General features: G+C 33.5%; 4 protein-coding genes and 2 pseudogenes across 4 annotated transcripts; 3 read left to right on the top strand and 3 right to left on the bottom strand.

Annotated features, from left to right (window-relative positions):
• Positions 1-961: 961 nt before the first annotated feature.
• LOC120122916 lies at positions 962-10,459 on the bottom strand (annotated as a pseudogene).
• A 14,708-nt stretch (positions 10,460-25,167) lies between these two features.
• LOC120123095 lies at positions 25,168-26,830 on the top strand (annotated as a pseudogene).
• Positions 26,831-43,920: 17,090 nt separating this feature from the next.
• LOC120122915 lies at positions 43,921-47,473 on the top strand. Its single transcript, XM_039141957.1, has 7 exons — positions 43,921-44,182; positions 44,742-44,771; positions 45,250-45,348; positions 45,859-45,982; positions 46,639-46,942; positions 47,052-47,106; positions 47,205-47,473. Exons 1-7 carry the CDS (start codon positions 44,024-44,026, stop codon positions 47,280-47,282), a joined length of 849 nt encoding a protein of 282 aa, XP_038997888.1. The 5' UTR covers positions 43,921-44,023; the 3' UTR covers positions 47,283-47,473.
• A 190-nt stretch (positions 47,474-47,663) lies between these two features.
• On the bottom strand, positions 47,664-49,759 carry LOC120122914 (trihelix transcription factor GT-2-like). Its single transcript, XM_039141956.1, has 2 exons — positions 49,452-49,759; positions 47,664-49,089 (listed from the first exon to the last, which is right to left on the bottom strand). The coding sequence occupies exons 1-2, from the start codon at positions 49,652-49,654 to the stop codon at positions 47,886-47,888; spliced, it is 1,407 nt and encodes a 468-aa protein (XP_038997887.1). The 5' UTR covers positions 49,655-49,759; the 3' UTR covers positions 47,664-47,885.
• A 6,184-nt stretch (positions 49,760-55,943) lies between these two features.
• On the top strand, positions 55,944-56,687 carry LOC120123094 (xaa-Pro dipeptidase-like). The gene has a single exon (XM_039142084.1). It carries the CDS (start codon positions 55,944-55,946, stop codon positions 56,685-56,687), a length of 744 nt encoding a protein of 247 aa, XP_038998015.1.
• Positions 56,688-69,327: 12,640 nt separating this feature from the next.
• On the bottom strand, positions 69,328-71,835 carry LOC120122913 (actin-7-like). Its single transcript, XM_039141955.1, has 5 exons — positions 71,715-71,835; positions 70,710-70,780; positions 70,213-70,606; positions 69,514-70,127; positions 69,328-69,420 (listed from the first exon to the last, which is right to left on the bottom strand). The coding sequence occupies exons 2-5, from the start codon at positions 70,767-70,769 to the stop codon at positions 69,355-69,357; spliced, it is 1,134 nt and encodes a 377-aa protein (XP_038997886.1). The 5' UTR covers positions 70,770-70,780; positions 71,715-71,835; the 3' UTR covers positions 69,328-69,354.
• Between the last annotated feature and the right edge of the window lie 254 nt (positions 71,836-72,089).

Below are 72,089 nucleotides of genomic sequence, written 5' to 3'. Positions count from 1 at the left end.
TTATCTTCATCTTAGAGTTGCATAAGCTGTTGAGCCGCTGCTGCCATGTCCGAGACCCATCAGTAATAACCATTGTAAAACCAAAGCTCCATTGATTTGGTTAATTTTGGCAAGTTTTTTCCCCCTATGGGGCAGGCGTAAAGCGTGTTTTGGAGGGTTCGTGCTGTGTGACGTCTAAAAGGAAGAAAATGAAACTGCCGCGTCATTGCTTTGAAGTTTGCAAGGAAACATCATTGATTCAGCTTTTTCCTCAAATTTATTTTATTCAATCTTTTTGACAAAATATAAAAATGTTTTTAATGTTTGATTAAATATATTTTCATTCAAATCCAGGAAAATCAACCCCCACTGAACCTACCTAGAAAAGCAAAGAAACCAAGCCGAAATTATAAACAAATCTTAGAAGCAATGAGGGTGTGGGATTCACTTGCAGCCAACTGGAATCACTTATGGGTCTTGTTGTTCATGGAGCTCACTAAACTTGCGTGTTTACAAGGTAGATTTCCTACCATTACTCTTCTTGTTTATTGTTCTACGTTTACTGTCATTGTTTTATCAGCTGCATTTGTCGCTGATCTGGCCGCTATTTTTCAATATATTCTTGATTCAAAACCAGGTTCAGTTGCTCTAAAGCCTGCAAAGGAGGCAATGTTAAGCTGAATTTGCCCCGCCCACATTCGTCACGGTCCTGATGAACTTGCTCGTTGGACCCCTTGGTTTGGTTGAAAACCATGCAGCAAATGAAGGGTAATTGATATTCGTCACGATAGTTAACTGATTATCAATAATCAAATCATTAATTTTCAAATATCACTGAGCATTTTAAACAATGTTCGAGTGATGTGCCATTGTCCATTCAACGTCTTGGCCGGTTAATGACTGTCATTATCTGTAGTTATTACTTATATTTTAGTCGAATAATTTAAAAAATAATATTTAAAATCTCCGAAATTAAAATGTAGAACACAAAATATTGATAAACTTGGATTTATGAGCATTACATTGGAGAAGACCAAACATTACAACAAATGAGACAAACATTTAAAAAGAAAGAATATAGGGGAGGGATCTTAAAACTCCCAAGAAAAAGAATAATACTAGACCAAAGAAGAAAGTGGTCAGCCCTATCTACAACGGCCCAACCATAATTATTATTTGCCATACACAGATACCAAAACTTCTGCTTTGCTCTCCACAACTCTTCACCACCACCACTCCCTTTTCACAACACCCTTTGCCCATTGCAAGTGAGATGATTCAAGTGCCAAAGCTCTTTTCTTTATTTTTTTCTCTCGAATTTTCTAATCGTCACAACTCAGCCCGCAAATTTCTAAAACCGGTCCGTCTTTGGAGACAAACGGGTTTATTCGGACCCACATAAGGGTCAAGATCGAGGCCAGCAGGATTGACCACACTAATATGATGGTTGGCATCCGGTCTTGTTTCCCGAGTAAACCTTTTGAGGAAGGGATAAAGGTGGATAATAACCCAAAGGGCGAAAAATAGTCGCCCGAACAATGGTCCCCATGAATCATACCCGTTATTGATGGCATCCGAGATTCCGACCACGACGCCGACTATTTCATGATCAACTAGGTGGTGGGAGGGATGAGCAAGGATGTCCACTTGAAGAGGAAGAGCTCAGAGAACTCACCATCATCAGCTGCTTTCGAGGTCACGGTGAAGCTTGCGCTGACACCAGCTAGAACCTTTAGTAAACCCTGAAAGAGGGCGAAATGATGTGATGAAGCACCTCCAATCACCCAAAACTGCTCATTTCTCCACCAGTCATCGATACCGACACCTCCCCACTGCATCTCATGAATGCCAGTTGCAGCGATTGATATAAAGTGCGCCATGAATATAAGACTGGCATAGTTGCTGATCTGCAAGTGTTGGAATTCAATGTTTAGACAAGGCCATACTTGACAAGTAGAAGTTAAAAATCGAAACCATATACAGGCAGAGATCTGCTTACGATAAACAAAACTCGAAAAATATGCAGTTATCACTGCTATTCTTACATGGTCAATGAATGAGCAGTTATCAATGCATTAATATCAACTCAAAAAGAGTAAAAATGCAAAATTTAATCAAGTATGGAGCATAAAACAAAATAAAAGTGAGTTCTTAACTCTGGAACAATAAACTTCCCAGTAAGAAGACAAATAGCTGGAAGGGTACAGTACACAAGCAAGGGAATGGAGGTCCATGGATATACAACCGAGTTTATGTACGAAAATCGCTCCAACCATTTCAACCCGCGTCCATATCCATACCATATGGGACAATGTCTGCTCAAGAAAATTTCGACAGACCCAAGAGCCCATCGCAGAACTTGGTGTAGACGATCTGAGAGATTAATAGGAGCTGAACCCTTCAAAGCAGGTTGTTTAGGCATGCAGCACACGGATCGCCAACCATGACAGTGCATCTTGAATCCAGTCAAGATATCCTCAGTCACAGAGCCATATATCCAGCCAACCTGGTTTGCAAGTTCAAAATTTGGATGATAATGAGATGTTAATATATTACAAACTTGCCTATATTATATACTCGGATTTTCCAATTTTTACTTACTTCCTTTCCCCATTCTGTTTTATCTTCATAACCGCAACTTATGACTTGGATTGCTTCACTCAGTAATAATGTAGGGCTTGAATGTCGAGGAATTCCGCCATTCTCAAGAAGAGTGGAAGCAATGAAAACAGGAGACTGGCCAAATTTCTTCTCCAGTTTCATTTGAGACGTCTCAGATGACTCCTGAGAGTTTCACTCTGACAGTAGCACAAAGATTTCTGGTTTAGAATGTTATATTAAGAACACACTATAGAAACGCAGTTAGATTAATGGAATTCTCAGTTGCCCCCTCTTAAGTAAACACTTACCTGAAACCCCTTCAATGTTTTCAAGAACGTGTATCTGCTTTGAAGCTTCCCTTTGCTTCAATTTCATTGCCGTCTTCTTTTGCTTCGTTTTCTTGTTCTTTCTAAAACAACAGCAGAGACGGAAGAACCATTTTGGCAAACAAATGCAGGTCTTACAGGGCGGCTTCTTGGTGACTGGTGCGTCATAACCATAAAGTGCTTGCCTTCGGAAAACACACCCTGTTCCCACATATATCGGTCCTTGTATGCCATCTAATCCTTTCATGTTGATCTGGTTTATGTTTACGGGATTAGGTTTTGAAAGATAAAAGAAAGGACATGTAATTAGCAAGGAAGAAATGAAATAAGCTTACATCAAAGAACACAACATTCCGATTCGAGTATCTATCATGTCGATCAATTCCATCAAATCTTTGAGAAAACTGTACACAACAAACTTTCTTTCCTGATGTTGGATCCATCATGAAACACATGGCTTCTCTAAGTGCTTTGCTATTGTTAATATAACGATCACAGTCGACGTTCAGAAGAAAAGGAGCGTTTGAGAGAACGGCCGAGACTCGTATCTTCAGTACAAAAATAAAAGTTCATAAGCTTGAAACCATGCGTTAAGTGTTAACTGCTAAAAGAGCATGAAACATAAATAACTTGTGCCTTACCAAAGCATTCATAGCCCCGGCCTTTTTATGATGTTCAAACCCTGGCCTCTTCTCACGAGAGACATAAACTAGGAGAGGCAACTCATTTCCGTTCTCATCGCAAACGCCACTATGACCAAGGAAAACCTGAACATAAAAGGAATCAAAGATGATTCATGAGCTACTCTGACATATCACGAATAAAATAAATAAACCCTATTTCCAAAGAAAGCATCAATGGTGCTGTGTTCCCTACAGCAAGTCAGACAAAACACCGTCTCACCTGAATCATTCCGGGATGGTCACGAACACAGTTTCCAGGCCAAGGAGTTCCATCCTGCATTGTCCAACCATCCTCCGGAACCTTCTGTGCTGTGGCAACCAATCCATTTATCCTAACTTTAAATTCTTCGTACTCTCTCTGCATGATTAAATAATTTATTAAAATATATTAAGCATTACATGATATCAAGAGCAAAAACCATAGTTACTAAATACAACCTCAGATTAGTAGTTAGAACTTAGAAACAGCAGATTATTTTTAGAACTCAAAATATGAAAGAAATGAAAGAGAACACATGTTAAAATGCACGACAAGAAGTCACATACCTTCATTGCTCGCCTTTCCCTGACAAAAGTTGGATGGACTTTGTCTGTTAGGTAGTCTATCTTCTGAGAAAAATACCACTCTGGAGCACGGGGCTCAATATTGAATTTTTTACAGAAAGGAACCCATTTCCTAGCAAATTCAGATGTCTCGGAGAGAGCCTCAAATGTGAGCATGGCAGCACCATCATCTGATACATAGCATGCAACTTTATCAACCGGATAATCAACGGTGAGGATGGACAAAACAGTGTTTGCCGTGATCAGCGGAGGTTCTTTCATTGGATCTACTGTACTCACAAAAACATCTATACTAGCTAATTCAGAGGGTTTCCCTTCTTTCTCATACCTGTGAATAAAGGTAAAATTAGAAGGAAAAAGAAGTACCATCATATTGAAAATAGCATGAAGGAAATTTTAAACATGGATGTGGAATCTAAATTTATGTCAAATAATCATAACACATCAAACATAAAAAGCAATGGGCAACACCACAAACATCAAAGATAGTTGATCCAGGTATGTTTCACGCAGTATAGGGTACCATTTTGGAAATTGATCCAGAATCCATGAAACGGCAAACCATATTTCAAAAATTACAGAAGTCAACCACAAGCCATAAGCATCTCTGACTGGGTGTAGAAGTCTATAGTGAAAAAAGAGGCCAAGAATTGCAAGACGAAGGATGATAATCATTCTGTATGGATTTATCTTGCTTGATGGAATCGGTTGCTTCCTTGAAAGTGGTTGCCTGCCTTCATCCATCCTGAAAAGACAAACCGTATTTTAAATGACAAAGCAACTACATAACGGATACAAAGGACACCATGCTGGAGAATTCCAGGGGAAAAGAAAAGTCCACCATAAAACCGTCAATGTCTGTAGATACTAGTTTAGTAGCAAATTAAAACCATATACTTGGAACAGTCACTCGCATTGGCAAGTCAGCATCTAGATCATCTCCATCAAAGTTTCCACCATCACCCTCTCCTTCATGCTTAACTACCTGAAGTTTGTCATTCTGCTTTTTTCCACTCCTCTATCCGATCCTTCCATGAGACACTTCCATAACCATATACCGCTATATCTTTCTTAGGAACTGTAACATCCCATATCAGGGTCAATGACTAAATTGCAAATTTTGAAAGTTTTGTGTTCAATTTAGAAATGAAATTTAAAAGTCTTGGGATTTAAGTAAAGAATTTTAATATTGGATTAAATAACAAAGATAGATGAATTAAAGGGGCAAAATGGTCTTTTCATGAGAAAGATTTTTATCTTCCCTTTTTGAGTATTATATAAACTTGGGAAATATGAGAGAGTTCCAGACTTCTCTTCTTCATTCTCTTCTTTTCTACCGTGAAGCCATAAGCAAAGGTAAGATCTCTTGTTAGTTGATATTTAGCTGAATTTAGGATTTGGTTATGATTATTGGATGATAATTAAGCTTAAGGAAAGCTTAAATCATCTTAAAAACAAAGGATGGTGGAATTAGGAGAGATTAAAGATTTTGAGTTTTTGAATGAAATCTTGAAATAAAGTTGATAAGTTGAATTTTAAGTTGAACACTTGTCAATAGTTGAATTAAGAGTTTTGGAGTGATAGAAAGGAATTTAGAACATGTTGAAATTTGAGTATAATTATTGAATTTCATTAAGAGGAGATGATTTTGAGAATTAAGATGGGTTAAATGAGTACAAATGGGCTTAAGTATGTGTGTTTGAGTTTAGTATATGAAAGAGGTTGAAATATAAAGTGTTTAAGATGAAATGAAGTAAATTTCGTGTTGAAAATATGATTTTTGGGCTAGGGGAATTGGTACCCATTCAAGGGGAATCGATACCCCCTCAAACGAACCAGAAATTCCAGAATCTCATAGGGGAATCGATTCCCCCATAGGAGGGAACCGATTCCCCCTAAAGGAAAATTGTGAATATGGGTTTAATAAGTTCGTTTAAGTTGCTAGTATCCAATTACAAGGTGTAGGTATCTAATGCTTGCCTCAAAATGTACATTTATGTAGATTCTGTGCGTAAAGCAATTCCGGAACATTTGGCAAGTAAGATCGATCAAGGGAAAAATAAGAGATTGGAATTGACTAGTTAGGCCAAGGTGAGTGCATACTAGTGACATGTGGTGTTTAATGGAAATAAGACTTGCGATGAGTCTATTTCCTAGAGTAATATGCATGAAGTCATAGGCATGATTATGTGTTGGTTATAACTATATGTGATTATATGTATTACATTGATTGTATGTATGCATGACTAAAGATAATGATATGCTTTGTATATGCTATATGATTTATGTAAAACTTTATTATGTAATAATGGAAGAACATGGAATAAATTATATGATAGAGTCATAAGAAATGAAATGAACATGAGAGAATAAGATAATCAAGTATAAGTCATATGATATGGTATAAGTGATTATACGAGAAATGTTAGGAGACTCTAAGAGAATAGTATGAATTCGAGGGCATAAATAAGGATACATAAGTTATATAGAGAAGATTGATAAATTAAAGGAAACTCTGTTTATGTATTAAAGTGAAGAGCTACAAAGTTTTATTAAAGAGTATTGTGGAAGTCATGAGAAATTGAACTAAATAAATAGATGGTTTATGTGAGTAAAAAGGGAAAATGATATAAAATAAGTGGAAATTATTGATAGGATAGAATGATACTAATTGAACCTGTAATATAAACTTTATAAAGGAGTACTTGGGTAAAATCATTATATGATACAATTATAGAATATTACTACACAAATTATATTAAAATAGTATATATGAGAATATGAGTAAGTTTATAGATTATTGATGGTACATATAAGAGTATATAAATGTATGATAATATGAAAAAGTGAACTAAGTTTAATGATGTTGAAGCCTATGAGTAGAAGTTATGTGATTATAAGTAACATGATTATATGATCACAAGATATGATACATGATATGAGATATATGAAAGATAAAATATATGTTATATGAAATATTATATGACTATGTGATTATATGAAAATGTTATACGCGTAAGTGAACCATGTGTTTATATGTATATGGGATATGTGATTTATATGACGATGAGCTATGTGAAAGAACTACATGACTATGTGTATATGTGAATGTATATTAACATAAATATTAATGTTTATGTTATGTGTCATGAGAGCTAAGGGTATAGTTGGCATGCCAAGAGTTGAGGGTCTATGTGGTCTTTCGGGACATATATGTATTCTTTGAAACATGTGTGAAGTCTGGTGAGACACATACTTGATCCTTGGCATATGTATATGATTCTTAAGGAATGATATGTGGTCCTTCGGGACATATATGTATTCTTTGGAACATGTGTGAAGTCCGGTGAGACACATATTTGATCCCTAGTATATGTATATGATTATTAAGGAATGATATGTAGTCCTTATGGACATTATTATATGGCACTACTGTGCAATTCTACGCGGCACTCCGGTGCAATTCTACATGGCACTTCGGTGCAATTATACGAGCTGTGGTGACAGCATAGTGTACAACCTCTATAGACTCACATATCTATAGTTCTTACATGTGTACATGGGCTTTGAAAAGAGAACATAATTTGATATAATGATATGTGTATTTCTCGTGACATGATAGAAGTGCATATATGTCATGGTGATATGAGATGCTATGGTTTATGTATTATATGATTATAGAAATTAGTAATGTATTATGGCATATTAAAATATATATAATATATTTATATTCATTATATGCTCATATGACGTAATTGAAGTAATGACAAGGGAATTAGTAAGGATAAATAGGTTGGTGATATGAGAACAATGTATGTGATATATGTATATGATGTGTGATATGAATTGTATGATATGATATATGTGTGATAGGGGTTTTGGTATCTGTTACATAATATACATGAATATATGTTGATGTATATGTAAATGAGTTGTATAATTTGATAGTATAAGACAGTCATGCATGATTAGTGGGTATGAATTCCATTAGATATGTTTTCTTTATGTCTCACTAAGTCATCGACTTAGCGTGTGAGTGTTTCACCCGCAGGTTACCGAAAGTGAATATAGAAGCTGTGAGGAGCAATACAGGTCAACATCTCCCTTACAAGATTTCAGATCAGAAAATAGATGAGTTAAATGATTTTTGTTATTTTGAATATAGTTGGCATGTACTAATTGATTGAGTTAAATATGCTCTGATCGATTTTGGTTATTGTGGTCAAATTATGTAACTAAACTGCTTTTGCTTTAATGAAAGTTTTAAATTTTCTTTGAATTTTGTCAAAAGTCAAAGTTTGAAAAGTCAATGTGACACCTCGGACTCGTATCCGAGTTGGGTACGGGTTAGGGGTGTTACAGGAACCATCGATCTAGGTTGCACTGCAGCAATGGATATGCTAAGGTGCAAGACTAGAGAAGATTTATTTAGAATCAATGACGAACAGAAGGATAATGACTTACAGGGTATGGATGGATCAGCGTAACTCATTGGATGAACTCTATTTCCGTGACCCATAGACGAGGTTACAATGAGAGCATGATGATCAGCAGAAATCTCCAATCCCTAAAACAATAAAAACATTCTCATAATGTAACTATTGCCATTGCAGTACAGTGTAAAAACACAGCATCCATAATATGGAAATTCTTATAAACTGGGAGATTAGACGAGAGACTAACCTCCTCGCCATAGGTCAAGAGAGGAATTTGAGAGCTAGGAGGAGAATAATATAGTTCTGAGTGTGCAGGTATTCCGGAAGCATTAAGGTGGGAACCACGGCCAATGTTAAGGCGTGCAGTAAGCATAGCCTCAGTAACTTGTTGAGGATCCAAAGTGTCATAGTCAAACTCATTGTCCAGATCATCTATGTCATCTTCTTCTTCATCACCTTCAACTCTAGGACTGCCTGCAGTTTACATCATTGGTTAGGGACACTGGTAACTCTTTTTTGGGTGCCAACGTAGACCAATACTTGCAGTAAAGATCTCACCTTTGATTCGTTTTTATCTGGTTTTGCACTGAGGGCAAGCCTGGTTTCCCTCTCTTCTCTCATATTCATAGCAGGTTCGGCAAACAGGGAAAGCACATTCATTGCAGGCAACAAAGGGCTCCCCATCTACTGTAATCTCAATCTCATCTCCACAAATCTGGCATGTTTGACCACTCAACTCCTTCACAGACTTTATCTGGTAAAAACCACAATCATAAAGAGAATGCCATCAGTACTTATAACCAATTAAATGTGACAACAAATTAAGCAAAAATTAAGATTACTGATGAATGTTCTACTTCCACAGCCTTGAAGGACAATGGTTCTCACTGAATCTCAAAAATGCTGGAAAGTACTAGAAACTAACTAGTTACTTACATCAAAACTTGACCAATTACCAATCAAAAGTAATAATTTGCTTATCTTTTTTTTGGATAATTAACAACTTCATTTCCATTTAATTACCATACTTAGAAACAAGGCACAATTTAACTAATTAATATTTACAAGACGTGAAGAGCTCAGCAGTTTCAATAAATTCACAATATCCATTGGTCAATTTCCAAATGATTTGGATATTTCTGAAGAATCCAAAGTTTGGCATGTACAACATTTACACCAGAAACAGAATCTTATTCTTTTCTTCCAAATGGTGCCAAAATTCCCAGAATCAATACAAACGGAACTCCAAAATCTTAAATGCAAAATATAAATCTTAGCCACACCTAATAAACCCAGAAATCATTCAATTAACAACAAAAAATAAACCTCTCCTTCACCTGAATCAACAAATAAAACCAATTTTCTGGAAAATGCTTATTAATCAAGTAACACTAGAACAAGTCAACATTTGCATCCTCCAGAAAAGTAAATGTCAATATTAGAGATTTAACGCTCAAAATAGCAAGACATAGGTACTAAATCGAGTAGATTTAGCATTAAAAAAAACCCTAACTTGTTACATTTTAGCGAAACCCGGATAAAATGAAGTAATGAAGTAAAAAAAAAGAAGATCAACTTTACACATTTTTAGGAATAAACACAAAAAAGAAAGAGGATCGAACTTATTTCATAAAGCAGTAAAACAAGCAAATCCAATTCGTCAAATTAACAAAAAAGGCCAAAAAAAACTGATATTTTTTTAGTGATATTTGGAATGTCTTACTCTTGCATTTTCATCAGCATTTATCAAGACAAACTCATTTCTGTTGTGAGAACCAGCAATGAGTCGTCCTACAGTGTGTCCATAACTCGATACACCAACAAAAAACAAGAAACAACCCAACTCAGAAAACTGTTCTTCAATGAATAAAGTCAAATGCGATACGAGTACCAACAACTTCCTTTGAAAAAAAAAATGGACCCTTGACCTCCCATCACACGAAACCCAAACCGGAGTTCCACCGGGAAAAGGGAAGCCAAGTGGTGATATATAAACAATATGATTTTTTATAATAAAAAAAGGCAAAAAGAACAGAGGAGATAAAGAGTTTGGGTTTTTGTTTGGATTGAGAAACAAGCTCCGTGTATTCTGTAATCTGGTTGGTAGCTTTGGTCTCAATCTAAAATGGCAATTTCAGAGAAAGAAAGAGTGTTGAAATTTTGAAACGTAACAAAGAAGGAGATGACAAACAGAATACAACTCATCTAATTATAGAGAATAATAAAATATTTATAATTATAAATTTTAATTTATCAACTAATAACGAAATAATTTTTTATTAGTTCGTGGTGGGTAAATTTGTTCGGATAATACATCGCAAAAATGAATTTGTTAATTTGTTCTCGTATTATCTTTTGTGTATATCTTTCTGTCTTCCTAAGCTTTATTAGTAGTGTTCACATTAGCTCTCGCTCTTTTTCTCCAACAAATGTCATCAAAATCTTCAAAAGAGTCCATCATTTCACCATCTCCGACCAGCTCTTTCGCGCTCAGAGACATGCATAAAGATTGAAAAAACATCATATACTTCATGCGTCTTTAGGAAGAAGTCAAATAATCTATATATCTTCTCTGGTCCACTATAGAAAACACTTTACTTTAAGAAAATAAATTTAGGTGAATCTTATTTGGAGAAATTTTTCTTCATCTAATTATTTCGATGATTTTATCATTTATACAGTTGATTATAATATAGTATCTGTTCAAAAATTTTATTTTATTTATTAACAATATATACACCATACAATTACAGCCGTCCAAATTTAATTTTTTTAAAATAAAATAATATTTTCTTCTAATATTAAGATAATTATATAAATTATAAAAATAAAACCAAAACATATGTAATAGGATGAAATTGATATATACCCATATAAACTTTTTAATATGTAAATTTTTTACTTATATTATTTTTGTATCAAGGCAGATATTATACGATATTTTAATATATTTTTTTGTATCTTATAATCAAATCGTTACTCGAGGTTACAAAATTTAGTTGGTTGAAGGGTATCCTTTCATATATCATAATGTATCAATCAAATCAGTATATATTGCCTAAGAATAATCAAATATAATTTATTTTCTAAATAATTATGGAACACTAATGAAATAAATGAAAAAGTCATTGAGGCATTAGGATTTGTTCTAGGGTTTTTCTTTCATTTTTTTTTATCATTGTTAGTTTCTTTCTTTTTATTGTTTATGATTGACGATGACATCAATTTTGATGTTGGTCGGCGATTATTTGTATTAATTAATTTTTTATTTTATTATAGTATATTTTTATTTTTTTTGTTTCTAATTTTTTAATAACTCTGTCTTTATGATACATTGTTTGTTGTTTGACTGTTATTTTTTGTTTATCTATTTTTTACGGTTATATTTGACATCGTCACGACTGATCAATATGACGCTTATTTTGTTATCATATTGATCTTTCATGTTTTGGATCATCGGATTAGATTTTGGTACGCGATTTGCGCTCGTGGATAGTTTTTTCACGTCGCTTAACTCTAATTTGCGATTTATCAGTGGTCTTTTAATAGCTTGATCTTCTTTTATGATTTGTTTGCCAATGCAGACAGATCTGTTTGAATCTACATTTTTTTTTGATAAACTTGAATCTACATTTTGTTCGAGTCTACTTGGTTAGATTTTTTAACTTTTTCCTTATATGATCATTGTATGATCTTAAGTATGATTATATGAAAATATCCATGTAATTGTTTACAATTATAATTATAAAATTTTATTATAATTTGAATATTTTTTATTTTGAAAAAAATATATATATAGAACATCAATGGTCCCCATATATGCCCCTGCTAGACATAAATCTTCATTTTTTTTTTTATAAAAAAATCTATTATTGTAACGTTTTGTAAGTTTTGGGACATAACTTATCCCTTCTATAGTAATAATCGGAATTTGCATTGTAATATAATAATAAGCATTTTTATTAATTTGATAGTGGGTGTGTGTAAGAATGCCAAAGCAAAACCCAAAAGAAAGCTTAAGAAAATGAAGGATACATTACAATGCATGGAAACGTAATGTTCAGAACCAGGACAATAAATAACATGTTCTGTCGATCTTTATTTTTGTTGAAAAACTGAATCCTGGACTACTCAATACTAAATTCAAAGGTATTATTGTAAAAGTATAATTTTTATAGGATTCTTACTAAATTTTATATTTAATATATTATATAATACAAGAACAATAATATATAAATATTAATATTATTAATAGTTTAAAAATTTTAAAAATAATATATTATTTTTTTCGAATTGTTCGTGAGTTTTACGAATTAAGTACGAAGTAATTCACTTCAACTCATTAAAACTTCGAATCGAATTTATTTAATTTGAGTATTGATCAAACTCTAATCAAATTAAACTCTTGTCTCATTAACATTCATCTATAACCCATCTATAACCTTTGGTTTATGCTTTGATCCGAATCAAGAAAACCCCAAGTTTGATGAGTCATGGATTTGTAATCATTGAGGATAAGTTTTGAAGGCAACGTGAATTCAAAGAATAGGCATGGAAGGCGAAGTCAATTGAACCACGAGGATTATTACGTCATTTCCCCCAAATAACCACATGCCACGTTGAAGAAAACTAGGGTTAATAACAATATTTACTTAATTACGATACTTGGACCTTTTTTATAGTTGTCTTTTTAATTATGATATTTAGAATTAGACCTTTTTAATTATTACGTTTAGCTTGACAGAATTTATATATAAAAAAGTAGTAAATATTTATTTAATTTTGCAAGTAAGAAATAAAGAGTGTGGTGATTGGTTGGGTGGAAAGTGAATCGTAAAGCACGGAAAATCTAATAGGATTAGGTAATGGAAACAACCGGTTCATAATGCTCTATTGCTCTTTAACTTGCTTGTGGTACTGTAAAGTTTTTTTCCTTTTTTATTTGAGGTAATTATATTATATGTCTGCAAATTATAATTTTAAATTAATCTTTAAAATTTTGAATATTTCAATTTTATCCCCAAACTATAGCTGTCTGTTTAAATTAGTCCTTAAACTTTTGAACATTATAATTTCATCCCTGAACTATGATATTTTTTAAAATTAGTCATCAAACTTTTGAATATCCTAATGGCATAACGACAAAACTACCCCTAATGTTTGCACATATGGTCACTTTGCCTCTTATCCTTTTTATGGAGCATTTTAGCCCTCCAACGTTTCATTTTGGAGCAAAATATCTCCTGATTGGATGAAAACCATTAGTTGAATAACGGTTAATGTTTCATGCGGATCTTGCAAGTCCATGTGTGATGCCACACCATCAAATTTTTTTTATAGTAAACTATAATTATAATTATTTACATATATACTTATAAAAATAATTTCAAAATATTTTTTGATGACATGACATCACACGTAGACCTATCATGTCAATAGAAAGCATTGATCGTTAGTCAACTAACGATTTCCATCCAATCATGGGGCATTTTGTTCCAAAATAAAACATTGGGGCTAAAATGTTCCAAAGAAAAAGATAGGAGACAAAGTGACCATCTGTGCAAATGTTGGGAGTAATTTTGTTATTATGTCTATTTCTAATTTTATCCTGAAATCCATCCAAATGTGTAATTATTTTCAACCGTAATTTAACCCTTTTCTTTCAAACATATAATAATATAACTCAGACTAATAATTTTATTAACAAGGGATGTGATTAGTATATACGTATAGCTTGGGATGAAATTAAAATGTTCAAAAAGTTTGGGGACCAATTTAAAATGAAGGTCATAGTTTGGGGGATGAAATTGAAATATTCAAAAATTTAAAGACTATTTTAGAATAATAGTCATTGTTTAGGGATGATGTTCGAATATTTAAAAGTTTAGGGGACTAATTTAAAATAGAATTATACTTTATGAATATGTGATACAATTAAATTTTTTTTTATTTTTTTCTTTTGAGGTTGGGAGTAACTTTTCCTTTTTAATTTGGGATTTTCATAAAATGCTCCAAAAATAGAATAATATTTTATAAAACGAAAATTTTTATGGGTAAACTATATGTTTAGTACATAAATTATTAGTTTTGTTTCATTTTAATACATAAATTTTCATTTGTTTCAAAATCATAACTAACGTTTACTTTTTGTTTCATTTCAGTGTCCGTTAAAAACTTGATGGAACTGTTGCATGTGGTATTTTATGGGTAAATTACATTATTCATCACTTAACTATCTTCTTACTCCTACTTTGATCACTAAAGTTTAGAAAATTTAATTTAACTACTCAACTTTCAAATTGCTTATGTTTTAATCACTCTAATTTATTTTATTAATATTTTTGTCACGAGACATTTTTATTTTATTAATATATAATTAAAATAAAAAAATAAATTTGAAAGTTAGAGTGATTAAATTAGAAGTAATATGAAAGTCAAATAATCAAATTAAAAAAAATAAACTTCAATGACTAAATTAAGATTGAGAACATAGGTGAGTGATGAATGATGTAATTTACGCATAAAAAAGTGTCATGTTGTAACATTTACGTTAAGTTTTTAATGGATAGGTATCAAAACGAACAAAAAAGTAAACGTTAGGTATGATTTTGGAACAAATGAAAGTTTAGGTATCAAAACGAAATAAAACTGATAATTTAGGTACTAAACTTATAGTTTACCCATTTTTAATCCCATGTCTTAGCCCTTAAGTTAAATTAATGTAATCTCTGATTGCTAATTTTTTAATATTTTTTTCTTAATCTTTTTATTGTTTAAACAATTTACATTGTTATTACGATCGAACGATCAAAGACGATGTATATAAAGAGTGGGGAAGGATCTTATCTCTTCTAAAATTTTAATTTGATAGCATTTTAAGTCTTTATCAATTTAAATTTAAATAAATTTAAACTTTTATCTCGTACAATTTTTTTTAATTAAGTACGTAATAAGTTCCAATTACATTGAATCTAAATCCTTTCTCTTCTTAATATTTAATCATGGTCTTGTCATTGCGAACAATTTGTTATATTTTTTTAATTTTTTTCATTTATTTAAAATTTTATATTATTTAATGTATTGTTTTAATACAAAACATTTTGGATGAATAAATATAAAAACACTTTGAGTTAATTAAAACATGTAAATATTTTAATAATATTTTTATTAATAAAAATAAAAATTTAAATCCTAATGTTTAAATAAAATAGATAATATTATAATCATTTTTCAAATCCAAAATAATATAATTAGATTCATAAATATCTTGGGGGCGAGGCAACAACCCCATTCATTGGGGCAAGGGAATATTTAAAAGCGCCCACCACACACCCTGTAAACATCTCAGTAAGCATGAGTGCCCGCAAAAATGACATACTGAGATAAATATCCTAGCTTTATATAATTAAATCGAATTTAAATGGTTTTGATTATAATTTATAAATCTCTTCTGGTAATTTTAAAATTATATTTGAATTATTTAATATGAATAGATAAAATTATAATATTTTATGTTATAACTTAAAGTATTATATATTTTTATAATATTTTCAATTAGAAATCTAAAATGTTATGTATAACAGTTAGGATACGCCTATTTTAACTTTTTTTTTAAAATTTAAATTAAGGTATTTCTTTTATACTTTCCCCCAATTTGAATGAGATATTCGATGGGTCGACTGATCCTTGTGTACGTTAATATTCGACCGTTGCACCATCTCCGATTTGCTCACACATATTAAGAATAGAGATGGCAATAGATCAGGTTGGGTCGAATTTATTGCCAACTCAAGTGAACCTAAAAGTATATATTCTTCATCCGAATTCGATTCAACTCAAAAAATGGATACACTCCATTCGCTTGATCTGACCTGAAAATCACATTTTCTCTACCCTAACCTGATCCAACCCGAATTTTTAGAGTTTAAATCCGATTTGACTCAACCCAACCTGATATAAAGCAAGTACCCAATAAAAAATACTGTCGAGAGAGGGCATTATAACAATTATTCATAAAATTTGTATGTAAAAAAATACACTATTACCCTCAGATCGGGTCAGAGATTTTTCACCGTTCACCCAAAGCCGACTCGAGCCGACCTCACCTTATATAAAATCCAACCCAAACCCAAAATTGAAAAAAAAAACATACCTTATCAGATCGGATTGGATCATGTCGAAATATATCAATTTCAGGTTAAATTGTCATCTTAGTTTTAATCTTTCAAATAAGGATGGTAAAAAAATCAAAATTGATGAATTTTGATCTATTCAAAACGGATTACTTTTATAAAAAAAAAGGTATAGGATGGATTAAGGTAGATTTTATAAAGGATAGGATTGAATCAAGGTAAAAATAATGACATTGAATCTGAATTAGTTTCATCTGGATTATAATATAATTGTATAACATGTTAAATGTAATTATATTTCTTTGGACATATCTTATTCAAAAAGTATAATTATATATTTTTTGTGTCATGTTATATATATAAATTAAAATTTTAAAATAATATTAATTATAAAATTAAAAAGTGTAATTTTGCACATAATCATACCGACTCTAATTCATTCTCTTATGAATTGAAGAGTATAATAACGACCTCCAATCACATCAAATTTAACGAGATCTACACATAGAATTGTATATATGTTATAAATCTCTTTTGGATTCGAATTTTAGTAATAGAAAGAAATTGATCCTTATGAAACAAATCAAGCATGGAAGTTTTCGGTAAAAATTGGCTGTTTGTTTTACGATTTTGAGTTTATTATATTATTTTAGATAGTGTGATTGTGTCGTTTGTATCATTCAAAGGCAGTCAAAAAAAATTTCGATGAAGACATCAAATTCACATTCATAAAGCCTAAAAAGAGTGAATAAAAATTTTAGAGTCCAATACTAACAACTAATTGATTTAGTGAGATTATGCACTAGATCTTTTAAGTAATATTAGGAGCTAGAATCATGACGTTTGCAAATGGAAGAAACTGGGTTGACAGAGTCTCCCCCATAAACATTTAACGTCCTAGTAACTAAAACTTTGTAAATCGATAACGTAAGTGACCGGAACATTACTATTTTAAAAAATTAATGACAAAAATAAATAAAAAGTAAAACAGAATGATCATTTTAGTTATAAAAATTAATGAATATATGTTGTCAGAATCCAATATTAATGCAAGAACGTATAGAAAAATGATCTCATAAAATAATTTTTATTACGAAAAACTCTTATTTGAAGTGATCATTCGTATTTTTATAACTTCTTATTAAATACCATGAATACGACGCAAGCGAGGAAATTCATGGTTCAACTTATTGCATGGAAAAGTAATCGAAACCCATCCTTTTGTTGAATTATCAACATCTTGCTTTTCCTTATTATATATATATATATATATATATATATATATATATATTGAAATGATTTAACTGTTTATAAAATGGAAGCTTATAAGATAAGAAGATAGGAGATGCATTGTAATGTTATTTTCATTACATTCATATTAGAATACAAGAGTATTTGGTTCACCTCTAAATAATAAGGATGAGAAGCGGTCATGGATCGACAGAGATGGATTCAAGAGTTTATATTATGGGACGAACTTTTATCATTTTAAAGAGTGATAAATTTTAAGACAATTTTATATTTATTTGGACGAATTTTATGCAAATTTTAAAAAATGAAAATATTTATTTAACGAAAATAAACTAGCTATAAGATTGAAAATACACATTTTGAAAAGTAGAGTAGAAATATATAACGATAGATATATACCTTACGATTTATTTCTATGGCAAAATATTTTAGAATTCAAATTTAATACGATTTGAATCAGATTAATCTAATTATAAAAAAAAGTAAGAAGCTGAAACAAATATTTTTAGCGTTTTTCTCAAAAAATCACCGGTGACCGGTTTATTTACCGATCTAACACTGGTCATATTATATTTTTCGATCTAACATCCGTAGCAGTAAAGCGCACTCCCTGCCCCACGCTATATGCTGATTTGGCACCACGTGAGGTATAGATCGCCCTATGTACCGCGCTATACGCTAACATGGCTTACACGTGGGTATAACGCTGCCCCTGGTCCGTGCTATAGTTGTTTATCTAACACGTGGGGTATAGTGCGGTACAGGGGGCGCGTTATACATTTAATTACCCCTCCAATCCTCCCAATAAATACCATCATCCTCTATTACTTTCATCACACCATATTCTCTTAAATTCTCTCAAATACTCTATCTATTTAAGGTATATTTTATAATATTTTTAATATTATGTATTTAATTTATTTAAGTATTTTACTTTATTTAATATTTTACTAATATAATTGTTTTGCAGATATATATTAGAAGGCGGTCTACTTCGCTTAGATATAAATCATATAATCTCGACACTTTGCTGATACGATAACATTTTAACGTTTTAATTTAATTTAAACTATTTGTAATAATTTGTTGATTTATTTAATGCATGATTATTAGATTAAGAATTAATTTGTATAATTATTTAATTTTAGGAGAATGACCGCGTATTAGATCCTTTTATTAGGAATCTTAAGTTAGTGATATCTAGTCGTATCTTGTCGTATTTAATAGAGGTTGGATTTGGTTACATAGGTAGATATCAGGGTCATTGTAAGATAGAACCAAACCTTATTTCTGCCTTAGTAGAGCGGTGGAGGCCGGAGACCCACACATTCCATCTTCCGTGCGGAGATTGCACGATTACACTTGAGGATGTTGCTATGCACCTAGGGCTTCCGGTGGATGGAGATGTGATATCAGGGATCTCGCAGGGTTCCTGGACTACTTTATGTCGGGATAATCTAGGACGTGTCCCGGAAAGTTTTATCGGAGGTAGGATACCGTTAAATTGGTTAGATGCTAATTTTCAGGAGTTGAGCGCAGGCGCCTCTGAGGATGAAGTTAAGATGTATGCACGGGCATGCATACTGCAGTTGATAGGAGGGTTGCTGATGCCGGACAAATCACGCAACCTAGTTCACTGCATATGGTTACGACATCTTAGCGACTTTCGTCTGGCCGGATCATTCAGCTGGGGCTCGGCAATTTTGGCTTTGCTGTACAGGGAGATGTGTGGAGCCACTGACTACAGGCGTAATGCTATCGGTGGATGTCTCCTGCTGCTGCAGTCTTGGGCATGGTATCGATTGCCCTTTTTATGTCCCGTTGTGAAGAACTCATTCGTATTTTCACTACTTCTGAGATAATTATAAAACTGATTTTGTATATTTATAATTTTATACAGCGTATAATTTTTTTTCTTGAATAGGTGGTCTACTGATAGAAAAAATCATCAGGAGCTACCTGATGATTTAAAAAAAATTAGGGTGCTAATCGATCAGAAGGCTGGCACACATGTATGAATTTTAATGTTTAAAAATCGATTTTATATTATAGTTATATAATTAGATTATTATTTTGATAAAAAAATATATAATATTTGTTTTAGTAGAGTAGAAATATATAACGATAGATATATACCTTACGATTTATTTCTATGGCAAAATATTTTAGAATTCAAATTTAATAAGATTTGAATCAGATTAAGTCTAATTATAAAAACAAATTAATAAAAGTAAGAAGTTGAAACAAATATTAACCAGGAGTAAAGCCATTTTTTCTATCAATACTTAACTTATTAGTCAACAATAACATAGTTGGATACCAACATCATTGGATGATTAAGGGGAGGGAGGGGGACGTTTGGACTGTTGGAGGAGTGATGATATCAGAGACGAATGTAAGAATTTATAAATTTATAAATTATAATAAAATTATAAAATTTTAGAAGACGGAAATATATTATTAATAACACTAACAAAAAAATTTTAAAATATAAAAACATTTGAAAATTTTAAAATGCAACTCAAATAATGATAATGGGATAATCCACCGATGGTGGGAGGGAGGATGACTGGGATAATCACAATGAGGCGTAAGCTTCACATATCTAATCTCTTATACGAATTTGATGCAAAGGTGCCTTAAAATTATTATTTTCAATCATGAACCATTTTTCCTTTGCTTCACTAGAATCAAGTGTATGATGCCACAATCCTGCTTAACCGTGGCGTCATTTCGTTCCGTAGGCGCACGCTAGACCTATTCATAGTAAGTACAATTTCTTTGATTTGACACGTGATCAATTAAATTTTAAAATGAGTCAATTTATATAACTCCTGATTCTAATATTTATTTATTTTCTTTCTATTACGCGAAGAAATTGTAGGGTTCATTGTTTTTTTTATCATAATTGTTTGTGAATTGGAACGAATATAGAATTTTATATTAGAAAATTGAATTTTAAAAAAAATCTTAAGAATGGGTATTTAAAAAGTATTAGGTGGGAGGTGAAAACAAATTATTAGTAAAAAATATAAAAAAATACCTTGAATATATGTTAATTTAAAATTTTAGGGATAATTGCTCCCGCTCACCCTTATTTATAAATAAAATAGGATGTGTAATAGAAATAGATTATTTACACGATAAATGATTAAATTATTAAAATAATACACTTTTCTTTTCTTTCTTTTTCTAATTAAAATAACATTAAAAATACTTTTCAAAATTGCACACCTACTTGATAACGTCTTTTTGAAAGAATCTTCCTCAAAGAAATACATTGCTTACATGATCGGCCTAAGATGACATCAGTATTTCAAGAAATAACTCATGTGACATGTCACGTAAGCAAAGACAATTTCACAAATATTAAAATGTTTTATATCTAAACAAAATCTTATAATTAAATTGAATTGAAAGTATAATATATGTTAAATAATAATTTAACCTTAAATTAGCTATACCGATATGAATTTAAGAAATCCTTATTTTAAACTCAATTTTATTTTGACAAAATGTATAAAATCAAGTGCATGAGTTGGTCATTAATCATGTCTATAATAATAGATGTAGCGTGAGGTGTTGGATAACCACCGAGTGTGGTTGGTGGCATGATGGCAATTCCACTTAGGTGACGTTTGGTTCACAAGAATCTCTTAAAATTAGGAGAATTGAAATTTGATCATACTACCCTCATTAATCTTTTGATAATTTATTTATATATTGAATAAAAATATTTTTTTATTATTTCAGGTTGGGTCGGGTTTCTAATTCATATATTCGGGTCGGGTAGGGTGAAATTTTATTTTTGGTCGGATCAAGTCAATTTTTTTAAGTGTGATATTCGGGTCGGGTAGAGTTCGGGTTTAGGGTGAAAAATACCCGACCCGACCGAATATATAATTTTACCTATATATTTAGGAATAATTACAATAATACCCCTCTATCTATATATATATATATTTAATTAAGTCACTGTTTTTATTGAATAAAAATAATTTTTTTATTATTTTAGGTCGGGTCGGGTTTCTAATTCATATATTCGGGTCGGGTCATGTGAAACTTTATTTTGGTCGAGTCGGATCGGTTTTTTTTAAGTGTGATATTCGGGTCGGGCTGGGTTCAGGTTTAGGGTGAAAAATACCCGACCCAAAAAATATATAATTTTACCTTATATATTTAGGAATAATTACAATAATACCCCTCTATATATAATTTTTTAAATTAAGTCACTGTTTTTATTGAATAAAAATAAATTTTTTATCGGGTCGGGTCGGGTTTCTAATTCATATATTCGGGTCAGGTCGGGTGAAACTTTATTTTGGTCGAGTCGTGCCTCGGATGGAGATTCCCTTGTTCTCGGGTCGGGTGGATCAAAAACCCGACCCATGACCATCCCTTATTGAGATGATTTTAACTTATATGTTTATTAGCATGATTTTTATAATTTATTGAAATGAATAATCAATCAATAAAATTAATATTTAATATTTACTATTTTTTAATTTTTTTATAATATATTGCTACATGTAATTTATAAAACAAACTAAAATTAAGGGAAAAAAAACAAGAAGGTCAATCCTGTCATTTTACATTACTGAAATCAAATTTATCTGACGTGTTTGCGAATCAAACAAAATATGGAATTGGATTCGAATTCAATTTCCTGTGATGGATTTGCTTGAGCATTTGAAAAGCCATCATATGTAAATGTTTTAATTGTTTGTAATTTTCACGAATTAAACGATTCAGTGATTAAGAGTTTTGTTGTTATTCTTTGAAATTTTAAGTTTAAGCATTGCATATACATTAGTATAAACGTTTATTGTTAATTGGTTGAGATTTTTTTAAGCTGATACTACCTTATATTTACTCCAAATTTATCAACAACAACAAAAATTTTACCGTACGAGTTGTTAATTGACTAAGAAAATTGTGAATAAATTTATATTGTAATCACTCTATATTATTAAATTATTTTTTAGTGTTTAGAAGATTTTAACAACTTTTAATTTTGAACTAAATTACTATGATCATTCTTATGGTAATAATAATTGTACCATGTTCATGTTCATATCTTTTAAATTATGAATTGTTGTATTCATTCCGTATATGAAACAAATTAATTAGGACAAATTTAATATTTTTTATTTTAAGTCTTTTTTGTTGGGGGTGTCGTTCATCTATTTTTCTTTTTGTCTTTGTTAATAGGTGACGGCACTAATTTTAATGTTGATTACCAACCGTCGGTATTCTTTATTGTCCTTTTATTTTCCTAGATATTTAATAAATTTACATGTATGACACGTTTTTATCTGCCTTTATGATATATTTTCTTATGTCATTTGGCATATTTTCGATCGTTTGGTCGTTGTTTCATTAATATTTTTCTAAGAGTTGATTTGACATTATCACGACTTATCAAGATGATATTTATCTGTTAACTTGTCGATCTTCCCTACTTTGAACTATCATATTGGATTTGGATTCTCGATTTGCGTTCATAGATAACTTTCACGTCGTTTGAATCTAATTTACGGTTTTTTGGTAGTTTTTCACTAGTTTGATCTCCTTTTGTGATTCGTTTTTCGATGTGATCATATCTATTTGTATATATATTTGTTCGAGTTCTTGGTTATGTTTTTAATCTTTCATTGTATGGTCCTTATGATCTTAAGTGGCTAATTTTGTTACTATGATTATAGAAAATTGTCCTAATTATATGCTTAATTTACGATTATGATCGTAAATCCTCATTATAATTCGGAATATTTCTATTTTAATAAAATTAGGTCTTCTATAAAAAATGTTTTTATTTTAAGTAGTTATGATATTACTGCTACATGAACATATCTAAATCATCTATACCAAGTAAAACCACGATAAAATAATAAATTAATACATAAAAGAGCCTTTAACACTTGGCATATATTCTATATTAGGAGAAACTTTAAAATTTACCATGTATTGTTACACTCATTTTAAGAAATGAATCTTATCTAATTAAGTATACTTATTAATTTATTATGTTATGTGATTTTTTAAAATCATTTTTTAATATTTTTAGAGTGTAACACTTCAAGATCACAATTAAAGTAAACATAGCAAAGAAACTATTGTTAAAACATAAATTGTATTGTGTTTTTTTAAACAATAATACCTGAATTTCACTAATAAAATAATAGAAAGAACCATAATTGCAATCCACTAAATATAGAGAAAAAATGAGGACAATAATTACAAAAAAAAACTCATACAAAAATAAAAATATTAAATCCAAAGATACGAAGAAAAATGAAACATTCATTTGAGAATGACGACGAACATCAAAAGAACCTAGAAACCTTCATAAAAACTCCTTGTGTCTATCGAACAAGACGTTTTATGAAGTGATAAAGGAGGTGTGAGCGAACCAAACCATCTGGAAGGTTGTTTCGCTACACAATTACGATTATATCGACAACCAACTTTTTAGCAAAGAATGGATTTGACTATACGTGACTGCCGACAAACCAATCATAAAAAAAATTATCATGAGTGTCTTTGTGCGAGTACCAAAACGACCGTAAATGTATGCGAAAAACATACCAAAGTCATAAAGATCGTGCCGCAAGAGCAAAGAAAACCGTTTCGCAAGGACATAGATTCTTATTTAAAATTGAAAAATACTCTAGAAAAAAGGAAAAGAAAAATAAAGAACATATATGAAAAAAAAGATAATTAATAATCATCGACGATCGAGAATCAATATTAAAATTGGTATTGCTACCGACTAAACAAAAAATAAAAGGAAAAGACAGACATGACATAAAAATATTAAGAAAGAAAAAAATCTAATTGTATTGTGCATTTTGTATTTATATTGTTGATGAAATCCATTTACTTACCTTTCATTGTAGTCAAAGTGATGCAATAAGTCAATCGGCGTGAATTTAGAGAAGTCGTTCCATCATAAATCTTTAGAAAACATAAAATAAAATAAATTAATCAAAAGAATAATATAATCGTAAATTAACTAATTAAAATTAATCTAAACATGAAAATTAAGTAAATAAAAATTTCATGTAAATCTTTGTATCTTTTCCTCTAACCCTTCTGATGAAAAACCATTCATCTTTGATACAAAAGAACTATCCATTTTAAGATACTATTTTTAAAGTAATTCAATAAAAATAATGCATATTAATTCCATTGCCTAGTCCCCTCGCTCTTCAACTTATATATAAACCCTCCTTCCATTGGTGCATTCACTTCACACTGCATTGCTCTCTTCAAGAAGAAGAAGAAATTAGGAAAGAAAATGGAGAAAAAGAAGCCCTATCTCGCTGTAATTCTCATACAATGTATTTATGAAGGCATGTTCTTGGTCTCCAAGGCTGCATTCGATGGCGGTATGAATAATTTCGTCTTCGTTTTCTACAGACAAGCTGCTGCTACCCTTTTATTGGCCCCTCTCGTCTTGTTCTTCGAAGTGTAAAATAAATTTCTCAAAGTAATTAATTTCTTCAACTTTCTCTGATAATATAATTATTATTTTCTTTCCAAACTCAAGGAAAATTGCTCCACCTCTATCGTGTCCGACTTTCTGCAAGATTTTCATGCTATCTTTAATCGGGCAAGTCTACTTGAAATCGCACTTCAAGGTATCATTATATATAGAGATTCGGGTTTTCAGTCTAATTATGTGTTTTCTGAAAATATTTTAGGATAACTTTGAGCTTGGATATCAATGGCGTCGCCCTGATTTATACATCTGCAACTCTAGCTGCTGCAACAACGAATTGCCCGCCCGTCATCACTTTTTTCATTGCTGTGTTATTACGGTAAAATATTATAACTTTGTCTCGTAATATAAAATTTTGCATCCGATTTGGTCGTGTTACAGAACCTGAACTATAGACCGCACTGAATTTACTAAAACAGTGAAATCTGTGTTACAGGATGGAGGCGTTGAGACTGAAGACAACTGCCGGGATTGCAAAGCTTGTAGGAATACTAATTTGCTTGGCTGGTGCATTGAACCTTGCCTTTTACAAGGGTCCCCATTTCAAATTCTTTTGCATCCATCACCTGTTAGAGGACCTCCATAACTGGACGCTTCCGAGCCGAACATCCTCCGGCGGGGAGACATGGATAAAGGGTTGTCTCCTCATGTTGTTTTCCAACATGTTTTGGTGCTTATGGCTGGTTTTAGAGGTAACAAACCATTTATACCTGAATCAGTACGTGCAATATATCAGGACAATAAAAAGGCTATTTGTTTGTGAATCAGGGTCTGGTTTTGAAGAGCTACCCTTCGAAGCTTCTCTTTACAGCTCTTCAATGCGTTTTAAGCACGTTTCAATCATTTGCTATTGCTATTGGCGTGGAACGAGACCCTTACCAATGGAGACTGGGCTGGAATCTTAGACTTCTTGCTGTAGCCTATTGTGTAAACATCTAACACTACTACCATTGTTATTATCCCACGTAGAAATGCACTTTAAACCATTGGCATGATCGTGCAGGGGATAGTGGTGACAGGAGTGACATATTACCTACAAGCATGGGTTATTGAGGAGAAGGGTCCAGTGTTCTTGGCCATGTCCACGCCATTGAATCTCATCTTCACCATCTTCAGTTCTGCTATTCTCTTATGCCAGATTATAACCGCAGGAAGGTCAGATTCTCTCTCTCTATTGTTACTGATATTAAAGAGTTTAAACCATCTGATCAATTGCTGATTAATCTTTGCAGTCTGTTGGGGGGGCTTTTATTGGTCGTGGGGGAAAACCAGAGAGCAAAGAATGATGGAAGATGGAAATCGTTTACCAGCACATCAGGTAGACAAAGGTTGCACCACGGAGTTGGTTGTTTAGGGCTAGTTTGATATTATTATTATTTTTGTTGTTGAAAAAATTCGTATAAATTCGTACAAAAGTTTATCCGTATAAACCAGTAGGGAGTATTTCCCAGGCGTGCATCTCATGTTTCATTTGCATGTGGGGTGGAGTGAGACCCTTGGGGTATATTAGATCTTCAATACAAGCTTTACCGTCCATATTAGAGCTTTCAGCAGGGCCTTTTTATATTACAAAATCCATTTATTTATAATGGTCATTCTTTAATATTTACAGCCTCACTCTCTAATATCATCACGAAGCCGTCAAGTTACTGAAACTGTTTTTAGGTGATTCAAAAATGTCAGATCCTTCAAAGCTCATCAAGTAGATGACACCGTCATCAATCATTTGGGTTACAGACGATCGAATACCTATAATTTGGTTTGCATTCACTATTGCAATCAAAGTCGGACTTGAGAATTAGTTACACGCGAGGATGGTTAAAACACCCACATAACATCCAAAATTAATACTTCTAATAAACATATATTATCTTGGCTTCCGGAAAAAAAGTTATTTTTATGTGATGCATGCTTGTCGGAACCGTCTTTCGGTTGGACCCGGAATTGAGTTTTGACTTGAATAATTGGGTTAGGAGTCGCCACCGACCATTTTAAAACGAATTTAGGTGGGTCGGACACCATCTTACCTGATCTGCATTGTACCAGAAACGTGTTAAGCTTGGGAGTCAGTTACGGTCAATGAATGATTAGCATCATTGAATCGCCCTTTCGGTACCAATTAATTTATCGGTTATCTTTAATTACGAAAATTACAAATTTAAATTGAAATTTAGAAATCCGACTCGAATTGTTTACCTCTGATTAATTGAGATTATTACTCAAAAAGGCAAAAAAAATGTTAGATAGAAAAAATAAATAAATAAAAATGAAAAGATAAAAAATATAAAAAACAATGGCACTAAAAAATAAACCAAAGGAAAAGAAAATAATAATAATAAAAAATTATATATACCAAAGAAATAGAATAAAATTAAATAAATAAATAATAAAGAAGCATTAAATAGATATAAAAATTATTTTAAAAGTAAAAATGAAACTAATATGAAGAAAAAATAATACTAATAATACTTAAAAGCATGATAATAATAATAGTAATAAAATAAATAAGAATTTATGTAACACCCCAACCCGTACCCGACTCGAATACAAGTACGAGGTGTCACATTGACTTTTCAAACTTTGACTCTTTTGAAAAATAGAGAAATTTAAAATACGTTAATTTACATAAAAATAACCACACAATACAAACTCCATCAGAGTACTCGTAATTAACAACTTATTACATGCCAACACTCTATACACACCAAAATACATACTTTGTCGATTACTTTTGATCTGATCTTCTAGTAATAATACTGTCCTTGCCACTTTTATTCTTGCTCTTCTCATTTCTTGGTACCTACGTGTAAATCACTTACACGCTAAGTCATAGACTTAGTGAGGCAATAAATAAACATTTAACAACAAATTCATGAATATACATTCTTATCATTCGATCATGACATTTCAACATGTATGTATCTATTACACAATAACATATATAAACATGTCATGCACATATAAAACTTACCTTATTGTGCCACTTTCACTTTAATTTATCTTTCAATTGCATTGCCCATGTATATTATTGAGGATAGAGGTATGCGAGTACACTAAGGTTGTGCACACATATGCTGTCACCACAGCTCGTATAAATGTCCCGAAGGACCTATCATCCCGAAGGACCTGTCATCTGTGTCCTGAAGGACCTGTCATCCCGAAGGATGTAATCTGTGTCCCGTAGGACTTATCATATGTCTTATAGGACATATGTAACCCTCGACTCTTGGCATGCCAACTATACCTATAACTCTCGTATCATATACTATGGGCATTTATTATGAATACATTTCTCATCACTTGTTCTTTCTCTTCTATCACATACCACATGTATGTGTAACCATGTATTTCATATCATATCACATATATCACGTATTACATATTCATATGTCATTTCATATCATATCACATGTATCACGTATTGCATATTCATATATCATTTCATATAGTCATATAGCTTATCTCATTTCACATTGGTCATGTCTCATAGCATATATCACATATGCATATTATGTAACATATAAAAATCACCAATCAAATAACATTTTAGGAGTCACTTCTTACCATAGTAACTCCATCACTGACTCATCGCAAGCCAATGTTCGTTCAATAATATAAGTACAATTAAAATTGCACTCACCTTAGCCTTGTTTGATTTGAATCAATTCTAATCCTTTGATTATTCTAGAACTTGTTTAGGTTTAATATCTACATAAATATAACATTTCAAAACAACTATCAGAAGCCTAAACTTTAAACTTGATGTTAATAACTTAAACCGATTTAATGAATCAAATTCTATTTTTTTCATTTAGGGGGGAATCGATACCCTACAGGGGGAATCTGTTCCCCCTGCACATACTGGAATTTTCGTCCAAGAGGGGGAATCGATTCCCTTCATAGGGTATCGGTTCCCTCTACCTAGAAATTGTATTTTAACCCCGAAAATCATCAATTCTTCACTTAATTCTTATATTTTAAACCCCTATCATGTCATTAAACTCAACTACCATTACTTAAACCAACTTATATCCATGAAAATCATCTATAACTTCAAAATCCTATCCTTCATATGTAATTCAAGAATCATACTCAAATTTTAATATGTTCTAAATACAATTCTAACACTTCATATTCCTTAATTAGCATGATGACAAGTCAAATTTAACTTCAAATTCAACTTATTAACTCTTTTCCATGATTTCATATAAAAACTCGTTTTCTTAAATCTCTTATAACTTATTCATCTTTTGATTATAAGACAACTTAAGCTTTCCTTAAGCTTAGTTATCATCTAATGATCAAAACTTAACCTTTAATTTAACAAATAACCAACAAATCAGAAAACCTTTACCTTTGCCTAGTTTCCACGGTTGGGAGAAGAAGGAAGGAAGAAGAAAGAGTTTTCAGATAACTTTTTCCCCCACCCCCCACGTGATTCATTCATATTATTGGGGGAAAATATCTTTCATGCTAAATGACCATTTTGCCATTTAATTCTTTGGATAATTACTATAAACTTTTAGGAAATATTTCCGAACAAATCATTGAACTATTCAATCATCTTACTTTAATCAATCACCAAATTCTGAAACTTTACAATTTAATCACTAACCCATATTTTGGGATGTTACAATTTAGGGATCAAATTGCAAAAAAAATATAAATGAGGACCAAATTGAAACAATTGAAACAATTGAAAATCCAGCGGCCAAATTGAATTTGGTGACTGAAATGAATTACGACTCAAACTTACAGGGATCGAGGAGAGAATTTAACAATATTCTAATTGCACATTAGTCCTCGATATATAAATACCAAGGACCCTCTATTCCCCCCTCATTCTCACCATTTCCTTTCTCTCTCCCTCTAAAATTGAAAGAAAAATTCTCTCTTCACTCTCTAAGGCTCTCTCGCCGGAGCTACCGTTGGCTGCCACTACTCACCGCGAGCGAAAAAAAACACACTCACCAAAACACTCCCCTCACCAACCTTAACAAAAATCCGAAGCCAAAATCCCCAAAAAAACCCACTGAACGGAGTAGATCTAGGTTTGAAGTTCCAGTTTTTACCCCTTTTCGTCGTTGACCCTTGGATTTCCGATGCTTCTCCTCCAGTGCCGTTCTTCGCTCCTGTTGTTGAGAGAAAGGCCTCGGCTTTTCTCATTTTTGTTGGTATTTGGGGCGATTTTTGTATGATATACTCGTGTTGATTTTTTTGTCTCAAATTACTGTGGGTACTGTCGTATTTTGGTTATTTGTGGTTTTGATTTACTGGCTGTATATCTCTGTTGATCGATGATACTTGGTTGATGGTTCTCTGTGGTTATCTCTTTGGTGTATTGTTCTCGCGATGGTACTGTGTTTGGTTTCGTTTTTTGGCAGTATGAGTTAATGGTTTTGTGTGTTTGGCCGATGATGGCTTTTCCTCCCCCTAGCCGTCGTTGATACCTTGATATTTATAGGCTCCCGTTGGGGCCATTTCCGGTTGTGGTTGGAGTTGATCCCGGATATATATATATGAACGAAAAAAATATAAAAATAAATAGTAATATAAATAATAAATAATAAATATGTATATATACATATTTATTATTTATTACTATTTATTTTTATATTTTTTCGTTCATATATATATATATATTAACTTTAGTTTTTTATTTTATTTCTTTAATATATTTTTTCATTTTTTTCGACTTATTCTTTTTTATTTTTTTAATTATTTTACAATATATTTGTTTAATTTTTTATAATTTATATTATTTATTTATTTTTTAGTTATTATTCTTATTCATTTATTATTATTATTATTATTATTATTATTATTCTAACATTTTTTATCCCTTTTAGAAGAACTCCAACCAATCAAAAGTAAGTAATTCGAATCGAATTTTTAAAATTTAATTTAATTTCTTAATTTTCGCAATTAAAGACAACCGACAAATTAATTGGTACTGAAAGGACAGCTCAAGGGTGCTAATCCTTCCTTGACCGTAACCGACTCCCGAACTCGACACGTTTCTGGTACAACCAGATCAGGTAAGAAATAAGGTATCCGATCAACCCATTTGTCTTAAAATAAATGATCGGTTGCGACTCTAATCCAATTCCATTATTTCAAGTCGAAGCCCAATCCCGAGGCCCAACCGAAAGACGGTTCCGACAATGCTATAACACAATGAATGAAACAAAACAAAAAATGTGTTAATAACAACAGTAATAATATGTTTAAACAATAATAACACATGAGAAAGGATTCAATTGCAAAAGGAAAAAAAGTTAAAGGGACTAAATACAATTTTACTATGCAAATAAGGATCTAAGTGATATAAAATAGAAACTAAATTATTGCAATTGAAAAGGCAAAAGGATCGTGAATGGAATTTACCCAAAGGTTTCAAAAGGTGCAGATAACCATGAATCTGGGTCGAACATTGAATTAAATATCCAAAACAATGTTGTTTTAAGGTCTGAACAATATATTATTTAAAAGCAATTTCTTTGAAGTAATTGTTAAATGAGAAAATCGCCTCAGTGACCAAAAAAAAGTTATAATATACGATTTTAACCAACTTTTTTTGGATTTGCCAAAATGACCAACAAATTCGCAACGCGAAATAAAAATCGCAACGCGATCCCCAGAATCGCAAATCAGTTTCCAAAATCGCAACGCGATTCTTGAAAATCGCGATGCGATAGTACATATTCGCATTGCGATTTTCCATAATCGCAACGCGAATATGAAAATCGCAACGCGAACACATAAATCGCAACGCGTATCCGTAAATCGCAACGTGTATCCGTAAATCGCAACGCGTATGGGTAAATCGCAATGCGTATCCGTATATCGCAACGCGTATCCGTAAATCGCAACGCGTATCCGTAAACCGCAACGTGTATCCGTAAATCGCAACGCGTATCCGTAAATCGCAATGCGTATCCGTAAATCGCAACGCGTATCCGTAAATCGCAACGATAATCCGTAAATCGCAACGCGTATCCGTAAATCGCAACGATAATCCGTAAATCGCAACAAGAATCTGTAAATCGCAACGATAATCCGTAAATCGCAACGAGAATCTGTAAATCACAACACTGAAATTTTGGGTATATAACACTGAAATCATAAACTAAATCCCTAAATCGCAACTCATTCCATCTCCATCTATCACTCTCTCCGGCGACATCCGTTCCTATATCCAACGACATCCTTCCCAATCCGGCAACAGGTTTTAGTTTCGCAGCTCGTCTGTTTAGTAAATTAATTTACAACCATGAAATCATCTAATGTTGATCATGTTTGGATAGATTTGTGTTTTGGAGGGTCATGGGATAATGTTCATGGTGTTTTACAATATATGCCTTTACCCATGAATCTTCAACTAAAATTGTCTTTACAAAAGTTAACTTATGAAACTCTAATGCTACGTGTTTCAAATAAATTGAATTTAGAGCCCCTAAGTGGATTTAGGCTATCTTATCAGAGAAATGGTAAAGTTTATTTGTTAACCGACAATGAAGATGTTGAACGATTCATTGCTTACATTAGTGTTTCACAAGATGATGTTACATTGTATGTTGTTGAACCTAGAAGTAGTATTGTTGGGTCAGTAGCGGGTAGTAATCAACTAAGTTTTTCTCAAAACCCACAACCTTTCTCTAATCCAAATCCCAATCAACTTTCAGCACCAAATTCCGGTTTTCGTATTGACCAGTTAGACGATGATGAGCCAACAGAAAAAATTGTGAGTACTAGTCAGTATTCGAAATTTGGTCTTGGTCAATATCCGGACTTTGATATTGGTCAATACACGGATTTTGATGATGTTTCAGAAGAAGAAACAGACCATGCGTGTAATGATATTGATATGGTCAATACCCGAATTTTGATGTTGAAACAGCCGTTGCCGAAGAATGTAATGTTGATGATAATGAGGAGGAAGTTACGACTGTGAATGAACATGTTGAACATCCATTCTGTAATTCATATAATCCTGAAGAAGAAAAAGAAGAAGAAAAAGTCCCCGAAGAAAGAAAATGCCACGGGCGTATAACTGGAATATGCCAGAATTACTTCAGATACCGGAAGAAGAGTTGATAAAGAAAGCAGTTGATTGTTACACAAAAGTTATTCGTATCAAGAAAGATGATGTTTTGATACAAAGGAAGACTTGAAGATAGCTTTATATACGAAATGTGTGGAAGATGGCTATCAACTAAAAGTTAACAAATCAAGCAAAGATCTTTTCGAAACAAGGTGTATGATTGACAAAAACTGTACGTGGCGTATGATTGCAAAGAGAATAAAGATTGCAAAATGTTTCAAGTTAGGACTTTTATTGATAAACATACATGTTCAAGAACCCAAGTTTTCCTCACCATAGACAGGCAAACAAAAAGGTGTTGGGTGGTTTTCTGGCTGAGTTAATGTTTTTGAATGGCAGGGTATATCGGGGACATGAAATTATGACTGACTGAATGCTCGGTTCAAGATTAGTATATCATATTCTCAAGCTTGGAGAGCCAAATGTTATGCCTTGGAATTGTTGAGGGGGTCGCCAGAAGCATCGTTTGCCCAACTGCCGGCTTATTGTCACAATTTAAAGCTGAAAAATCCTGGGTCGGTAACTCATATCAAAACAGATAGAGATGGACGCTTTGAGTTGCTGTTTATCGCCATTGGTGCTACGGTTAGTAAATCAATATAATTTTGTTGACTCATTTTTGTTAGTTACATGCATTTCACATTTAAATGATTATATTTCTTGTGTATATTATTTTGTAGATTCGTTCGTTTATTACTTGCATGCGCCCAGTTATTATAGTTGACGGAGCACATTTGAAAGGTCGATACCTTGGAGTAAACTTATTAGCAGTAGCCATGGATGCTAACAATGGGATATTGCCAATAGCTTACGGGGTTGGCAAATCTGAAACCTCTGATTCATGGACATGGTTTATGGGGCATCTTAGGGATTGCATAGGTCCTATTAGCAATCTGACAATCATATCCGATAGGGCAAACTCAATTGACAACGCTGTTAGAAGGTGTTTCCCAGATGCTTTTCATGGACTTTGTGGTGTTCATTTGTATAGAAATCTAAAATCAAGGTCTGCTGGTATAAAAAAGCACAAATGGACATACTGGAAGGCTGTAAAAGCTTATCGGGAAGTGGATTTCAATAAGCATATAAATTGTTTAAGACGTGTTTTGCCTCAGTGTGCTCAAACACTAGAAGATGTCGGGTTTGAAAGATGGTCAAGAGTACATCAACTTGGAGCAAGATATGGTTTCATGACGTCTAATAGTGCAGAATCAATCAACGCTCTAAGTCGTCATTCCCGGAAATTACCCATTACTATGTTAATGGAGTTTTTTCGAGCCTCTATTCAACAGTGGTACTACAAGAAAAGAAACCATGCAGGTATTATTTCTTTGAATTCGTAACTTATATTTATATATTTTACTAAGTATTGTTTATTTAAATTTACAGGAACATTGGAACATCGTGTTACACCATGGACTGAAAAAAAGATAACGAAACGTGTGTGAAGTCAACGTCATGGAGAGTTGAACCATGTTCAAACACTTTGTTTCAAGTACTGGATAATAACTTAAATGGGCTAGTCGATCTAAATGCAAAGACGTGTAGTTGTATGAAATGGCAAACATCTGGTTATCCGTGTGGCCATGTTATAAAAGTTGCTCTTCATTTAAACCAAGATGATTCAAGCGCATACGCTATGGATTGCTACACTACAGAAGTTTATCGACAGACTTATGCCGAGATTGTCTACCCTATTCCACATCCTTCTGAGTGGGACATACCAGATGACTTACAAACAGTTTTGCCACCAGCCATGGACAGAAGGCTACCTGGCCGACCAAAAAGTCACGATCGTATACCGTCTAAGGGTGAAGAGAAGAAGAGATCGACATGTAGTCGGTGCAAGGAAAGTGGTCATACAAGGTTGACATGTGGATCACCAGTGCCATCAAAATCATCTTTTCCTCTACCAAAATATGGATCCTCATCAAAATCCAAAGCTCATATGGTGTCAAGCAAAAGGCAATCATCTTTAAAATCCCAATCACGATTGGCTTCACCTTTTGAGACTGTTAACTTTGGTGATTTTTAAATGCAAACGTTGTATTATGTGGATTTTATGTGTGAACTTTTAACATTTTCAGTTGAATTAATGACTCAGGCCAACCATTTTGACTTAACCAACTCTTGTTATTCAGTTGTTATCACTATTAGGCATGCATTTGACTATCGCAACACGGAAAATACAATCGCAACGCGAAATGAAAATCCCAACATGAAAATCGCAACGAGAGAATCGCAATGCGAAATGAAAATCGCAATGCGAAATGAAAATCGCAACGAGAGAATCGCAATGCGAAATGAAAATCGCAATGCGAAATGAAAATCGCAACGACAGAATCGCAATGCGAAATTAAAATCGCAATGCGAAATGAAAATCGCAATGCGAAATGAAAATCGCAATGCGAAATGAAAATCGCAACGAAAGAATCGCAATGCGAAATGAAAATCGCAATGCGAAATGAAAATCGCAACGAGATAATCGCAATGCGAAATTATAAACGCATTGCGATTTTCATTTCCGCATTGCGATTTTCATTTCGCATTGCGATTCTCTCGTTGCGATTTTCATTTCGCATTGCGATTTTCATTTCGCATTGCGATAGTCATTTTGCCTTCAACATAATGCAGATTGAAATCAACAAAATCAACCATTACATTTCAATCAATTAAACAAGCACAAATAAGAATTATGTTCGCATCAATTACACAAATCAACTTTTACAAATCATCTTTTACAAATCAATTAAACAATCAAAAAATAAGCAATAATTCTTATTTCCGATCATCTACTATTGAATCAACTTTTACAAATCAATTAAACAATCAAAAAACAATCAATTAAACTATTGAATCAACTTTTGCAGCTCGACATCATTTTCACGCAGTTCACTTCTGAGATTAACCTGCAGAAACCAAACATTTGTTCAAACAACACTTTCTACACATCTAAAACCTACAAACAGCAAATTATTGAATTCTAGTTACTTAACCAAACATTTTCAAACCAAAAGTATATAAACTTACCAATTGTTTATGGACATTTTTATAACGCGGATGCAGGTAGGCAGCGTCTCGTATATATCGATTTAGCCATATAATGCCGAAACCACAAGCCTACTGCAGCTTTATCTCTATCGGTGGGAGGTAGATACTTGATGCTTCCCGTCGTCAAACGCTCCAACGCCAAGCATACGAGAGGACCACAATCTCCTCTGGCTCCGCTCGTTTGTTGTGGCGCGGTCTCGTCTCTAATAACTGTAATATTGAGCTTCTTTGGCTTCTTGTTTCCAGAACGAGTCCAATAATTGATCGCATCCAAGAATTTAGCCAAATGAGAGCTCCATCCCTTAATAACATCTCTTAAATCAGCCAATGATATGTAATTTATCATGCTGTCATACACTATTGTCTTAAGGGATGGGAGCTGAAGCTCGACGAGAATCCAATGTTTACGTTCCAAAACAGGGATAAACACCTGCAATCATAAGTAATAATTCATTCATTTGCGCACTTATTTCATAAAACCTTTAAACTCAATCTAAAATAAATACTAACCTTATCGACCTCCCACCATGCAGGATAAAGTTTAGCTTGTCCATTGCCCAAATCAAATGATTCATCTCGTGCATTCTTCAAGTGAACGGCGTGAAAAGACGTCGGCATTATTGTATATCGTATATTTTTATTTTTCTTAAGTTTTCTTATTATTAGAAGACGTGTCACCCACGCATCGATATGCTGTTTTACAAAAAAGACATATATTAGTGACTTACATAAATTTAAAAAAAAAATTAATCAAATTGAAATATAAGAAAAATATAAGACTTACCCCCCCATCGAAATAGCCATTGTCTTCGACCCCTAATAATACGCCCCACCAAGGCCGTTCAAGCAACAAAAAGATATCATCGGTGAGCTTGCATATGTCAGTGAAAACCCCTTGCTCCGCTCATGTAGATAAAAATCAACTGCGGTCTTAGCCCAAAGGGTGTTATCCAAAATTGTGTCCGGTAGTTGTTCCCTCTCCTCTTCAGATACCGGTATGGTACTGGCCGGTAACTCATACGAGAGCCAACTTGAATCCATCATGTCCGGCACGTCAGGGTTTCTCAAGAAGCCTACATATGACGCCATGTGAATCGGGCTCTTGAATGGTGGGAGGGACCTCTTCAATGATGACAGTGGCCTCTTGAACGGTGGGAGGGGACTCTCGAGGAATGATATGGGGGGCCTCTTCAACGATAGGAGTGGACTCTTGAGGGATGACAGGCGAGTCGGGCTTCTTCTTGCGGTGTCTTCGCACTATTGGGGTGTACGGAGACTTAATAGCACGTGCACGCTGTCTGATGCGTGAACTCCGTCGTGCAAGCATAACCCGACGTAAAGCATCCACTCTATCGGGCCGCTAAATAATTAAATACAAAAATCAGTAAATAAACAGACATGATATTTAAACAGTGAAAACAAAGACAAATATGTTTCAAACTTGCATTGTATTCACCCAAGTCATTATTCTATCATAGTTCACAAAATGCATCAGATAACAAAGAAAAATATGTTTCAAACTAATACCCTGAAGTTAGTATTTGTCTTTGTTTTGTCTATTGGTTGAAGTAATGCAATCCATTCAAGTTTCAATTTGCAGAAGAAGAAATAGTTTACTTTCGCAACACGAAACTTAAAATCGCAACGCGAAACCAAAATCGCAACGCGAAATTAAAATCGCAACGACAGAATCGCAATGCGAAATGAAAATCGCAACGAAAGAATCGCAACGCGAAATGAAAATCGTAATGCGATTTTGGTTTCGCGTTGCGATCTTGTCGTTGCGATTTTGGTTTCGCGTTGCGATTCTGTCGTTGCGATTTTCATTTCGCGTTGCGATTTTGGTTTCGCGTTGCGATTTTAAGTTTCGTGTTGCGAAAGTAAACTATTTCTTCTTCTGCAAATTGAAACTTGAATGGATAAATTTACTTTCAACCAAAAGACAAAACAAAGACAAATACTATTTCACAGTGTTAAAGAATACACAGTTTAGCAGAATTGGCAGCAACCGAACAAATTTACTTTCAACCAAAAGACAAAACAAAGACAAATACTATTTCACAGTGTTAAAGAATACACAGTTTAGCAGAATTGGCAGCAACCGAACAAATTTACTTTCAACCAAAAGACAAAACAAAGACAAATACTATTTCACAGTGTTAAAGAATACACAGTTTAGCAGAATTGGCAGCAACCGAACAAATTTACTTTCAACCAAAAGACAAAACAAAGACAAATATATTTCACAGTGTTAAAGAATACACAGTTTAGCAGAATTGGCAGCAACCGAACAAATTTACTTTCAACCAAAAGACAAAACAAAGACAAATATATTTCACAGTGTTAAAGAATACACAGTTTAGCAGAATTGGCAGCAACCGAACAAATTTACTTTCAACCAAAAGACAAAACAAAGACAAATACTATTTCACAGTGTTAAAGAATACACAGTTTAGCAGAATTGGCAGCAACCGAATAAATTTACTAAGCAATCTAAGTGAAATGGCTAATCTAAGTGAAATTACGAGTAAATTTATCATTAAGTTAAATATGGAAAATCTTAAACTTACCTCGTTGCGTAGAGTATGAACCTCATTCTGCAACGATACTATCATCTCACGTAGAGCGGCAACCTCACCACGTAAAGTTGACACCTCCACACGCCATGCACCATCGTTATCGCGTAGAGTACCGATCTCCTCACGCAAGGCATTGACCTCATCACGTAACTCCCTTGACTCATCCCGTTGAGGTGGAGGTGGAGAACAGGGAGATAGGAGTCGTGGCATCTTTGCCGGTCGCCTATCATGAGGTGATGGTGGAGAAGAGGCTCGATGATGTGACGGGATAGGTGATGGCTCTCGTTCTAGAGGTGTATAGTCGGGCCGATCGGGTGATGGCTCTAGGTGAGGTGATGGCTCTCGAATTGGAGGAAGTGGATGCTGCTCATCATCCGTGCCATCAAAAAAATTCTGACTAGCTTGCCACCAATCAGTGGCAAGCTCTTCCTCCGTGGGTGTCAGTCTTTGTAATGGAATGTTGGCCTCCTAAAATATAAAAACTCAAACAAAGTTAAACGTCTACTATTAATAACTTGTTTATATATTATATGAAAGTATGTGTGTTAACTTACATTATTTATTGTGGCATATGGTATTAAGTCTTCCCAATCCAACAGAGTTTTCCTCTTCCAGGAAATAGCCCTGGGAATATCATTTGACGTTTTTATTGCATATGTACGCATGCTGGGGAAAGCCTCGAATATCCAAATCTACAAACAATATAATAACAAAATTAGTAATTGTTAAATAATTAATTATAATTTTAGAAACATTATATAGAAATTCTTACCTTAAAGGCCCAAACAAAGCCTGACAAAGTGTATTTGGACCCATCGCCCCGCAAACTTTTGCGGTCATCAAAGGCAGACGACAACTTAGTCCAGGTAGCTTTCCATATATACGAACCCCACGGAAACAGATTCCATGCATTCAGGTCCTCTACCAATATTATTAGCTCCCGATGAATAGGTTGTCTGGCCTCTCTGCCTAAAAAGCCGGCATACACAAGTAGTAGAAGGCATACTCGGACAACATCGACGTCTTCCATCCGAGTGAAACCAGCTTTCTTATTAAATAATTTCTTCAGGTCGTCGACATGTAGGTTCGGCTTCTCCATTGACTCATCCGGAAAAACCCGGGATAACCATGATGGGCGGGCGATATGACGAGTGTACCGGCTTACATCATCGTGTCCGAATCGTAGACCAGTGATTAAGCAGAACTCCTTCCGCCCAAAGCAAGTATACGCTGGTGGAAAATGAAACCATATCTCTTCCTCACCACGTTGTATACTGTCGGGTAGATTTGATGTCATGGTCTGAAGCCACAAATGGGTCAAATTAGCATCTCCACCCGGATGCTGTACTCTCAGCCATGGCCCGAAGCAGGTTTCCTCAAACAATTGTCTTTGAGCAGGTGAAAGCTTCTTTGCAATTGTAGTGGCCAGGCTGACTTTATTTCTCAAGGTCAATTGAGCCGAAAAAAATTTCTACAAAAACAATAAACATACCAAGTTAGATATACCAAAAACTACACTGTGAAGATATACCAAAAACAATAAACATAAAAAGTAGTAGTTTATTCTTGAAACTAAAATTTGCAACACTGTTTTGTCTTTTGGTTGAAATGAAAATCGCAACGAGAGAATCGCAACGCGAGATGACAATCGCAACGAGAGAATCGCAACGCGAAATGAAAATCGCAACGAGAGAATCGCAACGCGAAATGAAAATCGCAATGCGATTTTGGTTTCGCGTTGCGATTCTCTCGTTGCGATTTTCATTTCGCGTTGCGATTCTCTCGTTGCGACAGTCATTCTCTCGTTGCGATTTTCATTTATCTCGTTGCGACTCTTCTGCAAATTGAAACTTGAATGGATTGCATTACTTCAACCAAAAGACAGAACAAAGACAAAGACAAATACTAACTTGAAAATCGCAACGAGAGAATAGCAACGCGAAATGAAAATCGCAACGACAGAATCGTAACGCGAAATGAAATCTAAGTGAAATGGTTAATCTATTATTGAAATGACCAGTAAACTTATCATCAGTTTCAATATGAAAAACCTACAATAATGCAAACATTTCAAAATAAAAATAATTAAAAAAACTAACCCTCGGAGGTTGATTTTCCATTTCTGAATATTGTGAGGGATTTCTGACCGTGAATGGTTGTGAGGGATTTCGCCGGAGATGGGGACGGAAATCTTCGGAGATGGGGACGGATTTCTTCGCCGTAGAGAGTGAGAGATGGAGATGGGACTGAGTTGTGATTTTAGGTTTTAGGTTATGAGTTGCGATTACGGGATTTTGTCTTAATATTCTTTTTGTAATTTGAAAATAAAATACGCGTAGCGATTATAATGGCGCTTTAAATATCGCGTTGCGATTTACGGATACGCGTTGCGATTTTATGTATTATCATTGCGATTTACGGATACGCGTTGCGATATACGGATACGCATTGCGATTTACCCATACGCGTTGCGATTTACGGATACACGTTGCGATTTACGGATACGCGTTGCGATTTATGTGTTCGCGTTGCGATTTTCATATTCGCGTTGCGATTATGGAAAATCGCAATGCGAATTTCTACTATCGCATCGCGATTTTCAAGAATCGCGTTGCGATTTTGGAAACTGATTTGCGATTCTGGAAACTGATTTGCGATTCTGGGGATCGCGTTGCGATTTTTATTTCGCGTTGCGATTTTGTTGGTCATTTTGGCAAATCCAAAAAAAGTTGGTTAAAATCGTATATTATAACTTTTTTTTGGTCACTGAGGCGATTTTCTCTTGTTAAATTAACGAGTGTTCGACCAAGAAAGATCCATCGACTAAAGAAACCAAAAGTGTCCGACTGAATTGGGGTCGAAACAGGTTCAAATACATGCTTATAAATTGAATCTAATAAAACCACATATGTCTATGTGAACAAAGTATAGATAGCAAAATGTGCTTTTAAAATAGATTTTTTAATACGAGTGAACGTATGATTTTACGTCAACAAATAAATTTATAATATTATAATAAGAAAATAGTTAAAAAAAATAAAAAAAATAAAAATAAAAATTACAAAATTTATAAAAATTTGTAAGTTTTAGAGGGCGGCTGCAATTTCACTTTGCTACTTCATCTTCAGTTGCTGCTGCAGTTGCTACTGCTTTGAGTTCGACAGCCAAAGGTTATGGCACCTTCTTCTCCATTGATTCTTGCTCCACTGCCTCTGATGGTTCTGTTTCTGTTGGCTTTGCCTTCGATGGCAGGTCATCATCGGTCTCGGTCTCAGCGGCTCCCTTCTTTTCAGTGTGCAAATGATGCTTTCGTTTATGGTCCTTTTTTCATACCGACTATTAGTTATATCAAAATCAATAGGAAAACATTTGTAGGATTAATATTATTTCTTCCTTTAGTTTCGCTTTCTCACCAACCAAACGGTACAAAAAATCAGTCAAACTCCAGTGAAACAGATAAACATATTGCAAGACGAGTATGAAAGTATTCAAATGAAAGTGATTATTCCCTTTATTTATGCAATATATTAATACTATAAAAATGAATTAAAAACGTAAACAATATAGTCACGGTATCAGAAAGTGATACCTCGTTCAACAAGTTACTAAGAGATTCTCCCTTGGTTGCTTCATTATCGACGACAACATCAGCACCCTACTTCGCTTCGGGAGCAGCCGCAACGGCTTCTTTCGTCGGCTCGGGAGGCATCGCAGCAGGGACACTGCTGTCGTTACCCTTTAAAACCTTGGGTTTGGTGGCGCAACCTCCCATATTTCCTCAGCTTTCAGAAACCAGATAGAGCCGAATCTAAACAATTTGTGGTAAAGAAGAATACAAAGACAGACAAAACGACAACGGAAACTAATTGATATATTTTCCAAAAAATATTTGTAATAAGAAGAACAAGTGGATCAAGCTGTAAAGGTTTTGATCACGTTAACGTTGATTAAGAGAATTATTACCATGTTTCTGGATTTATCAGTGGGCAAATGAAGAAGTTGAGGCTACAGCTATTAATATCTTTGTAAATGACTCCTTTTCAGCTTGTATTTTGGAAGGAGAAGGGAGCATATGCCATGAATGGAATTGGGTTGTAATAGAGTTGTGTGGGACATGTCAATGCACGTTATTTGAATATAACTAGTGATCTTAATTATTTAAGAGAGTGTTGTTCTTCTTAAATATTTTGTATTCGAATAGTTACATTTACAGGATATGTGCACATCATCAATAATTAAAAAAATATGATAAACAAATACTATCTTATAATCATCATAACATATTAAAAAGACTATTACAATTCACATTGAATAATAAAATAAAAAAATATTTTTATAATTTTAAATTCCATGTAATTTATGACCGAATATTGGCTTACATGTTCCGAGTATACATCTGTATATGCCTATGAGAATGGATTATTTAACTACAAAACCAAACCCAGATTTAACTACAAAATACAAACAAAATACAAAATGCCAAAAAGTCAACCAGTTAAAATTATTTCAAATAGAAGCAATGTCAAAGCTAAATGATTACATTAAAAATATTTCTACTTGAACAACAAAGATAAGAGTGAGAAGAAAGTTCAGTGATGAAAAAGATAATTTACCCTTAAAATATATACGATTTCGTACAATCCCTGTCGAAGAGAAGAGGACGACCATCTCGGCCTTTTTTCTGTTTCTCCACAAAAGGGATCATTTAAAAATAGTTAAAATCAGTTCTTTTTACTCAAAGAGCAAAAAACCAGAGCTTTGATCGGTGCTGCCACTTATTAGGGCAGGTGGTTTGGCATTGTTTTATCGGATTATGCAAATTTTCAGACGCCGAAACATCTTTCTACTCAAGAATTCGTTGATTCCCTCTTTCTTACCTGCAAAACAAAAGGCTGCTGCTGCTACAAGCCATGGCGGCTCATTTCATTCCACGCCTTTTACCTGTGAAAAATGGAAGAACAAATGGAATTTTGTGAGCGTTTCTTCTTCTTCTTACCTTGGTTTATTTATTTTTTATGTTTTAAATGCTATGGGTGAGCTTGAATTTGGATTTTTATTTTCATTGAAAAACAAGTTCATGAATTTGTATTAGAAATATTGATGGGTTCTCTGCAATGAATATGCCATCTTTTTAACTAAGTGTTCTGTGAATGACCGTGCTGACATCAAAATTAGACATGTTAAAAATGTCTAATTGGTGATTTCAAGTATTTAATGAAATAGTACTTCGAATTATCTAAAGGCTGAAGCAATTGATATGTTCAGCCTATGGAGCAAATCGACCAACTGTTAGATGATTGAATACTCATGTATACTGTTACTGTTAGCAATTTCCAACCTTTCCCCCAAATTGTTTATTCCTAGTTCTGATCAAAGTTGTTTTCTGTGTGAACAATTATTCCTACTTCTTACTCCCCTCTGGACTGGGAACAGCATAGAATTGAGCTTTAGATTTCAGTAATGTGGTAATGAATTTTGGATAATTATGTACTTTTCCGAGAAAGTTCGACAATTAACACTGATTTTTACAGGATAAAAGAAGCACTCAACAACCAACTAAGGTATGCAGCTTTGCAGGCTTTCTCATTTGCTCATGTATCTCTTAATTATCTTGAATGTTGATCCTGTTATATGAGATAGGTGTGTCTTAAGATTGATATTATTCTAGGCCTGGCATTTCGGCTCGGTCTGTTGGTGCATGATCTTTGTGTTCTAAGAGCATTGTTTGAATCCCCCTTTCCCACAATAGAATAATAAAAAGAAGATTCGTACTTAGACTGGGAACTTTTCTATAATCATTTAGTGCAAATAGACGCCTAATGCATCTCAGGAAATTATTTGCCGTGGTTAATTTTAATGTTTATGTTGGTCAAGTTATGGGCGTCATCTTCTAATAGGTTAAGATACTGCTATTTGTTAATTTCATTCTTCCTAAGTAGCTTTGTATGAACACTTTGCATTCTTCTGTCAGTTTACTTTCTTACTTCATTTGTTGTTTTCAAAAATAGAACTTTTCTGGCATTTCAAATATGAATGCAGAGTTATGAAAGATATGCAATACGTCAAAAGCGTGCTGAAACAAAGAGAGCTTTGAGAAATCTTTTCTTTAGTGACCGAGCCTCGAATATTTCATTTCAGGTAAACTTTTCTTGGACTCTTGTTTGATTTAGAACACTTACCTTATTGAAGGTGTTCACTTACATTGTCTCCATGCACTGTTTACATTCCCGGAGTTCTAATAAGTAAAGCAAGCTGGAACATTGCTTGAATTTCAACATAAGTGCATGCCTTGGAATTAATTTTAGTTTTTTCATTGTCTGCATTGCTGTAATTTAAATTATCTTATTTCGCACCACATTCCTGTGAAATATCCAAATAGACTCCAAGCATAGAAGAAGCTTATGATTTTAGTTACGCTGTTGAAAGAATAAAGTTGCAGCCTTTTGGAAGTGGCTAATGACAAGTTCGATCTCACTTTTTTAAGACTAAAGGTCATTTACTTCCCAAATAAACTAGTGGTCTCAAGTGTACAGCACCGATACCTTTATCCTGCTGCTCAATTACATTATACCCGAGATTGGGCTTATGCATTTCACTAGTACCTGAAAGGACATTATTGACTTATGCATGCCTTTGGCTGCTACATAGGATGAAGATCCAATATGGAAATTTGATGGGACAGACCGCTGGGATTCAGATGGCTCTGTTAAGAAGAACCAGTCGAGGTTTTCTGGACGATGTGCTGGGAAATCTAACTGCAGGAAAAGTAAACGTGAGCTTCAACTTTTTTCTCTCTTTAAATGATTTTAAAAAAATAACAATTGCCTCTTTCATGCATTATTTTCAGAGCTGAACCGGATATCTTTTTATATCCTGAATTATCAGCAACATAAAATAACTTTAGAGTTTCCTTGTGCACAGTAGTATCTGGCTTTGTTGGTATAATCTTAATGTTTTATTCATCGATCTATTATTTCAAAACAATGAGTAATTAACTCAGTCTGACATGATCGCAACCAATTACATCATTTCTTTCGTGTACAATTTACTGAATTTAGTAGGACGAAGGACGGAAAGGGGATTTGAATGTGTTCTTGTGCAATTACAGCTGCTCGTTTGAAAGTAGTATCTAATCTCATTAGTGAAATGCGGATTAATTTTCCTGCGTTTTAACAGTGGCATGCCCATCGGTGAAAAAACTTTTTCTTGTTCGATGGAATGTTGACTTCATATTTATCTATCAGACTAGATAAATAAGAATTTAAAGGAATCAGAGCTTTGGTTTGTTTATATAATCTTCATGTTGTGTATAATGCCTGGATATCAACCAATTGTTTGAGACAATAATAGATTAACAAGCTAAAATTTTACGACTGCTTGGCCTCATTTGTGACTAAGAAGTTAGACGTCTTTCTTTTACATGCACAGGACGGCTTAGAAGAGAGAGTTTCTCGGAGGACTTTGATAATCCCGAGACTATATTCGAATCTACATTTGGGAACAAGTGGTATACTTGGTCTTTTAGGGGCGATTTTACTTTCCGAAATTCAGAATCTGAATTTGAGTGGATAGAAAAATCGGACCGTACTAATCGAAGAACAGGAGAGCAGGACACTCCTAGTGAAAATGAGTCCGAGGATAAGGAATATGCAGTAGTGGGATCATGTTCTGATAGAGTGATCCTTGGACTACCTCCAACTGGCAGCTTAAAGCTCGAAGATGTTAAAAAGGCGTAAGTACTTTGCCTGTTTGAGTGTTTTCATGTTTAGTTTTACCTTTTCTCCACCTTTTTTATTTTATTTTAAATGATGTATTGTAAAATCATTAAAATCATCTTGCAGCTTCCGCTTATCAGCTTTGAAGTGGCATCCTGATAAACATCAAGGTCCTTCACAGGTTAGTTATATCCTTTTCAAGAACAATATGCTTATGCACTTGACTTAGTCGTGCCGATCAGTTGCGGCAAGTCGCATGATATCGACGTATTTACGCAGGCAATGGCTGAAGAGAAATTTAAAACATGTGTTGCAACATACAAATCATTATGTCATGCTTTAGCCCGAGGCGATTAGTATTCCTTCGAATTTAAGCTCCAAGTAGAGAATAACTACAACAGTAATGTATACTTTTTTCTTTTGTAATCTTTTAAATAAGCAATTCTCATCCACCCAAGTTCTCTTCAAAAGTTACAGTTTTTGGTCTCATAATTAACAATGGGCCATATATGTATTTTTAACAAGGGAACAGAAATTTTATAGCTTAAATAAAACATATGTATTTGCTTATGCAGGCGCACGAGTGAAATAATTACTACTTTATCAGAAAGTTCTAACCTTGTTGAATGCTGAGGCAATTCTACACTGAGTCATGCTTTACAATCACAAGCAAACCAATCAAAACAAACCATTTCCCACTTTTTTTCCTCACTTTTCGAAAGCTTAAAAATAGTTTATTTGAAAAACACAGTTTATTCCACTCACTTTGTCTCGCATAGTTTATTCTAAACATATGATGATGAACCTATACATTTATGGCCATGCTGTATCAAAAGAAACTTCTCAAAACTCAAATATGCTCTCCACACAACTATTTTACAGACGCTACACTCTGGACCCTGACTCACTTTAACAAAATTTAAGCATTCAAAAAAGGAAATTTCACTATTTGTCTCACTATCAACCAATATTTGCCATTGGAGAAGGATCATTACCTACAATTCGATAAGCATCTCCTTCTCCTCCTCCATCGATGTTTCTGGTTTCATCCCGAGTTTGATCAACATTCTCGCTTTCACCATCCTCCGTTGTTGCTGATTCTTGATGTGGTCGTTCTTCTTGAGCAGCCATCATGTGAATCAAAAGTTCTTCGGGTTTTAATTCATAACCGGAATTAACCGAGCCATCAATCCTTTTAGTTTTTTCTTTGTATAGAGCATCTAGTCGATTAAAGTAAGGACATGTCTTGGAATCCTGAGGGCGTTTCTTATTGCTTTCTTTCACTCTTTTGAAGTACTTGTTCATATTCTCCCATTTCTCTTTGCACCTCTTAGCACTTCGGTTGTAGCCAAGTTTTTCATTGCTGTCGATATCCTCCCATAGAGGGCCTTTGGGTCCATTGTCTTGATATTGCAAATCAAGAGTAGTCCTCAATCTTATCAAAGCCTCCGCTTCATCTTTGGGCCAACGAGAACTACTTAGGTGCATATAACTCTCGCTACCATTGCTATTTTCTTGCCTATCAACGGCTTTCTCGACAGCGAATGTGGTCTCGGGCAATTGCACCGAGGTTGATTGATCCGAAAACTTCTGTAGAAATGCTAGCACGGCAGCATCTTTAGCTGCTGCAATGGATCTCTCTTGCACCAAAAGCTCGCGCTCCCTCTTAATCCGAGCCAATTCTTGTACCTTCCATGCTTCCTCTCTAGTCATCCTATCCTGTTCAAACTTCTCTATTGCCTCTATAAGCTTCTTCTGCAAATTCTCTTGCTTCTCCATCATCTCCCTCATCAACCCCTCGAAATAGTCTGTCAGTTTCCTCTTTTTCTTTCTAGTCCCTTCCGATTCATCCGGTTCCTTACTGGAAGAAGAAGTCATAGAGGTAGAGGTTTCATTGAAATTCAAAGCTGGGTTTTGGACCGAAAACGGAATAGCATCATGGATAACATTCAAAGGCTCTACTGGGGTGTTGAAATTCCCACTGGCAGGTGCGAGCAAAGAAGGTTGATGATCCAATGCTTCTAATTGCTCAAAAAACCTATAATTCTTCCCATTTAATTTTCCGGACCGACCTCCTTTGGTTCTCCTGTGGTATTTGTAGATATTCTCAAATTTCTCTTTACATTTCTTGGCACTTCTAATATATCCCAGCTCAGCCATTTTCCTGATAAAAAAAACCCCATTATTGCACCTCAAAGTTAATTACTTTAACTTACCAAATTAATGTAATAAACTGAACTTAACTAACTATAAATATTAAAGATAATAGATTATTGAACCTGGGAGTGAATTTAAAACAAAATAGCATAAAAAACACTTTTTTTGCCCATAAAACTTTTTTACTGTATTTACAGCTCTCTAAGTTCTTTCAAAATAGTGCAATTAAACTAGAAGGAATTCAATATCCCAACATAAGTAAAACCCAAATGTTTCCATATTTTCTGTGTAAAACCCTACATTTCCCAGTAAATTTTCTCAGAGAAAAAAAATCCAAACATGGTTCAGATGAAAAAAAAGTAATAAAACCTGGAAACTTCTTCCCAGAGAGGAGACTTGACACCGGAGTCTCTAAAAACGACGTCCATTTCAGACCTTATCTTCAACAAAGCTAAAGTCTCTTGCATCGGCCAACGGTTCCCTGAAGAAAAATTCCGTTCACTCTCTTCATTCTCTAAGCTGACGTTGTCGGCGACTGTATTGTTTTCTGGGAAACTTGGATTTTCCATCATCACCAAACAGAGCAGTTCAGTAAATTAGTTTACAGTCCCCCAAAACTTAAAAAAGGAAAAAAAAGTGAAATTTTAATTGGGTTTTGCTTGAAGGTTTTGACAAAGTAAATATTTTTAGATTTATGGGATGGGTTTTTCTTTTGCCTTAAGAATTCTACCATTTTATTGGGTCAAGTAGGTAAGAAAGGTTGAGGTGAATTAGGGTTTCTTTTATAAGATAAGATGGGGACTGTGTGTGGGGCTGAAACCAAGCTGGTATTTTTTTTTCACATTGTTCATATTGTTTATAATTATGTTAAAATGGTAATAATTCAAAAATTTTATTTAAATAGTATGATTATAAGATAATATTTGTACAAAATCTTATTATATAACATTATATAGACGTAACTGTTTAAATCAGTAACTTCTAAAAAAATTAATATATCTGAACACTGTCAGGTTTAATTTTATCTACCATTTTGTCTTTGACTTTTTGAATGTTTGGATTCAAATAGTTTGGTCAACGCAAGTGTGCTTTGAGCAATTTGAGCACGAAAAGATACTTGGACTCTTGGCAAACCATTTGAAAAATTGAAAATTTGCATTAAATTTCAAAATTCAGTTAAGAATTAATATCATATTAATCATTTTTATATTTAAAACATATAAGTCTTGTGTCATATTAAACTATACATGTTAAAGAGAACAGTCCTAAATCTTAGTTATACCACAAAACTAAAATATTTTCATTTAAATAATTAAATCTTCAATCTTAATGGTTAAAAAGAGTGTTGTTCTCCTTCGATGAGGGTTCGAGAAGTTGTGTCTGCAGGGTGAAAATTGTCGATGACTAAGAAATAGTGTGAATGTATATTATTTATAATCATCCTAAATTATTAAAAAAAAAAAGTTGTTCGTAAGAAAATCTAGAAAAATAAGATGATTTTACGTAAGAAGTGTAGAATTGGTTCACGAAATCGTTTGGTATACGGAGATGTTTTCACATTACCTAGCAAGTATCAACTTTTTAATGCAAAAGTCTAAGCTTTCAAGCATGGTTAAAAAATTCATAATGTGGTCTTAAACTAACCAACGCATTTGCATGGGACCCATTTGATTGCGACCCACGGGATTAAAATATCTACACTTACAACTAATTTCTAATTATTTCGTTTTATATTGGTTAATAATAAGGGCAAAGTACACAAATGATCTCTCGATTATATAATATCATTTTATTAAGTCTCTTAACTTTTAAAAGTTATAAAATAGTCACTTGATTATTCATATGTTCTAAACTTGTCATTTTTCGTTAAAAATTGACGGCCTTTGAGTTGGACGTTAACATGCTGAATGAGATATGATAAAAATCTGATATATAACCGTTTGAGCTTTATTTTGTGAATCAAGTATTTATTTATATTATGTCGTCGAGTCAGTGCTTAGAAGTAACAACGATGTCTATAGACATTAATAAAATATGATTTTATCATATCTCAAACAGTATGTTAACGTACAACTTAGGTTGTTGTCATTTTTTTAATGAAAAATGACATTTTTGGAATATATGAATTGTCGAATGACCATTTTGTAACTTTTAATAGTCGAATGACTCAACAAAGCAACACCTTATAATTAGGGGACTATTTGTGTACTTTACCCTAATAATAAATATCATGTTCAAAATGCTTTATTTTTTATACTATAGGATAAAATACACAAATGGTCCCTCGAGTATAAGATACTATTTTGTTGAGTCCTCCGATTATTAAAAGTTACAAAATGGTCTCCCAATTATAAGAAGCTATTTTGTTGAGTCCCTTGACCATTAAAAGTTACAAAATGATCATATGACTATTCATATGTTTCAAACTCGTCATTTTTCGTTAAAAATTTGATAGTTATATGAGCTAGACGTTAACCTATTAACTGAAATATGATAAATAATATTTTAATGATGTCTTATGGCACCGCCATTGCTTTCAAGAACTGACTTGACGATATAATGTTTCAAGCACTTGCTCGACGACATAATATAAATAGAGAGTTGATCCACAAAATATAGCTCAAACGATTTAAGATCATATTTTTATCATACCTCAGTCAACAAGTTAACATCCAACTCAGACTACCTCAAATTTATAACGAAAAATGACAAGTTTGGAACATATGAATAGTCATATGGTCATTTTATAACTCTTAATATTTGAGAGACTCAACAAATCAATGTCCTATAGTTGAGGGATTATTTTATAATTTTTAATAATCAATGACTCAACAAAGCAATACCCTATAACCAGTAGACCATTTGTATATTTTACCCTATACTATAAAACTTCATTCATAAGATGTAGGTTTTAATTAAGCCACCTCATCAGTAGTAAAATACAAGTAATGCAACACATTATTGGTTCACAGCTGGAGGGACAAATAAACCTTACCTTAGATCAACTCTCTAACTCTAATTAATTACATTTCGCATCAAATTCCGTGCTAATAATTGCAATTACAACGAGACACCGATTTGAAGGTTTAAAATATGATTTATTTTAATACTTAAAATTAATTTGTATCAATATTTTTATGATTTATTCTTTTTAAAAAAATATTATTATTATTATTATTTTGGTGGCGTGATCTTTAAAATATATCGTCTCAATTAATTTGATATTTCCTTTTAAAATTAAAAAAAATGGTTTGAGAAGTTATCACAAATCTTTGATTAAGGTGTGATTGGACACTCCAAAACGGTTGTTGTTTTAATAAAATATTAATTTAAATTTTATTAAAACAATATTTTTAAGTCCACGTTCCAAAGAGTTAAGTTCGGGAGTTGATTACGCATGGAGAAGAGTTAATATCCCCACAGTGCCCTAAATCGGTACCTAGTCGATTGATTAGTTGTCTTTGCTATGAGATTTACAAGTTAGAATTTAATTTAATTTAATTTAAGATCCCTTTAAATAATACTTCTTGAATTTTAGGAAGAAAAACGATAATATTTAATTATTTCATATTGAGAAGAAAAGATTTTTCATGCATTAAAGCAGTCATTTCTTACTCCAATCGAAATAAAGACATATCATTATTCCATTCTTAAATTCATTATTAATTCAAATTTGTAACATCCCAAAATACGGGTTAGTGACTAAATTGTAAAACTTCAGAATGTGATGATTAAGTAAGATATTTGAATAGTGTAATGATTTGTTCGGAAATATTTCCTGAAAATAATTAATAATTATCAAAGGAATTAAGGGGCAAAATGGTCATTTAACATGAAAGATATTTTGTTATCTCTTTATGAAGAGATAAACGTTGGGGGGGAGTATTTAGAAAACTCTTCTTCTTCTTACCTTCTTCTTCTCCAACGTGCAGAGCATAAGGTGAGTTTTCTATTTGTTGGTTATTTGTTAAATTGAAGATTAGGTTTTGATCATTAGATGATAACTAAGCTTAAGGAAAGCTTAAGTTGTCTTATAATCAAAAGATGAAGAAGTTATAAGAGATTTAAGAAAACGAGTTTTTATATGAAATCATGGAATAGAGTTGATAAGTTGAATTTGACTTGTCATCTATGAGAATAAGAAGATAGAAGTATTAGAATTGTATTTAGAACATATTAAAATTTGAGTATGATTCTTGAATTACATATGAAGGATAGGATTTTGAAGTTATAGATGATTTTCATGGATATAAGTTGGTTTAAGTAATGGTAGTTGAGTTTAATGACATGATAGGGGTTTAAAATAGAAGAATTAAGTGAAGAATTGATGATTTTCGGGGTTAAAATACAATTTCTGGGTAGAGGGAACCGATACCCTATGAAGGGAATCGATTCCCCCTCTTGGACGAAAATTCCAGTATGTGCAGGGGAACAGATTCCCCCTGGGGGGATATCGATTCCCCGGGAACAGATTCCCCCTAAATGAAAAAATGGAATTTGATTCATTAAACCTATTTAAGTTATTAACATCAAGTTTAAAGTTTAGGCTTCTGATAGTTGTTTTGAAATGATATATTTATGTAGATATTGAGCCTAAACAAGTTCCAGAATAATCAAAGGATTATAATCGAATCAAAGCAAGGCTAAGGTGAGTGTAATTTTAATTGTACTTATATTATTGAACGAACATTGGCTTGCGATGAGCCAATGATGGATTTACTATGGTAAGAAGTGACTCCTAAAATGTTATTTGATATGTGACTCTTATATGTACATGAATACATGATAAGCATAAATATAAGAGCATGAAACATAAGATATATGATATGATATACATGATTATATGCATATGTGATATATGTTATGAGATATGACCAATGTGAATATATGAAATGACATATGAATATGCAATATGTGATATGATATGAAATATATGGTTACACATACATGTGGTATGTGACAGAAGAGAAAGAACAAGTGATGAGAAATATATTCATAATAAATGCCCATAGTATATGATACGAGAGCTATAGGTATAGTTGACATGCCAAGAGTCGAGGGTATTGTAGTCATTCGGGACGTAGTGGTCCTACGGGACATATATAGCAGTCCTTCGGGACGAATACTGAACAAATGTTCAGTGCCCCATGAGGGAATTTATACGAGCTGTGGTGACAGCATTTGGTGCACAACCTCAATGTACTCGCATACCTCTATTCTCAGTAATATACATGGGCAACAACAACAACAATTGAAATATAAATTAAAGTGAAAGTGATGCAAAAAGGTAAGTTTCATGTGTGCATGACTTGATTATATATGTCATAGGAAATATATCCATGCATATTGAAATATCATGATCAAATAGTAAGAATACATATTCATGAATCTACTGTTACATGTTTATTTATTGCCTCACTAAGTCTATGACTTAGCGTGTAAGTGATTTACACGTAGGTACCAAGAAACGTGAAGAGCAAGAATAGAAGTAGCAAGGACAATATTATTACTAGAAGATCAGATCAGAAGTAATCTACAAAGTATGTATTTTATTGTGTATAGAATGTTGGCATGTAATAGGTCGTTAATTATGAGTACACTGATCAAGTTTGTATTTTGTGGTCTCTTTTATGTAAATTAAAGTATTTTGTTTTAAACAAGTTTTAAATTCCCCGGGGTTTTTCTTTAAGTGTCAAGGTTTGAAAAGTCAATGTGATACCTCAGACTCGTATTCGGGTCGGGTACGGGTTGAGGTGTTACAGAATGCATAAATGATGATAAAATAAAATAAATTAAAAATTACCAACGAAATAAAGAAATATCATTATTCCATTCAAAAATTCATTATTAATTCGAATGCATGAATGATGATAAAATAAAGTAAAATAAAAATAAATTACCAATCCTTTTAGAGATAAAAAGGATGTTCGATTATTTAAAGGCATCGAGATTGGACCTTTTATAAGTTCTAACGATCTTTTCTCGAAGAATTTAAATAGACGAATATTTCTTTCGTTTCCAAATTTTAAGCGTAATCAATTTTTCGGGTTTTACTTGACGGGACACATTTTTATTTTAAAATTATCGAAAGTGATTTTCTTATAAGTCAAGACAATCACTTCACACAACCATAAAATTAAAAGGTGTTACCCTTAATCCAATTATTTGAATTAAATCAAGTTATACTTGTGAGGATCATACATATTATGCGGAAGTGATGTCATGTGACTAAAAATATTGAAGCATACATAGGAAAATAACTACCATGAAGAATAAAACAATCACGTAATAATAAAATATGTGTATTTAACAAGATATTATAAGCTTGTATACATGTCATAACATATAATATACGCGTGACTTATGTTTACCAAATAACAAACATAAATTATATTAAATACATACATGTTTCGGAAAGCAAAGATATAAAACCACGCGTACCATACAAAAATATTGATAAAATAAAACAAAATCTTTGGAGGCTAAGTGCACCAAGTCTAGTGTCAAAATCATGGACTAAAATGAATGAAGTTATAAGGGAATAGATTCAACTCTCGGGGCTAAACAAATATGCGCATTGTAAACACCTATTTTTATTCGGACAAAAAAATATTATACCATTATTATTATTATTATTTTATATATATTTGTTGGGTTGTAGTATGATAGATTATCTACTTGGAATCCCATGAAATCCGCTGTACTTGACCCCATTATCTGACATTAGAGAGTAATGGCTTTGTGGGTCCTTAAAAAGTGGGTTTTAGGTGCATTGGTGGCTCCTGCCACTTGCTTGATAAGGCACGGCTGCTCTAGCTTAGTGGGGGGCGGGGGGGATGGCGACGAGAGAAGCCATTTTCCATGGCTTCAACGTTGGCGACGTCTCTCTCTCCTCCGCCGGTACCTATGGAACTCCAAGTATCCAATCGTCAAAAGCTGCTCAATTCTATTCGCCAACACCTTTCCGACGCATCTCGCCCCCATCACGACTTCGTTCTCCTCCAGGGAGGTGAAGAGAAAACGCGCTATTGCACTGATCACCTCGAGCTCTTCAGGTTACCTGCTGATTATGCTGTTTGGATGGGAGAAATAAAGCCAGTTTCCTACTTTCAGGAAAGGTACATGGTTAGCATGGTAAACTACACTGATGAGATTGCTCAGGTCTTGGTTGACCAATACAAGGGTTCTGGAAAACCTTTATTGTTCCTCTTACATGGGGTTAACACCGATAGCAATAATTTCTCAAAACCTACAGAGTTTGAGGGAATAGAAAAATTTGAGACAGATTTAACAACTCTGCTTCCTATATTGACCGAGTGTCGAGTTTGCAAGTCAGACTTGGAGCTTGCTCTTATCCAATTTGCCAACGATATAAGTTCTGAAGCTCATGTTGAGGTTATGAGAAAAACCAAATTAGGCATGAAAGAGCATCAACTGGAAAGCATGTTTCTTCGTCATACCTATATGTACGGAAACGGTAGGCACTGTTCATATACATGTATTTGTGCTACTGGTGAAAACAATTCTGCTCTACATTATGGACATGATGCTGCTCCTAATGACAGGATCTTAGAAGATGGAGATATGGCCATGCATTTGAGGTAGGAGCCCGCCGTCTCTTAAGTGTACCATATTTTACACATTTTTTTAACATTTTTTTCTCTTAATTTATTTTTTTCTCTTTAATTATTTAGTATTTATTTTTTTAATCTAACATTTTTTTTTATTTTTTTAGGGATAATTTTAACAAATAAAAGGTAAATGATTTGAATTGAGTATTTAAATTTTAATTTTAATTTTTGCAATTAAGATAACCGACAAATTAAATGGTATCGAAAGGGCAGTTTAAGGGTGCTAATCCTTCCTTGACTGTAACCGACTCCCGAATCCGACACATTTATGGTAAAACGCATATCAGGTAAAATGGTGTTCGATCAACCAATTTTTCATAAAAAATGATCGGTGACGGCTCTAACGTTTTTTTAAGTCGAAGCCCAATTTTAGGCCCACCCGAAAGAGGGTGGCGACACACATCATTACAATATGGGATTAAATCGAGCAAGAAATAAATAAGAAAGCTCAAGTATACTTTTTTTTAAAAAAAAAGAGCTTATATCACAAAGAAACAAACATGTTTAAGGACGAAAATTAAATTATCATAATATTCATGGCTCAAGTTAATAAAGATAAAACCAATACGAAATTTTGATTCAAGACCTTCAACAAAGCATCTCGATGTGCCTCAGAGCTCAATAGAAGAGCAAGGATCGAGATACAAGCATGTAGCTTGTGCAACTGTTCAACGATGCTATATTCGTTGTGTTTCAAGAATTTCAAAAATTCCACAACCTCGTTCTCGGTCACTGGCTCGTTGATGGCTGGTTCATCCACTTTCATCAATAAGTCAACTTTCTTTCCTTTATCAGTGGTAGATCGTTTCTCACGTTCTTTGGGTTGAACTGAGGATTAACATCTCTCACTCCTAGTGAAATGGCATACTTGCCCCATTTATTCTTTCTCCTTCTCCATATTGTCCATCTTACACTCATATTTCCAAGGAACTTGCTTATTTTCTTTGTAAGGAAATGGAGATGGGTTTATCACAAAAAGTAAATTTCATCACAATTAAGTTAAATTATAACATCAAACAAAAAATGTTTTAGTGACAAAAAGACATATTACAACAAAATTTATTTTCTCAATATTTTTATTTCGTCACTAAATTTTTTTATAACTTTTTACTGTGACTAAATAATTTTGTTAAAATTTGTTGTTGTGAAAGAATATTACTTGTCACAATTTTTTATGATGATAAATTAATATTTGTTATTGTGAAAGAATATTACTTCGGAACTACTTGGCTTTACTCCATAACCAAGTCCACGAATGTAACCATATTTTGAATTTAAAACTTTTTCTAAAATTTGACGTCCGTTGTCCGATCAACCAATTTTTCATAAAAAATGATCGGTGACGGCTCTAACGTTTTTTTAAGTCGAAGCCCAATTTTAGGCCCACCCGAAAGAGGGTGGCGACACACATCATTACAATATGGGATTAAATCGAGCAAGAAATAAATAAGAAAGCTTAAGTATAATTTTCTTTTTAAAAAAAGAGCTTATATCACAAAGAAACAAACATGTTTAAGGACGAAAATTAAATTATCATAATATTCATGGCTCAAGTTAATAAAGATAAAACCAATACGAAAGTTTGATTCAAGACCTTCAACAAAGCATCTCGATGTGCCTCAGAGCTCAATAGAAGAGCAAGGATCGAGATACGAGCATGTAGCTTGTGCAACTGTTCAACGATGCTATATTCGTTGTGTTTTAAGAATTTCAAAAATTCCACAACCTCGTTCTCGGTCACTGGCTCGTTGATGGCTGGTTCATCCACTTTTATCAATAAGTCAACTTTCTTTCCTTTATCAGTGGTAGATCGTTTCTCACGTTCTTTGGGTTGAACTGAGGATTAACATCTCCCACTCCTAGTGAAATGGCATACTTGCCCCATTTATTCTTTCTCCTTCTCCATATTGTCCATCTTACACTCATATTTCCAAGGAACTTGCTTATTTTCTTTGTAAGGAAATGGAGATGGGGGTGTGATTATCACCTTAGGAGTTACTTTTTCTACCACACGAGTTTTCGATGTGATAATTAAGGGACAATTGGCATTGTAAACTCCCCTAGAAAAAACCCTCGGATGCATAGATCTCTATTTCTTCTTCGTCAGTGGCTTATTTGTAAAACTTCATTTTCTTATCATCCATCATCCTTTGTACTAGAGCTTGGAACTCAGGACAATGTTGTATGGTGTGTCCTTCATGATTGTGAGAATGACATGCATTCTCATTCTTAACTTGTTCAGCTGCTAGATTAGGGACCAATAGACACGCCTTGATCATTTGACCCTTGATCATTTGACCCCATATCCAATGCATTGGTGATTTTAACTCATTCACCTTTGTTATGATTTTCTCTCATCTTTCCTCAGCAAGTACCTGCATGGTTTGACAGTAGGTTCTGAGCCACGATTGGTTACTCGCTATCACTAAAGTTTATGATGTTCTTTGTTCTCAATCGTTGAACGATCTTCTTAAAGGAAGTTTAATTCTCAATTGAATGTCTAGGAACCCCTGCGTGACACTCACATTGGACGTTAGCATCATACCATTTAGGGTAGGGAGGTTGTAGAGGTGACACATGGTAAGGTGACACCACGTCTGTCATATAATATATGGAATAACTCATTGTAGGACACAGGGATCAAATCAAATTGAAGATTCTCTCTCTTTCCTTGGCTCCCTTGCCATCTGCTTAGCAAAATTTTGTGTAGATGATCACGTGGATTGTGATCGAGACACAATGATGTTATTGAAGTCATATTTTCTCATGTTGTTGACCTCATTATCTTTCTTTATCACTGGCGGTTTCTTGCTAGACTCACCTCCATCGAGTCTCCCAGTCTTAATTTACATCTCAATCATCTCTCCAGCTGTAACTAAGTCAACAAAACTCTTAGATGAATTCCCTATGAGGTGGCTAATGAAAGGAGCTCTTAAAATGTTTATAAAGAGCATGTTTGTTTCTTCTTCTTCAAGTGGTGGATGAACTTGTATAGCCACGTCTCTCCATATCTAAGCATATTGTCTGAAGCTCTCATTGGATATCTTTTCCATGCTTTGTCGTATAATTCGATTGTGCCTCACATGCTTATATTTCTCAAGAAAAGCTTTGGCCAAATCTTTCCACGACCTGATATGAACCCTGCTCAGCTTATTGTACCAACGAATAAATGATCCTGCCAAACTCTCTTGGAAGCAATGAATCAACAGTTGATCATCCCCTATGTAACCATTCATTTCCCTTCAGAACATTGTGATGTGAGCAGAGGGGAATCTCATGCCATTGAATTTCTCAAAGTTAGGAACTTTGAACTTCAGAGGCAACACCAAGTCAGGAACCAGACTCTACTCCTTAGCATCGATTCCATACACACTACTATATTCCTTCATAGCCCTGATTTCCCCCTCTAGCTGTTTCCACTTCTCTTCTAGCTGTTTGTTTTGCTCTAACCTAGTTTCTTCACCAAAATCTAGGACTTGGTGATGCTGATGTTCTTCCTGGTGTGAGCTAACTCTAGGATATAAGTTCATAGATGCACCAACTGGATTAATGTGCACATTCCGTTTATGAATAGGTGTTTCTTAGAGTGTCTAAGATTGAACCAGGGTGAACCCAAGTGGGTAGAGTGGTCTCTCAGTCACAGTTTCAGGCATCGAGCCTTTTCCATGCTTCAAATTCCTCCCTTCAAGTAGACTAGAAAACTTAGTAAACATTTATCTCTGGGCTTTCAACATATCTTCTTACATATTTTTCATGTTTTCTTGTATATCTTGCCGAGTTTTATCAATTTGGGCAATTTTTTCATCTATTGCTTTTTCCTGGTGTTGTACGGATGCTTGGAAGTTCCCAATATTCTGTCATAAAATCTTCTTTATTAAAGTTGATATTTTATTAATGAATATGAAAAATACGACTATGAATTAATAGAATGTAATGTGTAAGGTAAAATGCAAGGTGAAAATTAAAATACAGACGTAAAATACAAGGTGTTAATTCTAGAAGGATTCCTTAGAACAACTTTTTATATTATAAACAAAGTTATTTTACAAGGTTTAAACATATCACAAATAGATCTTCACTATTTCCCCTAATTGTTGCATATATCCAAGTAACTCCAGAATCCTCTGAGTTTCTTTAGTTTTGAACAAAATCAATTAATTCTTTATTACTGAGATTAAAATCAATTAATTCTTTATTTATTGAAATTATCTATTTTATGTTATTAGTATTTCCTTTACGCAGAAAAAATTTGCATATCTTATTCATGAAGGATGTGACCGTTGAATCTCTGCAAAAAAAAAATCATTCATATAATTTATCTTTACGCTTGAAGTATAATTTATATATTTATGTTTAGTTGTGATTTCTATTTTTTTTATCTATCATTTTTATTATGCTATAATTTTTTGTTGTGGTCACCACTTGCATATTTAACGATATCTAAAATATTCTTATCTAATCTTTCAAATGATATATTATCTGAGATTTTACGATACATTATTGATAATTGTATTGATGATTTCTTACACCTCCACTTAACTTAGTAAGACGTTTGCTTGGCTTCAAATTCAAACTGTGTATTTTACAAATATTTGATTGTATAATGTCTTGAAATCTTCGGATTATTGTAAATATTTGCTATTACGAAAGATTTTTCTTTCAAAAAAAAATTCTCAAGTCTTCTTTAGGAAAAAATATATTAGAGTGTTTTTCAAGTACTATGTAACACCCCCAACCCGTATCCGACCCGGATACGAGTCTGAAGTGACACATTGACTTTTTAAACATTTATTCGTATAAAATAGTGGGTAATTTAAAAACTTTGATAACATTTAAATTATTTCCAAACGTTTACGACAGATATCAGAGTTCATACCATTTATATCTTTAGACTACATGCCAACTACACTCTGTAAACAGTACATACATTTTCTGATCTGACATTTGGTAAGGAAAACTGACCTGTCTTGCTCCGCATTACTCTTTACTCTTCTCGAAACCTACGTGTGAAACAATCACACGCTAAGTCGAAGACTTAGTGAGGCATAACGACTTATAATGCACTTCATAACATATATCAATACATGCATGTTCTGTTCTATCATGTTATACCAATTTCATGCATTCTTCGTATCATATAAGATCATATCAGATTAATTACAGTAAATACATACAGACACATAATTCATCATTAACAGTTTATCATGTAATCACATACTCTTATTGTTAACAATTTTCAATCAAACACTATACACACACAACATCATATGATTCACGTAACACATTTCAAACCACTTATAAACCCATCGTATACATATCACATTCAGTATGCTTGTTTAATCACTTTATTAGCCCATGTACACTAGTGAGAACTTAAGGTATGTGAGTACATTGAGGTTGTGCACACATATGCTGTCACCACAGCTCGATCAATGTCCCGAAGGACCAGTCCATAGATTCCGAAGAACCTAGGTAATCAGTCCATATGTCCCGAAGGACATAGGTAAACAGTCCATATGTTCCGAAGAACATAGGTAAACAGTCCATATGTCCCGAAGAACATAGGTAAACAGTCCATATGTTCCGAAGAACATAGGTAAACCCTCGACCCTTGGCATGCCAACTATACCCCTAGCTCTCATATCACATAACATGGGCATTATCATTTATAACAGTTCACATTACTTATTCATATTCTTTCTCTTATAACCACATATCTTTTCTTTTCAGTCACGTATCACATGTACGTGTAATCATTGATCTCATAACATATACTTGTTTTCACATATATTTCATATCATTTCACATATACACTTTCATATCACAAGCCATATAAGCTCATATCTTTCTCATGCAGTCACATAGTTCAGTTTCACATATGTTCATATATATACATTACATAGCACATACTTCTCATAACATTACATTCAAAAGCATGTTAACACATATAATCATGCATACATACAATTCATGTCATTCATATACGTATAATCATATATTCATGCATTCTAACAGAGGAAAAGACTTGTCGCAAGTCTTGTTTCCATTTAGCACCATAAACTAATTAATATGCACTCACCTGGCCTCACTAGTCAATTCCAATCTCTTATCTTTCCCTTTGATCGATCTTACTTTCCAAACGTTCCGGAATTCTTTATGCGTAGAATCTACATAAATGTACATTTCGGGACAATCATTAGATACCTACACCTTGTAATTGGATACTAGCAACTTAAACGAACTTATTAAACCCATATTCCCAATTTTTCCTTTAGGGGGAATCGGTTCCCCCTATGGGGTATCGATTCCCTCCAGACATTCTGGAATTCTGTCGTTTGAAGGGGTATCGGTTCCCCTTGAATGGGTACCGATTCCCCTTACCCAGAAATCATATTTTCAACCCGAAAATTCCTTCATTTTCACTCAAACACTTCATATATCATCTCCTTTTCATTCTTAACTCTAGTACACATACTTAAACCAATCTATATTCATTTATTTCATCTTAAACCTCAAAATCCTATCTTCCATATATAATTCAAAAATCATATCAAATTTTCTATATGTTCAAAATCAAATTCTATCATTCCAAATCTCTTAATTTAACCATTGACAAGTCAAATTTAACTTCAAATTCTACTTATCAATTCTTTTCCAAAGTTTCATATAAAAACTCCAAATCTTTAATCTCTCATAACCCCTCCATCATTTGTTTTTAAGATGATTTAAGCTTTCCTTAAGCTTATTTAATACCCAAAGAATCAAAACTAAGCTTAAAACTTAAGAATTAACCAACTGAAATTAACTTACCTTTTGTAGCTAGCCCCACGTGAAGAAGAGAAAGCAAGAAGAAGAAAGCTTCCAGATAGCTCTCTTCCCACGTTTTTCACTCTTATAAAAGGGGGAAGAATATCTTTTAAAGGAAAAGACCATACTACCCTTAATTTCCTTTAATAATTACCAAATAACCTTTAATATAAATTCAAATAATCATTGAATTCTTTCATTCTTATACTTTAGTCACCAAATTCTGAAACTCTACAATTTGGTCACTAACCCGGTATTGCGGATGTTACAAATCTCCCCTCCTTATAAGAAAATTCGTCCTCGAATTTTCACTGCACATCTTAATAGGAACATATCTTCTAATGTTCTTATGTTGCTTCCTTGACTTATTCTTTCTTGTCATTATCAGAAACTTACTTTTCAATCCTTTAGTTTTCCAACTATCTTTTTCGTTTATACATCATATCTATATCAAAACTATCCTCTGTACTTCCATACTTATCGTATATGATTCTTTTAAATCAATCCCTTTCATTTCTTTACTCCTTATTCCTTATACATAAATCATATATTTCCTTTCATATTCACACTCTTGTCTTATCACTTATACTCATCTTTATGTACCAATCTTCATTGCATCCTCATTATTCTGATAACCCCTTTCTTATACATAACTTCATTCTTTATCATTTCTTATACTTGTATTTTCCTTCCTGAAGGTTCCATTCAAATACTTATCTCTGTTTCTACATCATAGCTATCTGCTCAGAATATACAATTATATTCAAATTCATATCATAATCAATTAACTCCATTCTATTTTTCCTCCAATCTTATAACTCTAGCACATTTACTCTGACAGCTAGATAATAACTTTGGTTCAGTCTAGGGCACAATCCCTCTTATACCAATCATATACATTCTTTCAAATCTAATTATCTTAACATTCGCTTACTCAACTTATCAATTTCACCTCTATTCTCATACATCCTGAAATTTCTTTTACTCAAACTCAACATTCTGACTTCCTGTGTCCTATAATCTGATCATCGATATACATATTCTCAAACTCTTCTTATCAATCCTCAGCTTTACTTAAATATACAAATTCTTACTTTGTTTTCCTTTACTATACCACATTACTATGATCCAAATATGCAACTGTATCCAGATCCATTACGGATTTGGTTCTCATATCCTGACAATATCTTATAATCTTATCATTCCAGTACATTTTTTTTTATCAAATACTCTAGTTAGCCCATACTAACTCTTTTCATCTTAATTGCAAACCCTTATCATAACCATACTCTTGTTTATGCGCAATACTATCACTTCGTTTCAAACTCATAAACTCTGACTTTATACATCTTATACACTTGTCACTGATGCACTTATCCTTAAGTTCTTCTATACGTACTCATCACGTCCTTAGATCTTTTTAACATTCTTATGGTGACACCCGTTCACCATATTCTATCTTATCCACATAATAACTCTATATCGTTTTTCCGATTCCAAACGATGAAAACTTTCTATCATTATTCAGATATGATTTCAGCTTTCTGAAATCAACTTTTGATCTTACTAGGCATTTCCTGAGGTGTCCGCTCTTCATCCTGCCTGGCCAGGGCAAGTGAATAGCTATCACAATCAGGAATATCACCTTTCACTTACTTCGAAATTATCACGATCGGATTTCTACTGTATTAAACTATTCTTATTCTATTAGCAAGACAACATATTCCTTACACTATCAGATCAGAAATTTTTCAATCTATGTTGGCATGTACACCTTTATGACACTTTGGACTTCGGTTTATGCCGAGAATCGGCTAAACCTTAGCTCTGATACCATTAAATGTAACACCCCCAACCCGTATCCGACCCGGATACGAGTCCGAAGTGACACATTGACTTTTTAAACATTTATTCGTATAAAATAGTGGGTAATTTAAAAACTTTGATAACATTTAAATTATTTCCAAACGTTTACGACAGATATCAGAGTTCATACCATTTATATCTTTAGACTACATGCCAACTACACTCTGTAAACAGTACATACATTTTCTGATCTGACATTTGGTAAGGAAAACTGACCTGTCTTGCTCCGCATTACTCTTTACTCTTCTCGAAACCTACGTGTGAAACAATCACACGCTAAGTCGAAGACTTAGTGAGGCATAACGACTTATAATGCACTTCATAACATATATCAATACATGCATGTTCTGTTCTATCATGTTATACCAATTTCATGCATTCTTCGTATCATATAAGATCATATCAGATTAATTACAGTAAATACATACAGACACATAATTCATCATTAACAGTTTATCATGTAATCACATACTCTTATTGTTAACAATTTTCAATCAAACACTATACACACACAACATCATATGATTCACGTAACACATTTCAAACCACTTATAAACCCATCGTATACATATCACATTCAGTATGCTTGTTTAATCACTTTATTAGCCCATGTACACTAGTGAGAACTTAAGGTATGTGAGTACATTGAGGTTGTGCACACATATGCTGTCACCACAGCTCGATCAATGTCCCGAAGGACCAGTCCATAGATTCCGAAGAACCTAGGTAATCAGTCCATATGTCCGAAGGACATAGGTAAACAGTCCATATGTTCCGAAGAACATAGGTAAACAGTCCATATGTCCCGAAGAACATAGGTAAACAGTCCATATGTTCCGAAGAACATAGGTAAACCCTCGACCCTTGGCATGCCAACTATACCCCTAGCTCTCATATCACATAACATGGGCATTATCATTTATAACAGTTCACATTACTTATTCATATTCTTTCTCTTATAACCACATATCTTTTCTTTTCAGTCACGTATCACATGTACGTGTAATCATGATCTCATAACATATACTGTTTTCACATATATATTTCATATCATTTCACATATACACTTTCATATCACAGGCCATATAAGCTCATATCTTTCTCATGCAGTCACATAGTTCAGTTTCACATATGTTCATATATATACATTACATAGCACATACTTCTCATAACATTACATTCAAAAGCATGTTAACACATATAATCATGCATACATACAATTCATGTCATTCATATACGTATAATCATATATTCATGCATTCTAACAGAGGAAAAAGACTTGTCGCAAGTCTTGTTTCCATTTAGCACCATAAACTAATTAATATGCACTCACCTGGCCTCACTAGTCAATTCCAATCTCTTATCTTTCCCTTTGATCGATCTTACTTGCCAAACGTTCCGGAATTCTTTATGCGTAGAATCTACATAAATGTATATTTCGGGACAATCATTAGATACCTACACCTTGTAATTGGATACTAGCAACTTAAACGAACTTATTAAACCCATATTCCCAATTTTTCCTTTAGGGGGAATCGGTTCCCCCCTATGGGGTATCGATTCCCTCCAGACATTCTGGAATTCTGTCGTTTGAAGGGGTATCGGTTCCCCTTGAATGGGTACCGATTCCCCTTACCCAGAAATCATATTTTCAACCCGAAAATTCCTTCATTTTCACTCAAACACTTCATATATCATCTCCTTTTCATTCTTAACTCTAGTACACATACTTAAACCAATCTATATTCATTTATTTCATCTTAAACCTCAAAATCCTATCTTCCATATATAATTCAAAAATCATATCAAATTTTCTATATGTTCAAAATCAAATTCTATCATTCCAAATCTCTTAATTTAACCATTGACAAGTCAAATTTAACTTCAAATTCTACTTATCAATTCTTTTCCAAAGTTTCATATAAAAACTCCAAATCTTTAATCTCTCATAACCCCTCCATCATTTGTTTTTAAGATGATTTAAGCTTTCCTTAAGCTTATTTAATACCCAAAGAATCAAAACTAAGCTTAAAACTTAAGAATTAACCAACTGAAATTAACTTACCTTTTGTAGCTAGCCCCACGTGAAGAAGAGAAAGCAAGAAGAAGAAAGCTTTCAGATAGCTCTCTTCCCACGTTTTTCACTCTTATAAAAGGGGGAAGAATATCTTTTAAAGGAAAAGACCATACTACCCTTAATTTCCTTTAATAATTACCAAATAACCTTTAATATAAATTCAAATAATCATTGAATTCTTTCATTCTTATACTTTAGTCACCAAATTCTGAAACTCTACAATTTGGTCACTAACCCGGTATTGCGGATGTTACATACTATGTCAATATTGATATCGGATATAACATTTTGAATGAAGACTCTACAATGAGTATAATTGAAGCAACATAGACATTGAGTATACGATTGTTTCACATTAAGGGAGGTTGGGAGAGAGATATGAAGTGTTATTTGTTCTTAGTCCAATGCATCTAATGGAAAATAAAAAATAGTTTATGCATTGTAAAATCATGACCGCGTAATCGCATGTACTGTTGTCAACATTCTATTAATTTCATATTTCATGAAAATTTTACAAACATATTACCAACGTGATGGAATTTATAAGATTTGTTTATTGTGTTTGGAAACATGAAGGTAATAATGTAATAGATTTCTTTTATTACTTGGGCTGATTGAATGTAAGTTTTTTTTTTTAGTTTAGGATTTCATCTACTAAGTTGTTCCATGTAGTTGTTTACTTATGGTTCATGTTTTATGCTTTGAATGTGTTTTACAAATTAATTTGTGCATTGTAATTCCTTTTTTTTCACTAATTAATTTTATGTTATGTTCGAATTTATTGTAAACTTATTGTAAATTTTATATATTGTAGTTTAGGATTGGTTAACGTTTTTCTCCTTTAGGAATTTCCTACATGTAATTTTAAATTTCTACATAAATTATAGTTGAAGTTATTTTGATGGGTATCAAGTACATTAAAACTAATTGTACATAAAACGGATCAAAAATAAAAGTAAAATTTAAGTTATTAAATTTAAACTATTTAAAATTGGGATAAAACTTACAGAGATTGGAGCATAAATGTGGAAGGCAGAACTGATAGAATTTATAAAAACGGGGTTAAATTTATTAGATTATTTAAAATTAAGACAATTAATAAATTTTGCTAATGTCAAGATTAAGTTGATTGAATTATTTAAAATCAAGGTCAAATCGGTAAAATTTGCAACAAGAAAAACTAAATTTGTTGAATTAGTTCGAATAGAAACAGAATTCGTTTACAAGCATTGAAGATAAAATGAATAAACGTGAAGATCAAATTGTAAAAAAATATAAAGGGGGGGGGGACTAAATTAGTTGAATAATTTAAAATTATGATCAATAAGTGCTGAGGATTGAGTACATAATTATATAAATTAAAAATTGAATTTTGTTATCAGCTCAACGGACCGGGTACTAAAATGAAACTAAAATGTATCAGTAGTGACTAAATTTATAATTTTTTCAGTTTGTTGATCAAAGCAGAACACACTTGGTAGTTTGATTCTTACATTAAAAACCATAAGATTTCAAAACAAGGTATCAAATATAATTCCCATCAAAAGTTTGACCACAAACTGACACTAATTCAAATCTTACAACAGCTATTAACATAATGTTCTCAGGAGCATCACAATCACTCTATTAAGCAACATGTTTGAGGGATGCATGAAAAGGAAGGACCAGAGAGAAGCAATTGTCTGTCCTCCAACATATCTGGAAGGCCTGCCATCTCAAATAGCCATGACACCGGCGGGAATCATAAGTCACAACAGATGGAAGACTTATCGATGTATCCCCGCCTTCAATGCTTCCCCACATGACCAGCCTTGGATTCACTTGACATAGGACACGAAAAAGCCAACTAAACTGAAAATGTAACTGACCAAGAAAGCACTTACAAAGCCTTTTAGAAACACTTCCTGTGGACAATGGATGGACCAGACTCATCGTACTCGCCCTTGGAAATCCACATCTAATGCAACAGGTAAGCCAAGATATGTCGGTCTCAGGCAACAAAACTAAATGGAAAGCAAAATAGCTGTTTATATGCAAAATTATATTTCACCTGCTGGAAGGTGCTGAGTGATGCCAAGATGGATCCTCCAATCCAGACACTGTACTTTCTCTCTGGTGGTGCAACGACCTTGATCTTCATGCTGCTTGGAGCAAGGGCGGTGATTTCCTTGCTCATACGGTCTGCAATGCCAGGGAACATAGTTGAACCACCACTGAGCACAATGTTGCCGTAGAGATCCTTCCTGATATCCACATCACACTTCATGATAGAGTTGTATGTAGTTTCATGGATTCCAGCTGCTTCCATTCCAATGAGAGATGGCTGGAACAGGACCTCGGGACAACGGAATCTCTCAGCACCAATAGTAATGACTTGTCCATCAGGTAACTCATAGTTCTTCTCAACAGAAGAGCTGCTTTTGGCAGTCTCTAGTTCCTGCTCGTAGTCCAGAGCAACATATGCAAGCTTCTCTTTCATGTCACGGACAATTTCCCGTTCAGCAGTGGTGGTGAACATGTAACCTCTCTCAGTAAGAATCTTCATCAAAGCATCAGTGAGATCACGACCAGCAAGATCTAGACGGAGAATGGCATGTGGAAGGGCATATCCTTCATAAATTGGCACAGTGTGAGAGACACCATCACCGGAATCCAGCACAATACCTGTTCCAATAGGTAGATAATTCAGTGGTGGATTGATTCAAAACAATCTATAAAGCTACGAAACATTTAGAGGGACTTAGTGAACCTGTTGTACGACCACTGGCATACAAAGAGAGAACGGCCTGGATGGCAACATACATGGCAGGTGCATTGAAGGTCTCAAACATGATCTGGGTCATCTTTTCTCTATTGGCCTTGGGGTTCAGAGGTGCCTCAGTGAGAAGAACTGGGTGCTCCTCTGGAGCAACACGGAGCTCGTTGTAGAATGTATGATGCCAGATCTTTTCCATATCATCCCAGTTGCTTACAATACCATGCTCGATGGGATATTTCAAAGTAAGGATACCTCTTTTAGATTGTGCCTCATCTCCTACATAGGCATCCTTCTGACCCATCCCAACCATGACACCAGTGTGTCGTGGTCGACCAACAATGCTGGGAAAAACTGCCCTGGGAGCATCATCACCAGCAAAACCAGCCTGAATGATAAACAAAATCAGCTCAAACAAGAGAAAGTAAAGCTCTTCATTAAAGAAATAAACAATAATGGAGAGAATAACTCGTGTCTACAAGTCAACTAACCTTCACCATTCCAGTTCCATTGTCACAGACAAGGGGTTGAATATCCTCGGTATCAGCCATCCTTTAAAATTCTACAAACAAGAATTGAGATAGTGACTAGTGAGTTTAAGAAAATAATTATCAACCGGGAAATCTATCTCATTGGCAGATCCATTTCTAGCTCTTCTTATTTTTTAGTTTAAATACATTTACAATCTACAAATTTATAAACACAAGCAAACCCAAAATCATAATTTACAATTAATTTAATTAAAAATAAAATTAATTAATTAAAAACCCAACCAAAATCTAAACCACCGTGATGTGACACGTTTCTATTAATATCAGTTTGAGTATACTCGCCCCCCTCCCCTTACCAAATCAGCCGCAACCCAGACCATCCAATCCCATCGGACGGAATATCTAGCTTTAAATAAAAAGAAAAAATCTGACCAAACCGAACGAAGGATTATCTCGGTTATGGTGTATATCTAAGGTCGGCCGGGTCGGTCAATTTTGGTATATTGATCGATTGATTCGATTTCGATATGTAAAAATCTAACTGATTGAAATTTACCGATTTGCACCCGTTTAAGCTAGAAAAAAGTTTTGTTAGCCAACCAATTTCAAAATTCTAAACGAAGACAACATTCATGAACGGTTAAGCAACCTATGGACAAGAAACAGAATCACTTATCCAAAGAAATAAAAATAAAAATTAGAGCCTCCAAATCATTTCAGAATAAAACTCGGGAAATCAATTAAAATTAGAACCTGAAAGAATCAACCAGAACAAGTTGGAAGTCAAAATGAATTTTCTCGTGAAGATCTACAAAGAAATCGCAAATGTAATGAAGCAAACCAAGCTAAGTAAGGATCCAGATTAAAAAAAAGAAGCAGATCGAGATAATATCAAACTCTCTGGAAACTAAAAACACTTAGATCTCAGTTCCATCATCGGCAAAACATCAAAATCTACAGATTGGTTGATTTAAAACTAAAATAGAAGCAAAATAAATGATTTACCTGAATGAGAACGGAAGAAAGAAGAAGTACTAGAGGGAGAAAGAGGGAGACGAAGACGGAAGAAAACGACGTCGCTTGTTCCTCTCTTTCTCTCAGGTAGGTGATGCTGCTGGAGACGGAAATGAAGACGAATGGAGAGAAAGACGGGTATTTATATATGAAAATTTAAGACATTAAGGAATGTTTCAAGGGATTGAATTTTTTTAAATAAAATGATTTAAAATATTTCATGAAATTGTATAAACTTTTTTCTTCTTCAAATTCTAATCAAATAAAAAAGTTAATTGCAACACACATCCTCAAATTATGATTCTAATTTTAAATTGATCAATAATTTTCAAATATTTCAATTTCATCATTAAACTATGACTCTCG

Source organism: Hibiscus syriacus, unplaced genomic scaffold (assembly GCF_006381635.1).
Source record: "Hibiscus syriacus cultivar Baekdansim isolate YM2019G1 unplaced genomic scaffold, ASM638163v2 tig00110388_pilon, whole genome shotgun sequence".
Lineage (NCBI taxonomy): Eukaryota > Viridiplantae > Streptophyta > Magnoliopsida > Malvales > Malvaceae > Hibiscus > Hibiscus syriacus.
This window is presented reverse-complemented; position numbering and strand designations above follow the sequence as displayed.

Excerpts from the sequence above, each read along its gene's own strand:
- LOC120122915 (XM_039141957.1), top strand. The coding sequence starts at position 44,024 with ATGCAAATTTTCAGACGCCGAAACATCTTTCTACTCAAGAATTCGTTG. Across the intron at positions 44,772-45,249 it reads GCACTCAACAACCAACTAAG|AGTTATGAAAGATATGCAAT; the intron begins GTATGCAGCTTT and ends ATATGAATGCAG. Across the intron at positions 45,349-45,858 it reads CCTCGAATATTTCATTTCAG|GATGAAGATCCAATATGGAA; the intron begins GTAAACTTTTCT and ends GCTGCTACATAG.
- LOC120122914 (XM_039141956.1), bottom strand. The coding sequence starts at position 49,654 with ATGATGGAAAATCCAAGTTTCCCAGAAAACAATACAGTCGCCGACAAC. Across the intron at positions 49,090-49,451 it reads CTCTGGGAAGAAGTTTCCAG|GAAAATGGCTGAGCTGGGAT; the intron begins GTTTTATTACTT and ends TTTTTTTATCAG.
- LOC120123094 (XM_039142084.1), top strand. The coding sequence starts at position 55,944 with ATGGCTTCAACGTTGGCGACGTCTCTCTCTCCTCCGCCGGTACCTATG.
- LOC120122913 (XM_039141955.1), bottom strand. The coding sequence starts at position 70,769 with ATGGCTGATACCGAGGATATTCAACCCCTTGTCTGTGACAATGGAACT. Across the intron at positions 70,128-70,212 it reads TGCCAGTGGTCGTACAACAG|GTATTGTGCTGGATTCCGGT; the intron begins GTTCACTAAGTC and ends CTATTGGAACAG. Across the intron at positions 69,421-69,513 it reads CACTCAGCACCTTCCAGCAG|ATGTGGATTTCCAAGGGCGA; the intron begins GTGAAATATAAT and ends CTGTTGCATTAG.